Source organism: Parasteatoda tepidariorum, chromosome 9, assembly GCF_982258835.1.
Source record: "Parasteatoda tepidariorum strain Cologne lab strain chromosome 9, Ptep-v5.0, whole genome shotgun sequence".
Classification (NCBI taxonomy): domain Eukaryota; kingdom Metazoa; phylum Arthropoda; class Arachnida; order Araneae; family Theridiidae; genus Parasteatoda; species Parasteatoda tepidariorum.
In genome coordinates, this window is record NC_141763.1 from 36,260,036 (window position 1) to 36,323,733 (window position 63,698).

The 63,698-nt window shown below is 28.4% G+C and overlaps 3 protein-coding genes across 3 annotated transcripts; 1 reads left to right on the forward strand and 2 right to left on the reverse strand.

Annotated features, from left to right (window-relative positions):
• Positions 1-4,058: 4,058 nt before the first annotated feature.
• On the reverse strand, positions 4,059-28,086 carry LOC107442077 (abl interactor 2). The gene is made up of 6 exons (XM_043055649.3): positions 27,849-28,086; positions 24,913-25,236; positions 14,086-14,686; positions 10,674-10,715; positions 6,979-7,104; positions 4,059-4,290 (listed from the first exon to the last, which is right to left on the reverse strand). Exons 2-6 carry the CDS (start codon positions 25,207-25,209, stop codon positions 4,112-4,114), a joined length of 1,245 nt encoding a protein of 414 aa, XP_042911583.1. The 5' UTR covers positions 25,210-25,236; positions 27,849-28,086; the 3' UTR covers positions 4,059-4,111.
• A 10-nt stretch (positions 28,087-28,096) lies between these two features.
• LOC107442075 (B-cell receptor CD22) lies at positions 28,097-40,929 on the forward strand. Its single transcript, XM_087151575.1, has 9 exons — positions 28,097-28,379; positions 28,477-28,581; positions 30,598-30,798; positions 32,283-32,573; positions 33,854-34,138; positions 36,474-36,761; positions 38,149-38,442; positions 39,432-39,548; positions 40,086-40,929. Exons 1-9 carry the CDS (start codon positions 28,328-28,330, stop codon positions 40,154-40,156), a joined length of 1,704 nt encoding a protein of 567 aa, XP_087007701.1. The 5' UTR covers positions 28,097-28,327; the 3' UTR covers positions 40,157-40,929.
• A 4,830-nt stretch (positions 40,930-45,759) lies between these two features.
• mRpS14 (mitochondrial ribosomal protein S14) lies at positions 45,760-50,193 on the reverse strand. Its single transcript, XM_016055542.3, has 3 exons — positions 49,959-50,193; positions 46,169-46,333; positions 45,760-46,028 (listed from the first exon to the last, which is right to left on the reverse strand). Exons 1-3 carry the CDS (start codon positions 50,040-50,042, stop codon positions 45,846-45,848), a joined length of 432 nt encoding a protein of 143 aa, XP_015911028.1. The 5' UTR covers positions 50,043-50,193; the 3' UTR covers positions 45,760-45,845.
• Positions 50,194-63,698: the final 13,505 nt, after the last annotated feature.

Consider the following 63,698-nt stretch of genomic DNA (forward strand, 5'->3'; position numbering starts at 1 on the left):
TTGCGTGATTTTAATTTACAGCAAATTTAATTTACGCACTGAAATGAAAATTATGCTTAACAAATAATGTCTAACTTTGTTTTAGAGCACAGTTTTATGATAAAAAACAAAACAGTTTATAGTTTTAATAATAAGATTCCAATCTTAAAGTCAAGTATATTTATAACAATTGACACTTAAATGCTTGTGTTAATAGAACAGATCTTATGCTTATCAGAAAGTGAAAGTTCCAAAATATATATATATATATACAGTCAATTCGCTATAACTCGAAGTACGATAACTCGAATATTACTATAACTCGATTTTTTTATGAGGTCCCGACCCTTTCATCTTCAATTTCTTGTTAATTATTCTCGATTACTCAAATTTTACTCCCTTTAACTCGATTTTTTTTTGATCTTTTAAAGAAAGAAAAAAACCTAGGAGCTGATATCTTGCCCCTTCCTTTGCAACACACACTATGTCTTTCGCACTCTTCATGGAGAAGCTAAGGCTGTCCCTCTTGAAGTATGTGAACAGTGGTTAAATGAAACGTTACCAAATTTACTTCAAGGATACAGTTAAAATGATGTTTTGAATATTGATGAAATGAGTTTATTTTTTAAATGTCTTCCATATAAGACTATGATGTTTATGAATGAAAACTGCTCGGGGGGTAAAATGAGCAAGGAACGCTTGACTGTCCTAGTTGGAGGAAATGCGTCTGGGACAGAGAAATTGCCCTTACTTGCTATCGGAAAATACCAAAATCCCCGATGTTTCAAGAATGTAAAAACGTATCCTTTGAATTACAAGTCTAACAAAAAGTTTTGGATGACATTAGTTTTATTTGAAGACTATGTAAGTAAATTAGATCGGAAATTCTTCGCAAAAAAAAGAAAAGTGATACTCTTTATGGATAAATGCACAGCACATAGTGATCTTCCTAATTTGAAAGCAGTAAACTTGCAGTTTCTCCCGCCAAACACAACAGCAAAATTGCAGCCAATGGACCAGGGTATCATAAAGTGCTTCAAACAGTCTTATCGTAAATGACTTGTCAGAAAAATTATCTTAAATATTGTAAGCAATTAGAAGATTTGTAATTAATAAGCATTAATTAAATAATCAGACAATATTTTGAAAGTCCAAAACCGAAACTAACGGTAAGTCGAACTTCCGATATGTCGAAGTTTTTCGTCAGTCCTATCAGATTCGAGTTATCGCGAATTCACTGTACTTTTTTTTTGCATAATTATGATTTACAGCATAAATTTTTACACTTTCTGCGTTAATTTAAAATTGTAATTGTAAAACTTTAATTTAAAATAACAAATAATGCATAATTTTATTTTACAGCTCAGTTTTATATCAAAAAACAAAACGTTTTAAAAAGTTTTACATTAATAAATAAATGCAAAATCTATCTGGAAAAGATTAAATCAAGATAAATAAATAAAGAAAACTAACTTTAAATTTGTATGGAACAAACAGCATGGACAAATTTCAAGACATTGTGGGGGCAGGGGGCAATGCATTTAGCAAATAGTATGCATTTCAGATATCTGATGTGGAGATAAAAGCACCTTTCACATGTTCTTTTTTTATTTTTGGGAAAAGACATATATTGTAAAATCGGGAAAGTGGAAAAACATTAAAGGGATAAATCATACGAACTCTATTTTCCAGATTGCACATATCTCATATTTTAATAGTTAAGTGTATGAATCTATAGAAAATAAGTTAGTTTTTTTTGTGTCTATTTTTACATCTTCAAATATTTTCACTTAATATATTTAAAGGGTGATCCTAAAGCCATTAAAATTGCATCTCAGTACATGAAAATTGTTATCATCAAATCAAAACTTTCTATGGCACAACATAAGAGTATTCTTATAATTATTTCTAAAGATAAACTTATAACAATGCAATGAAAATTAGATGGGAGTAAAGCTAAAATAAATAAAGAAGTAATTTTTAAAAATTGGTTTTTAACATCTCACAAAGTTAGCAACTTGTATCATCATTGTGAAAGATTTCAACAAAGTAATAGTAAATTCATAATTAAAGTAGTATTATAAAGTAATTTTCAATAATAATTAGCTGCATTGAAAATGCTTAAAAGCACAACTGCATAATTATAGATCTCATCTGCATCAATTATCACTCAAATCTTCAATTATTAAAAATAGATTTGACACAGTAGGTTAATTAAGATAAATACTATTATTCTTTAGAAAAATTTTCCACAATGAATTTAATGAAAATTTTTGCACATTTGTATAAAGAATTTTATATATATAAATAAAAAGGTACACTTTATCATAAATAAAACTATCAAATGTATAAATAATGTGATTTAAGGGTTTACAGAAAACATATGATGAGGTAAATAAAACTCAAAAAGAAAGTCTTTTACTTAAATATAAATGAGAAGTGAATTAAGAAAAATATTTTTATTTCTTCATAAAATTGTAATCTTGATAGATAAACATCAAATTTACTTTCTTTATTACACTTATATTTAAACAGTCTGAAAATATACCTAAAGTAATAATAAATAAAAATAGCTTAAAATTCAAAGGAAGGAGAAATAATTTTTATTAGCTTAATTTTTAAATGGCAACAAGTTTATGAAAAATTAATAAATTTTTTATTAATAAACTAAAAATTAAATGAATTACATAATTCAAAAAAAAAAACTGTAAATAAAAATTAAAGCTTAAATGAGACTCATACAAGTTGAGTTTTGTGTTTGAATTATATACATGTGTAAGAAATAATTGAAAATAAAAACATTATTTTGATTCATTTCCTTCTAAAAATGTTATGTTTTATAGCTAAGCATAATTTAAGCCCAAATTACTCTCATAATTATCGTTTAGCATTAAGAAAAGTCTGGCAGTTAAGACAAGCAAAAATATAAATTTAATTTGTAACAAATATAAGAGTTTATAAAATAAATATTATTTTGTTAATGAAACTTGAGATGAAAAGTTCAGTAAATCTTAATAATAAAGTTGTATACATAAATATCTTGCACAAAAAAAAGGATAAAAAGGATAAGTATAAATTCGTAGTTCAAAATCTGTGTTGATAAATCTTAATTCAATATTTTCCTCATTTAAACCACTCTTAAAGAAAAAGTAAAAATCAAAACAAAGAAAAATATTTCAAATAAACATAGTTTAGAGTATATATATATATATATATATATATAATATATATATATATATATATATATATATATATATATATATATATATAAACTTTCCTTGTAAATAAAGTTTTGCAAGATCACATTTTTCATATAATTTATATAAATAATGTGATCTCTACATATAATAAAATAATTTAAAATCTATACAAAACATGTAATAAATAAAATTCATAAAAATATAGTCAAGTATTTGAATGAATAATCTATGTTATAAATAAGAATGAGTAGCATTTTGGCAGTATTTTTTTCCTTGCAAATTAAGTGTTTGAAAAATTAAATTTTAACCTAATTATTTCAAACTACTAGCACAAAATATTTTAAAAATATGAAATAAATAGCTCATGACGTTGACCTTTTAAACAAATGAGAAATCTTAACAAATTGCACAATTGAAAAAATTCATAAAAATATAGTCAAGTATTTGAATGAATAATGTATGTTATAAATAAGAATGAGTAGCATTTTGGCAGTATTTTTTTCCTCGCAAATTAAGTGTTTGAAAAATTAATTTTAACCTAATTAATTCAAACTACTAGCACAAAATATTTTAAAAATATGAAATAAATAGCTCATGACGTTGACCTTTTAAACAAATGAGAAAGCTCAACAAATTGCACAATTGAAAAAATTCATAAAAATATAGTCAAGTATTTGAATGAATAATCTATGTTATAAATAAGAATGAGTAGCATTTTGGCAGTATTTCTTTCCTATGGCAGTATTCAAACTACTCGCACAAAATATTTTAAAAATATGAAATAAATAGCTCATGACGTTGACCTTTTAAACAAATGAGAAAGCTCAACAAATTGCACAAATGAAAAATTTAAAAAACACACATTTTTGAATATGTATCTTTCTTTTTATATGAAGAAGAATTTTTCATGCAAACCACATGTTCTCTCCTGTTTATAAACATGGCTCTACATAATTTCCTGGAAAAAGGCCAGTCACTGCACCGCCTGCACTATTCATCATGACTCCTTCATACCAACCATCATCATTTTTCTTAACAACATAAATTATAGAATTCTCTGAGAAGGATAGTTCATCTTCTTTGTCAGCACAATAATCATAAATAGCTACAACTAAAAAGTAGTAAAATAAATTAATAAATAATATTTTTTTAAAATGAAATAGTACTATGGTATTAAAAATATATTCAACATTTTTGTTTTGATTACTATAATTCATAGTAAATAAGGTTTTACTCATACAATTTTAAAAACTAATTATAGTTTTCATTACTTTAATTCACAGTAAATAGGGTTTTAATGATTTTTAACCAAGTTTAAGAGAAAAGATTGAAGGAAAATATTAACATTTAAAAATAGTGAAATTATAAAGTCATTCACTTCACAGTAATTTATGAGTAAATCTATAAAATGTTTTTATCTTAACTAATATAATTAAACTTTAAAACATTAATGCATAGTTAAAAGAATAAGTCAATTATAACTTATGGAAAGATTTATTAATACCAACTGTGTGAAATTTTACTCCGAAATATGTAATACTTTAAGTTTAAGAATGTAATTTTTTAAGGATTTGATAATTTTAAATAGATAAAATTTAATAATGCATACAAATCATGGGGTATAATTACATGAACTTATTATTACTTAAAAAATATTATGTAAAATATAAGATTCTCTAACTGCAAGGTGTTTACAAAAATTGTTTATAATTTGAGATCATAACAATTTAATTTTGGGAAGGGATGTTTTTTAAAAATTACTTGATATGCAATTAGTTTATACAAATACAAATTAGTTTATACAAACTAATTTGCGTTGAGAAGTATGCAACAGCAATGTTTTTTTTTTTTTTTTTATATAATAATAAATTTGATATTTTAAGGCTAATATTGAATTGAATAAATAAATGAAAAATCTTCCTGAAACTAAATCAAACATTTTCAACTTGTATTTATAAAGTACTGAATTGATAATTTTTGTAAAAAGTCTTCTATTTAAGACTATCAGGACAGTTACGTAAATTTACCATGCTGATAAATGTTTTTTATTGTCACAATTAGAAATATATCAAAACTTTGAATAAATACTTTAAAAAATAATCTCAAAGAGATATCAGAATAATTTTTCATAATCAAAAACTTTCAAGTTTGCTAGACGATAAAAAAAAACTAACTAAAACTACTTGACAAGTATTACTTCTGTTCATTGAATAAGTGATAAAATTCAATTTATTAACTACATTTTAATAGATCTTTTCCAATAAAAATATAAATAATACTCTAAAAAGAATTTACATTGCTGCTTCCAACTGCAATCTGTCAATCAACTATGGCAGTTGCTGTGTTGATTTGTAATAAAGATGGGAGAACTTAGACAATACAAGATTTTTCAAAACACAAAGAATGAGCATACAATAAACACACATCAGCATCCTAAGGTACCATGTAATGACCATGACTTCAAAGTTTAAGATTAATTCTTTGATAATAATTTGTTGCAAGGCTGCTGAGTGATGTGCCTCATGCTGCTGTGCCCCAAGTACGCGTTACAATCCTCAGTATGGGCTAGATTGACTCAGATTGACTTAGATTGGGCTAGATTGACTTGTCCCTTAAGTGGGTAAATAAAATGTGTACCAAGTATGCTTACAATGGGGGTTCCATGTTTAACTGACCACCCAACTGGAACATCTGCTCCTGCTTCTTTTATTCTGAGGAGAAAATTTCAAGGTAGACTTGATTCAGCTTTAGATATCTGTAAGAAATGAGTTTCCCGTCCCAAGCAAAGAAGCTATGGAGGTTTTCAATCTCTTTGCATGTGTAAAGTTTGGATAAATAAATAAATATTGCTCAAAAATAAATAGGGCAAAATAAATAGAAGTAGCTGTATCAAACTTATTCTAGTATTTGAAAAGTTTGACAATGAGATACAAACTCACTCATCGCATTGAATGAATTAGCAATACCTTTAAGCGTGGATAATAATTCAGATTTATTATACTTTTTCCTAATATTATTTATACTTCTAACTTCTTATTAATATCAATCAAATTATTTGAGTGGATTTTGAATGTGAATTATATTAGTTCATATTCTTCCTGCTTACACCCATAGTCTCTGTTTATAATCCTATTTATATATCTGTTATATAAGATAACAGAAACATATGTTTAATAATAATATGTTTCTGCTGTTTTATATATATGAAATATGCATGATGTGTACAATAAATAATATACCACAGGCAAACAATTAATATGACTAGTGCACTATAAGATAATTTTAAGTCTCATAAGAGTGCTGCAAATTGGGAAAGTTTGGGAATTGTTATGATATTTATAAATAACTATTAAGAATTTTTTATTTTTTTTATTTTAAATTATCTTGATTATTTCTTTGCGATAGTTTTTGATACATTAATGCTAACAATAATACCAAAAATCATAAATCAGCATGATGAATTTTCAGAACTATAGCGATGTTCCCAAATAAATGGCTTTTTGTGAAAACTATCAATTCAATACTTTAAATAGTAATACATACCAAAAATATTTGTTTTAGTCTCTATAATTTTTTTTATTCATTCAGTGTGACATTAGCCTTGAAATATATGCTGTTAACACACAATACAAATTAATGCATAGATCAAATAATTTTAAATAACTACGCCTCTTTCAAGTTAAATTGTTACTGTATTCATCTCAAATTATAAATGTTTTTTGAGAACCCCTTGTAATTAGAGAATCTTATATTTTCTGTGTTCTGTTGGAATAGCAGTAAAGACAATGATTACAGTTACCTTTTTCCACAAAATTTTTGGGTACCCAATCGGGTTCCATTCTTCTCATAAATGCAGGCGGTGAAGGAGGATTATAACTGTCATGGTAATTGTCATCCTTAGGAGGTGGTGGCAATGGTGGTGAGACTAATGGAAATAAAATAATAATTGTGATAAAATGGTTAAAAAATAAAATTAAAGATATTTTCAAACTTAGTTATGATTATTTATTTAAGAATTAAAAGAACTGTGCATGAAAATGAACTACTCAATATGATATGAATGCTTAATTTTAATTTATGAATGTTCAACAATTTTAAGTTTTAGGGTGCAAAAAATTTTTTAAAAAATCATTTCGCTTCCTCGAAAGTACAATTTTATGTATAATAATTATTTGTAGTGGATGAAGAAAGCCAAAATAGTAACTGACATGATGATTATATTAAGTACAGGTCTCCATAGTTCAATTCCTTTAAAAAAAATATTTTTGTCATATGTAATTCTATCAAATACCAATTACTACAAAACAGTATTCTGAAAATCTTATAAGTCAATAAAAACAAATATGATTAACCTCTTCTTTCTCGCTTCTGTGAAAATGATGGAGTGAAGTTTCACCCTCTATTTCTCGCTCCCGTGATATTTCCGGGTTGGAGTGTTAAGTAGTAACACACCAATAAGAATAAAACTAATTCATTTCTTTAGCCCAGAAAACATTTTATTTCTCATTTTGCACACCAGATGGCAGTACCAGGATATTTTTAAGGTAATTGTAGATATAGTCCATTCCACCTTAAGTTGGCACTGGAGAGAAAGGTAGGTAGACCGGATTACATGGAAACTGGGTTACTCTTTAAGTCAGTACGGGATGAGGTAGCAACAAAGGGAGAGAAAGTGGCCAGTATTGGCGTTTAAGAAAGCAAAACACCGATTTTTTTTTAAAAAACCAAGAATCGTACTAAAATTTTGTACAGAATACGGAAAAGAGCACGATTTTTTAGAGCATTTCTCATAATTATTATTTTAAGATACCAGTTGTAAGCTGATTTCTTAATTAGTACTTAAAAAGCAGATATTCTTATTATGATTTTTTAACTAAACGAAACTAATTTTAAACAGAAAAAAATATATATATTTAAAAATATTCTTTTTTGTTGAAATCTAAGTAAAAAAAAAAAAAGAAATGCATAGATGCGCAAAAATACTTTGTTTTAAATATTTATTTTTATATTCTTATTCTTATTTTTTGTAGATTAATGTACATTAATTTATCCCACATTGGTGATTTGTTGGGGAAGGAAAAGTCAACATAGGCTGGAAATTATCGATCAAGAAAAAGATCATACTTATGTTTTATAATACTTACTGTTTTTTTTCTTATTATAATTTTTTAATTAAGCGAAACTAATTTTAAACAACAAAAAAAAATATATTTAAAAAGATTCTTTTTTGCTGAAATCTAAGTAAAAAAAAACGAAATGCATAGATGCGCATAAATACTTTGTTTTAAATATTTATTTTTATATGCTTATTTTTTGTAGATTAATGTACATTTGATTGTAGACGATTTATCCCTCATTGGTGTTTTGTTGGGGAAGAAAAAGTCAACATAGGCAGGAAATCATTGATCATGAAAAATATCATACCTATGTTTTTCTAATATTTACTGTTCTTTTTTTTTATAAATAAAAAATTTTCAGAAAAGTTTTTTTTTTACTATAAAATTTTTTTTTCTGAAATATTTGCTTCTAAGAGACAAAAGAACTTACCTGAAAAAAATAATTAGTATTATCCATATGGGGGGGGCGTACTGTTTGTTCCCCCCCCCCCATGTTTTCAGCTGCCATATCCCACCCTCTTAGACTCAACATATTTTGTCAGATACTGAAATATGTATCTTAATATTTTCTACATAAGGGAAAGGATTTCTCAGCTTTTGGGGCTTTGTATTCCAAAAATAATTATTAAAATATTGATTGGTTTAAATTAACCTTTCGATGTTTAAAAAAAATTAATGATTCAAATTTTGCGTCTTTTTTGAAATTATTTCAATTCCTATACATTTTATTAGTTTATAAGTAACGGATTAACACTTCTATTATGGAAATTGTATTTCAGATAATATTTAAAAGTCCCTTTAATTGAACAAACTAAAAATCTTAAATTTTTACATTATTTAAGTTCCTATAAAAAGCGAATTGTACTTCAGAACTAAACATGGCGCAAAAGACGAAAAATGTGAATCTTTACAGAGATCGATCAAAGCGAAAACAATTTTTTCTTTTGTCGTAAAAAAATAATAATAAAATCACATGTTGAATTAGCTACAAAGCAAATATGCTCAACTGTCATCAGTTTAATAATATTCACCTGTCTATTGGGGTGTTGTTTTTTTTTTTTTTTTTTTTGCTTTTCATTTATTCTGAGGGGAAAAAACTTTTAATTAAATATTGTACAGATGAGGTTAATATTTAGAAAATTAAATAATCAAATACAAAAAAAAAAAAAAAAAAAAAAAAAACGAAATAAGAACTGCACAAGAGATAGGACACTTAAGCAAAGCCAAGGCGAATGGAAAAGCTGACTGACCAGTGTAGAAACATAGCCAATGAGCCAATTCCTTGTCCTTGAAAACTAATTCAGTACCAAACTAAAACACCTCCTTCTTTGTACATTCGCTTTACTGAGAAGGTATTTATAAGTTAAATACATTTAAACATGAAAAACTTCTAATGAATGTTTCAAGATATACTTTTCTTACTATGCAACATTTATTTATATTTGTACGCGCATTTAAACTGCAATTAATTCCAAAATAGCGAAGAACTACTTTTCAAAGGCGGAGTATTACATTTCCTACCTTTCTCTCCAGTGCCAACTTAAAGTGGAATGGACTATAGTTAGTTTTTTTTTAAACTAGATGCCAGCACTAATCAAATTTTCAGGGATAAAAAAAAAGGCACTTTTATGACTGTTTTCTTGAAAATTAACCGATCATTAAGAGGTTAACCAAAAGTTGATTTTTTTACAAGCAAAATGTGTATTCATATAAAATTGTTTTTTAAATAACTCTATATATCAATCAGTAGGTACATACTAGACTGAGAAGTAAAAGCAGGTGATGGTTAATGCTGACACATCATTCTGTTGATTTTAAAATTGTGGAGCCTTAAACATTGTGACTTTTTTAATTGAGAACTGGCTGTATCAGAAGTGCTTTATTTTATATATATTTATACACAAATCTACCCTTCTCCATATTTATGCTGGAAGTTTACCTTATACCTTATAAGTTTTGTTGGAAGTTGAATTAGAATAAACTTACTAAAAAGTGCTGTTATGTGCCTCCATGTTTATCAGGCAAAAATTAAGATTTAAACAAACATAAATTTTTAAAGAATTTATTGCTTTTATAAACTTCCTTAAACAATATCTTAATAGTCAAGTTTTGAAATTGTCAATATCTAAGGAAACTTTATTTTAAATTTTTTTTATTAACAATACTTTAAAACATTTAATTTAAAAATATTAACTTATCCAGTCAAATGTTTTGTTTGGAAATAAAAAACACTATCTTTTATAATAACATAAAATGAAACAGTTGCTATTGTTTTGTAAATGCTCAGATAAAAAAGTTTTAAGCATATTAAAAACTACTTAAATATTGCAAACTTATTATCAATCTGAGATTTTAATAAATAATAAAAGCAACTTACTATTTCCAGGACGATCACTCCATGCAACATGAATGGGTGGTTCTATAAAAACAATAAAAATATCAATATTTAGTCAGAAAATATACCAGAAAAATAACTATTCAACTAAAATACTCAAATTACAGAATCAAAGACATAAATTAAATAACTGTGGAGCTTAATTAATATTCTTAATAACCAGCACTGCTCTGTTATTCATAAAAAAAGAAGTTTTATGTGGCATAAAAATAAGTTATTATTTATAAAAAAGTAACACAATTTTATCATTAATAAAAATAAAACGTACATGTAAAAAAATTTTTCTCATTAAATTTTCTCTGTTTTTATTCATTTAATATTTCATTTACCAAACGTTTAGTAACATATAAAGTCATAATAATCTTTTTTTCTGAGGAAATATTAAAGGATACATTCAATTTCAACAAAACATTCTATCAGGACAAAATATAATCTCAAAATTAATTTAAAAGCAAGTTACAATTTTTTTAATGCAATTTCTACTATAGGGAGTCAAATAAAATATTGTTAAAAAGAGCACTAAACTATTGGTTTATTAAGCAAGTTTTTATTAGGTGTCGTTGAAAGTTTCATGTGCTAAAAAGACATGTTCAGGACTTATAAATTACTTAGAATCAAAACCCTAATTATTATCCTAAAGTGTCTAATTTAAATTAATTCAGTAAACAAAATAAAGCTTTTATTGGTTAAAAAAAAACTATTTAATTCGTATTATACACATAAAAAGCTTTAAAAAATAGTTCCTTTGTTTAAATTTAAATATTTTTATAAAATTAACTTTTGACTATAAATTAAAATATTAGTTGACCTAATTTAGGATAAGATTTAAATCTGTAAAGTTTAAAAAGTTACATTTAAAAAAAAATTCTAACAAACCTAATAGAAAGCTACATAATTATATGGGGAAACTTTAAACACAATTTAAAAATGCGTGTACATAATTAAAATCAAAATTAACTTTTAAATTGATTTAACTTCGAACTTTTTCTGAGCTAATGAGCATGAACTTTTTTCGATCAAAATCCAATGATCAAGGCTGGACACAACTTCCGTAAATAGCAGAAAATCAAGGTATAATTTATAATTAACCTTGAAACAATTACAAGTATCTCCTAAGGATCTTTTAAGACTGCATCCTATGGCAACTAATTTCACTCTCTTGTATACAACCTTGTCACTGATAAACATCAGCCATTGCTCTCCCTAAGCATATTTAAAACGGCGGCCCGTCTCACCTGCTCTTTGATCCCTATAGATGCGCCCCCTTGCCCTTTTTGTAAAAATAAGCCGTCATCCCTTATAACACTGCCTTTCTTCTGGAAAAAGTGTTTTCTTAACCACCTGTTTTAACGAAAAGTCCACTTCTGATTTATTTAGTTACTGATAATTATTTAATTTCATTCCATCATTTTAGTAAGATTTTTCTTAAGTTGTCCATTAAAATTTTCATGATATTCGGCCCCAGAGATATTCATATTTTTTACTTGGGGGAATATTTTAATGAATTTTTTAGAGATTTTGAATTTTACGATTATTTTTTAAATAATTAAAAATGTTCTAGTTGTTGTCTAGTAGTCTAGTCTAAAAATGTTTAATATTTAAAAATGTACTAGTTGTAGTAGTTTATTTACTTCGCACTAGAGCTGCACAATGAGCTATTGCCGACAGTCTGGGAAACATTCCTGAGGATGATCCGAAGACACGCCATCACAATTTTGATCCTCTGCAGAGGGGTTGGCACCCCTGCTTTGGTAACCCGACGACCTTATTTAAAAATGACTTTTAAATATTTATCTTCTCATAATTTACAGTTTAAAATATAAAAAAAAAAAATTAAAGTTGCTCATCAATTGATCTCTTTTTTAGTTTACTTTTTTTTTTGAAGAAGAAGAAAGTTAATACACAGAGATAGTTTTTTAGCTTGCCTTCAATTATTTTTCAAAAGCTTAAAAGGTTTCTGTTATTTTGATTATGAGTGAGAATTACTGTGTGAAAGATACTTATAAAATATAGAAGAATAATTTAAAAATTGAGGATCAAATTAAGTTACAGTGGAGAACCAATTATCCGGGATGCTCGGGACCATCGCTATCCCGGATGTCTGAATTTCCCGGTTTTCTGGATCGACCAAAAAGTGTTGTTAATCGATGTTTTATCGAACCCGAATTACAAGGAGGAAGTGTAATGCATAAAGTAAGGGAAAAAAGAAAGGTACTCATAACTTTAAAAAGAAGAAAAGAATGGTAGAAAAATAACATTTAAGAATAAAAAAATTTGCAAGTTTAGACAAGAAAAACAAGATTAAAAAATACAAAATTCTTGTATTTATTTTTTAAAAATAATTACAATTCCTAAATTAACTAATATAAACAAAACCATTGGTTAAATAACGCAATATATTTCATACCTAATTATACGGGGGAAACGATAAAATAAAAGGAGAACTTATTAATCTAAATAAAAACACTTGAAAATTATCGAAACGATAGTTAAAAAAGGCATAGCATAAATATTGAAACCCGGAACAAGGCAAGATCAACGGAATTTTAAAATAAATCTAATGATAAAATTTATGAATAAAAAGAATTAATTTATTGAGTGCGAAATTTATCGTGAAAAGAGAAAAAAAATCAAACATAGTGGAATCAGAAAAACAAAGCTGCAATCTGCTTCATAAAATAATCCTATGTTTAAATTAATAAACAATTCTCCTTTTATTTATTTTTTTGTTGTTGATAAAAACACGATATTTAATTACAGCAGATGTGATTCCACGTCAATAAAAACTTGCAAATGATACCGCACTTGAATTTATTCAGAAGAAAAAGATTTTATTTTTATTAATCGATGTCAAATAGATAAATAAATTTTTCTCTTTCATCTTCTGTTCACTGATATGCATGCAATGCATTTTCCCCACCCCCCTCGTAAATTAAACAGAAAACGAAATCAGCATGCCACACCCTTGAGCTTGATTGACGGCCTAAAGGAGAAAATAAAACATTCCTCCCTTCCCTGCCTTCAAGGTCACGGAGTAAATGACGTTTCTCTGGGTAAACGGGGAAAAAAATTCTCCCCTTCCTTACATTTTCCTCTACTCAACTTCAAGGATGAGTTCATTTCCGCTTTTTTTTATAATCGTTCTAGTTTAAAATGGCGGGAAAACCGATCAAAATTTCCCCCGGTTTTCTGGTTTCCCGGTTATCTGGGTACCGGATAATTGGTTCTCTACTGTATTACATAATATTACACATTTTGATAAATTTTAACAATGAGTGTCCTTTCAAAACTCAAAGACCCCTTTCCTGTGTGTAAGCACCCTAGCGTTTTTTATTCCTAGGGAGAACTCTGCTTTAGCAAAAAGATAAATCAAAATTGATTAAGCTAGTTTTACCAGGAAGTCTTTCGGTCATATGTATATCAGATGGAGGTGGAGGAACAGGAGACGCAGGACCATGACTAGATGTCATTGGATGAACCATTCCAACAGGAGGTTGAGAAAGAGCTAGACTTTGGGAAATTTGAGATGATGGAAGAGACATTGGAAGTGTTGAATAGCCACTACCCTTTCTAATTTCTTGGGATCTTAAAACGCCTGCTGGAGCATAGTTACTGGGGACTTGAGGAGGTGCAATTGGAGGATGAGGTGTACGATATTCTTTTGTTGATCGTGACAGAGAAAGGGTTCCACCTCCAGCACGAACTGGTTGCGGAGGAGTAGGAGGCTTTGTAGTTGGAGCAGGTCCAGCACTGGCACCATTCAAAGGATTTTGAATGGGGGCTAAAGTTCTCTTTGATCTAGGTGTATTGCTTGTGGCTTTCACACCATGACCAATATCATCCAAAACTTGGTAATCAATAGGCTTTCTTATGTACTTAACAGGACGTTCTTGATTGGCAGGTGCAAGGATTTTATGGTGTCTTGCGGTATTCTTGTTTGTCGTTAAAACTCCTATTTCTCTTCGAGCAACTTTCTCTTTAAATATATTTACAGTCTGAAAATCAGAAAAAAATAATACTTTGTGTAACTTCTTTTATAAAACAAGTAGTGATTTCAAAAGTAAAAGGTTACAAATCTGGACTTTAGATAACAACAAATGTTACAAATAAAAATAGTATATCACTAAAATACTCAGCTTATAATACTTGAATAAAATATTAGACTGGCAAAAAAGTTCTTTCTGTATTAAAAATGTGCTAAATGATTAGAACATGCAAATTTTATTAAATTAAAAATCTAATTTCTATCTATAAGTGCAAACTGGTTTTTTTAACACATCTAATTTAAGTGCAAAGTCTTGCTTTAAAGAACTCAAAACACAAAAAACTTTGTAGTTTCATCTCTAAAAACTGTCCAATAAATAAACAATATAATTCAAATAGTTCGATAATGTTTTTGGTGGTCAAAAATGCTATTTAACAAAGAGGCTTTTAAATTCAAATTTAGAAGAAAACTCGAAAGAGAGAGAGCTAGAGAGAGGGTATGGGAAAAAAATTTTCATCAATTCTCATTGCTTGATGTATTTAGTCATATATATATGTAACATAAAAAGCTTCAATTAATCTTTTTATGTTAGTTTCTTCGTTATAAAACAACTCCTAATTTATTACTACTTAATTCTTCAAATCGAAGCACTTTATGATACTTTTAAGAAACCACATCCTGTTTCTAAATCTATTTTTAGCCAACTATACATAAATTTAAATAAAGATATTTTTCCTTTTAAGCCTTGTGAGAATCGCGTGATATATTTAATTAACCAATAGTAATTTCTGAGTTTTCCCTCTTTTCCCTAAATAGAGACATTTTAGGATTTTTTGCAAGATTTTCCCTACCAGAAAGACTGTTTGCTGATGGAGTAAACATCACTTCTTCGTTCCCACTCAACTAAGAATGTTCAAATAAAAGTTACTCTGATTTAATTAAAATCCTGTGTCTGTTTTCCTGCTCGGTCCGACTGCATCATTTTACAAGCCGAGCAGGATATTAAGAACTGATGAAACGGGCGCAGGATAATATTAAATGCTTCTTCAAAACATAAAAATAAAAAATTAACTAAAGGAACACACTTCTACTATGATGGAAGATTTGAGCCTTTTAACGAACGGATCGAAGACTTCACAGAGAATGCTTAGCAGTTCATTGCCAATGCTGCGAAATTAATTGGATTTGGATGAACCTTGAAAGCATAGTCTGCAAATTTATCAATTTCGGCGTTAGTCAGTGACTCATCTTAACGAAGAAGATGGTTTATTCCCCTTTTCTACTAACTCTTCTCGTGTTTACTCTTGGAATGGTGCGACTATGGAGAAAACATTAAGAAAGAAAAAAAAAAATGTTTCGTTTACCCTTTTCGAGAATTCCATGCCTCTAAAGACCATCTGTTCCATATTTGTGAGTTCCTGCTTATTTCAAAGTGACAGCGATTCTACATTTCCAGAAGTTCATCTTAATGGCTACGATTCTGTTCGCGTGTGCAGTTTAGTGATAATACAGTGATTCGCGCAGTGATTCCCAGTGTTTAGTGATAATCCTCGATGGAAAATTCTTCAATGGTATTCATATAATGAAAATTTACTTCGATCCGTGCTTTTGCTTTGATAATATAATTTCGAAATATTTTTTGATTATCAAAATATGTGGTGTTTGAACAGCGAAAATAATAATAGATTTTGGTTATATTCGGAAATTTTTTTTTCTCATTCTTGATATTTCATTGTGATGATTATTAATTTTTATGATTATGAATTTTTCATGATTATTAATTTTTATTCATTGTTTTTATTTTGATTGTTTATTTATGCATTTTCAAAAACTTATAATTATTGAAATTTACTTATTCTTCGAGGAATATTATATTATTAAATTGATTTAATATTATTAGCATAAAAATGTTAAAGGATATTTAGTTTCGTTTTGATTATATTATGTGTTGTAATATATGATCAATTGAATATTTTTTTTTTAAAATTTTGCTTTAGTGTTTATCGTAAGGTAACGATAAATAAGCAACTATGAGATTTAATTTACTTCTAAATGCTATATTTAATTGTTAAAATTTATTTTGGTTATTTGAATGCCCTTACGGAGTGGCAAAAATTACAAATTTAAAATGGATGAAAATGCCAAAAGCAATACAGATAATTCTGAAGAAGAATTGAGTGATAATTTACAAAAATTAAGTATGGATCAAAGTGTACAGGATAAACCAGACATACTAGTCTTTGAGCCGGACATTGGTGTTCAATTCACATCCTGGCTCAAACACTTCGAAAAACAAACTCTAGATGCTAAATGTAATGACGAATGGAAAGTTAGAAATTTTCAAAAATTCATTAAAGGTTCAGCTTTAAAATTGTATATTAATAACTGTCTTAATTGTAATTCATATCAAGAAATAGTTGAAATTTTTAGAGAGCATTATTTTTCACCTCCATTTGGCTTTAACGATTTTCAAAATTTAAAATTTTCGGGCCAAGCTAAAGACCTAAATTCATATTTTACCGAAAAAGTAGAGTTGGGTCGAAAAATAAATTTAAGTAATGAACATATAATTGAGGGTCTATCTATTGGTTTGCCCCACCAAATCAGAACACTTTTGGTTTTAAAAGAACCTAAAACCCCAATTGAATGGCTCACTATTGTCTCGAAAATAATTCATGATGTACCTACGGTCTTGCCCCAAACTGAAACTAAAAAATTACCAGAATCTAAATTTAATGGGTATAGACCACAATATCAAGGCTGGGTACCAAGGCGGCCATTCTTTAACAACTCAAGTAATCCAAATTATAATCCTCGACAAAATCAAAATTTCCCCCGGCCTAATCAAAGTTATAACCAACAATCCCAATTTAGACCCAGAATTCTAAATGAAAAGTTTCAAAGAAATAAACAACAAACTAGTCATTTCGCCCAGGCTTCCCAGGAGTTGCCTCCTAAGCCATGTAAATACTGTGATAAGCTCGGTATAACCAATGCTTATCATTGGGGCCAAAATTGTGTAAACAAACCTAATTCTTTTATGACTGAGAATCAAACTCAGCATGAACAAGAAAGTGACCAACCAAAAAATTGACAATTAATTGTATCCGGATACATACAAAATACTTATGACAACTATAAAAGTGACAAATACCCGATTACGACAAATAAAACTATCCTGTTAAATATTGATACAGGTAGTACTTTAAATATCATCCCAACTAAACTTTTTGAAAAACTTAATGTCCTAAAAGAAAGAAAGAACTGTGTTAATGTAAAACAAACAAAAGGTATTTTGCAACTTAACCACACTTGTACTTTAAATTTAAAAATTGGAAATATAGCTAGGTCAGTGGAATTTTATATTTTAAATACTGATCTACCTTATGCCATATTGGGTTTAAAGGAATGTAATGGGTTTAAATTTGTGATAGATTGTGATAAACAAGTTGTCATGCAAAATCAGAGAAAACTGATCACTTTTTCGGATTATAAAAGCAACTTGTCTTTACACATTTCTCCTGAAATCCAGGTTAATGATTGCAACAAAAATACCAATAAAGAAAATAAAGCTAAGAATAAAAATAAGGAAAGTAGAAATAAAAGAAAAAATGTTAAATCAAATAAAAATAAACAAAAGGAAGAATTTGTTATGGAAAATAAGATTTTGGACGTGAAAATAAACAAAAATAAAAATGTAAACAAAGAGAATTCTAAGAAAAATAAAACAAAAAGTAGACTTAAAAATAAAGATTTAAATAGCAAAACTGAAAATAATCTTGAATTTTCAAATGTTCTTGAGACTAAATGTGATAATGGTGCGCAACATTGTCAAAACCATGTTGATGGAATTATGCAAATTCAAGATGATGAAAAAAATTCCCAACTTCAGGAAATTTTAGAAGATTTTTCAGATATTTTTGCTAAAGATAAATATGATGAAGGGACAATAAGAATTGAACCTCAAAGGGTAAGATTAACATCAGACTTACCAGTATCCTTACGAGCATACAAAACTTCCCCAAAACAACAAGAGGAAATAGATAAACAAATTGAAGAATTGTTAAAGCATAATATAATTAAAGAAAGCTCTTCTCCCTATTCTGCTCCAGTAACTCTAGCTTATAAAAAAGATGAAAATAAAAAAAGTAGATTGTGTATAGACTTCAGAAAATTAAATCAAATTACTAAATCGGATGCAGAACCATTACCTCTTATAGAAACTCTTATAGATAAATTAAGGAACAGTGTTTATTTTAGTAGGCTAGATATGGTAAGTGGTTATTGGCAAATTCCAATCAACCCTGAGGACACTGAAAAACTTGCTTTTGTCACCAATAGTGGGTTATACGAATGGTTAAGATTGCCATTTGGGTGGAAGAACGCCCCTAGTATTTTTCAAAGAACAATACGTAGAATACTCACTAAACATAAAGTTTCATTTGCAGCTAATTATTTTGATGATATCATAATTTATTCTAATAATTTTGAAGAACATATAAATCATCTAAAGGAAATTTTTGAAATATGTAGATTTGAAAACTTAAAATTAAAAGCTTCTAAATGTTCTTTTTTGCAAACTAAAATTCAATTTTTAGGGTATGAAATATCTAATGGTGTAGTAACTCCTGATAACAACAACATTGAAGCAATTAAAAACTTGAAACCTCCAACTAATGTTAAATCTCTTCAACGATTTTTAGGTTCAATAAATGTGTATAATAAATTTATAAATAATTATGCTAAAATTAGAGCACCATTAAATAATCTCTTAAAGAAAAATACACCCTGGTGTTGGACTCCCAAATGTCAAGAAGCATTCGAATTTTTAAAAAATGCTTTAGTTTGTAAACCAATTTTGAAAATATTTAACCCTAAGTTACCATGTCATATTTTTGTTGATGCAAGTCAAAGTGGTATTGGAGCAATTTTGAAACAGCCAGATGTTTCAGGTGTCTTACATCCAATAGCATTCCATTCTCGTTCTCTTAGAGACTATGAGAAAAATTATGCAATCACAGAACTGGAATGTCTTGCTATTGTTGATGCATTAAACAAATTTTATCATTATTTATTTGGAAATAAATTTACCATACATACAGATCATGCGGCTTTAGTTTGGTTAAAAAATGTTAAAAATCTGAAAGGTAGATTGTTCCGATGGTCTTTACTATTAAGTATGTATGATTATGATATAAAATACACAAAAGGCACCTTAAACTTTGAAGCTGACATGTTATCTCGAGATATTCCTGACAATATTGAACACAGTAGTGATGTTGATTTAAATAATGTAAGCCATTTTTCACATCTTTTGCAATTAGATGAAATTCGCGAAGCCCAACAAAATGATAATTTAACTGGAAATTTTATTAAAATAGATAATGTTTTGTGTTTACGTAAAAAGGGTTTTACCAAAATTGTTGTTCCATTTTCTTTAAGGCATAAATTACTTGAAATTACTCATAAAAAATTTGGCCATCCCGGAATTCAAAAAACTATTAATTTACTTACTCCTGTTTACTATTGGGAAAATATTACTTTGGACATAACAAATTTTAACAAACATTGTCATACTTGTCAAATTAATAAAAAACCTAGACAGAAAAGATTTGGGTTACTTCAGGAAATGCCCCCAGTTGACAAACCTTTTGAAATAATTGCAATCGATAGTGTAGGTGGTTTTAATTATTACAATTCTACCAAAAAATATTTAACTTTAGTAATTGATCATCACACTCGATATATGTGGTCTTTTGCATCGAAATCAATAACTACGGAAACTTATGTAAATTTTTTGCACCAAATTTTTCAAATTCAAACCCCTAAAAGTATTTTGAGTGATAGAAATGCCGCGTTTACTTCTTCCCACTTTAAAAAATTTCTTAAACATAGCAAAATCAAACAATTGTTAACTACAGCCCATAGACCTGAAACTAATGGAAAAGTTGAACGTTTAGGACAAACCATTGTAACACGTTTAAAATGTAAAATTAATGATTCTTCTAAAAAAATTCCTTGGCCTAAATTATTAAAAGAAGTAACTGAAGAATATAATTTAACTCCTCATTCAGTAACTAAATTCCCACCAGCTTATTTAATGTTTGGCACTCTCCCATTTAATCATCCTTTATCTGAAGAAATTTTTCCACCAATAGAAGAAGCAAGGAAAATTGCAGTTGAAAGAACTAAACAATATCATGAAAAAAATAAAATTTATTATGATGCAAGATTCACTCATATTGAATTTTCCCCAAATGATACTGTAATGTATGAAGATTTTAAATACCCCAATACTAGGAAACTTACCCCAACTTTTTCCGGTCCATATATAATTCTTGAAAAAATTTCTGATGTTAATTATAAAATAAATAAAAAGAATATTCATAATAAAGAAAATACAGAAATAGTTCATATATCAAAATTGCGAAGGTACCACCCACCTGACAAACTGAAATTATGTCACGAATAAAAAACATGTAATTATTTAAATGGAATTGAATATATTTTATATTAAAATTAATGATTCTTCATTGTTGAAATAAAATTAAAAACACCAAATATGACAACATTACACATGGTTCAATGAACATGTGGTCCCCTTTTTTCTGGAAGATCCGACCTTTCAAATTTTCTTCTTCAAGTTCAATGTTTACCCAATCTAAAGGATCTGGGGCGATGGTAGTTTCTCTCTGTGGTGAAAACCAAGAAAATTTAAACTTAAGCATCTATTGAAACTAGGATCTTCCAGCACATCATTGTTGAGACTAGGGACTGTTTTCCTCTTTTTGGGGAATACAGCCCCTAATCCAGCAAAAATTTTCCCCTAACAACACTGAAATCCTAAATTTCAGATTAAAGACCATTGTGTCAAAATTTTTTTATACATTTTATTTTCAAGATGTACAAATCCTGAAGAAAAATTTTTTTTGGAAAAAGTGTCAATTTGTATTTGTATATCTCATATCACTTGTATTTTCATGTTTTTGAATATTTACATTTTAAAGAAAGTTTTTATAAATTTTCTTATAGTGAAAAGTTTATTTTAATTGTGTTAGTATGAGTAATAACTTTATTTACTGTGATTTCAAAAAGGACTGAAAAAACTTAAATCACAAAAAACTATTGAAAATGAAGATCTAACACTTCATTTTGATGGTAGCGCTACATAAATTTTTTTCCCTCGAGACTTTCATGAAATTTTTTTTATATTGTGTACTTATATGTATTTTTTATAATTCGTATTACTTTGAAATCTTGTTAAAAGTGCAATGTGATTTTTTTTTATTTTAGTTGTGTCATCATAGGGAAAGTTTTGCAAAGGGATAATTTTTAAAATTTTTGATAGTAGTTAGAAAATTTTCGGCGAGGGGGGATGTAACATAAAAAGCTTCAATTAATCTTTTTATGTTAGTTTCTTCGTTATAAAACAACTCCTAATTTATTACTACTTAATTCTTCAAATCGAAGCACTTTATGATACTTTTAAGAAACCACATCCTGTTTCTAAATCTATTTTTAGCCAACTATACATAAATTTAAATAAAGATATTTTTCCTTTTAAGCCTTGTGAGAATCGCGTGATATATTTAATTAACCAATAGTAATTTCTGAGTTTTCCCTCTTTTCCCTAAATAGAGACATTTTAGGATTTTTTGCAAGATTTTCCCTACCAGAAAGACTGTTTGCTGATGGAGTAAACATCACTTCTTCGTTCCCACTCAACTAAGAATGTTCAAATAAAAGTTACTCTGATTTAATTAAAATCCTGTGTCTGTTTTCCTGCTCGGTCCGACTGCATCATTTTACATATATATATATGGGTGATTCTTTCTAAACATGACAATTCGGACCAAAAAGTTTCTTCAAATTTAAAGTCTTGAAAATAATAAAAAAATTTTTTTGTATACTTCTTTAGTTACATTTATTAATATCTTACAAGCAGCAGTGTAGTTTATTGACATTTGCTCGAGAAAAAAAATAAAGTAGAAATTCATCAAATCTTGAATGCCAGGAAAATGACATATTAGCTTAGAAGTTTAAAAAACAGTCATTTTAAATTAATAGTAGGTAACTCAACTTAGGCCTTTATGTTAGATGGACCATAAATTGCTTAAATTAATTCTTTTTATCCCCTGTAGGAAGAATCAAAAAAACTTTTGGTGCTGAATAAAATTGTGTATAATAATCAATCATAAGATAAATAACTTTGATTACACTCAAGCATATTGCAATCATACATACACTTGATATTAGGACAATATTTGCTTTCCCTCCTTACAGTATTAGCAGTTAAAAAAAATTCCTGGCAACACTTCAATGTTCTGGTATTCATAAGCCAGGAAAATGACAGCCAAGATAATGACAAATTCGCCATTTTATAGCATATAACTTACTTTAATTTAATATTTTGGCCTAAGACGTTTATATTCTGCAGAAAACAACAGGTTTTTAATGATTTCAAGAAGCCAGGAAAATGACAACACAAAAACCTACTCACCTTGAAAAATTTTTTGAAATAGATTTTGAACCAAAAAATTGGTTCTTAATTCATGCAACAAGACATGTTCATATAGAAGGGCATCTAATCAATCTATTAACATAAAATATTGATTGCTGGCTCTATCTATTTTGGTTATAAACCACTAAATAAAAGTAGCCAGGAAAATGACAGATTTTCTTGGGACAAACAAATTATTGACAGAAAAAATTTTTTTAAACGAAGTTTTAGTAAATAATACCTTCTGCGTATATTCTAGAAATGTTTACACTGGTTGAGATAAAAAAAAAAAAAAAAAAGCAGATATTGAAAAATTTATGGGAAGTTTTGAAGCTAGTTATTATTGGAAACATTATTTGGGACATGTCAGGAAAATGACATTTTGAAGTTCAATTAAATTTTCTAACTATACAAAACAGTCAATGCTAGTGCAAAGTCATTTTAATATGCTAACAACAATGCTATTTATTAATTTTTTTTTTAAAAAAAGTTCTTTTAGTATTATAGTATTATTAGTATTAGACCTTGGAGCAAAGGACAGTGAATTGTCATATTTCGTGAGAATCACTCTTATATATATCTACTACATGCCTATTTATCAAATATGTAATATACATTAAAAGACTAATATAAAACATCTTATTAAACCAAGCAATAATTTTAATGTGCCTTTTTGACTAATTGCTAACTTGTGGAATAATTAATTACAACTTTAATATTAAAATACTATACTTTTGTAAAAGTAATGGCTAATAATTAGATTTAATCTTACTTTATATGTTGACTGCCTCTAAATATAAAATAATTTAATAAAGGTAAATAAATATTTGTCATATTTTCTAATTGCACATATTTGATTAGGGTAGGCAAAATTTATGATTTCTGAGAAAAAAATAGTTTTATATTAAACATTTTATAACTGATATTTTTATATGAAATGTTTTTTTTTAAATTTTTACAAACTAATAGCTGAATAAATAAAATGACGATTATTTTCATTCAAAGTAAACATCCTAAAATTTTAATGACAAGGAGACAATTAATCAGTTAGATATCCAATGAAGAGTAAATTAATTTACATCTGAATACATGAAAGAAAAAAATAATTGTAAGTTTCTCTGGGCAGAAGAAGTCTTTCTTCAATATTGGTAACATTAACTACATAGTTAATGTGTTTTAAAAGCACTTAAATATTCAAATAAACATAAAACTAAATGGGTATAATTGAAATAGTTTATTACTAGCATATTAACAGTTTAATGCTACCTATTATCCAGTTTTAGTCTCTAATTTTACTTATTTATCAGTCTTTTTTGAAATATAATAATTTACCCTTTCATTATTTTTTTTATAGATAAAACCATTATCATGAATTATAGACTAATAAGAATCATACTCTAAATATTTTATAAAAATATTTAATGATTTATTTTTTGAAAAATCAATTAGTTTAAATTAATGATTTTCTTAAAAAAATAACAGTTAAGTTAAATCAATGATTTTTAAAAAAAGAAATCAAGTTATTTAAATTGTGATTCGAATCATGATTTAAATCACGCCAAACCTGCATTTTATTGATTTTAAAACATTTTTTTAATGTATTGCATACTAAAAAAAAAAAATAATAATAATTTAAACATAACATATCAATAACATCACTTACCTTAGAGTTTTTATACGAAACAAGAAAAACATGCCAAAACCAAATTAATAATTGAAAACAAAACAAACCTTACTTGCGTAATATGATTTATTTGTGATTCCATTTCAGCAAGTTGACTAGTTTGAAGATCTAACACATGAAGGATGTTATAGGAGAGAGAATTAATCATATATGCAACACTCGCTAAACTTTGAGTTGTAAAATTCTTCGTTTCATCAAGGGAACTTTTCTTGTTCGGTGATAAGTAGTAGTTAGACTCACAATAAACAGCCACTTTCTCTAGGTTCACATAACTATCTTGTAAACTTTTACGACCTTCAGGAATTTCAGTTTCAAGCAATGAAAGAAGATCAGACATCAAAGAAGACATCGTTGATTATTGATGGGTGGAAGAAGACTGAAAATTTTTAAATAAATCATACTTATCTCACTAGTTATTTGCTATTAATTTTTCAGATTTTATGGTGTGGGGTAAATTTAGAATGAATGGGTCTGTTCCACGACATGGAGCTTTTGGAGCTTGTTCCTAATTTTTCAATGTTAGAAGTTTATTGTTGCTTATCCTCTTAATCTGATATATGTCAGATAAGCTCCAGAAGGTTGCTTATCGCAAGAAAAAAGAGATCTGAGATAAGATCCCCCTTATAAAGTTCAAGGCAAACCAGAATATGTTCTGGCGGAACTGAAAAGTTTATTACCTTAGAGTAGTTAATGGTTGTTAATCGTTTAAATGCTGATTTTTGTTTTGAATCAATTCATATTTTTCATGTGAATCATTATTTTAAGCGTTACTTTCAGAAAATTAAACTACTAATGTTCAATTTCTAAAAGTATAATTTCTATGAATTTTTATTTAAATGTAAAAGGATTAAGAAAATACTGACGGTGCAGTGTTGAAAAATAATTTGTAAACTGAAAAGTTTGTTTTCTAAACATTTAAATTCTACACAAAATTGTTTATTTACAACAAAAGGTGAAGAATAAAAATACCTCCCCTCTTCTCCTCAGATTAAAACCAATCAAAATTTTCTGTTTGTTTTCAAATAGCATCATCAGAACAGTTTTAGCAGACACCAAAAGCTCCATGTCGGGCACTCTGAATACTAAATTTTTAAGTAGAAAAATTGGCTTAAATCTAAAAACAGAAAATTTTCATAAAGGCCACCGCAAAGCTTTGGCGACAACTAGGCAGCAGCATGTGAAAAGCTAAAAAATCTATACAGAAGGAAACAATTTCAAAGAGTTTAATTCTCAGTCACCTTGCAGGCAAGCATTAAATTAAAAAAAAATTAAAGAAAAAAACCATTTGATGCTTTGTCAATTCTAGTTGGCATTAACAGATACAGATATGGAAATTTTTTAGCAAAAATGAGTAAATGATAGAAAAAAGGAATTTAATTCATTTAAAGGACAACTTGTAGTAAAAAAATTCACTTATGTTAAAGGAAATATATTAGAAATAAATAATTTTTTAAAAGTTACATAGAATAAAAATTGTTTTTAAACATTGGACTCATGGCCTTTATTAAACACTTAACAACATTTTAAAATATTAAAAACTGTAAAATTGATTATTTGCCTTTTAGTTAAGTACATAATATCATAACTGTTTCGCTGTTTAAAATTTAAATTTGATCTCTGATAGAACCCGAATTTAGTTGCTTTAAATTCATTTTCCAACTAACCGAAACTCCAATTTTTTTAAAAAAATGCTTATAAAGCAATGACTATACGCAACTTTTAGAATAATTCTGATTTTACGTATAATTTTTGAATAAAGTATTTCTTTTTTTTATTTTTCTCTTCTGTAGTTGCTAGAGCTAATTTTAATCTGGGTTTGCTAAGCACTGCCCTGTTTGATTTTCAGATAAAATTTTTTTTACCTCTTATTACTTTCTGGCACACTCAGTTTCAGTTTGTGATGATGATTAATAACCTTAACAAATTTACTTGTTTGCTGACTAAATTGTTTTTTTTTTTAACGTTAACAGTTTAAAAAATTAGCCAGTGTTAAAAAAAAATTAGGATACATAGTTAAATAAAGAAAAAAAAACTTAATTGTACATGAATTGACAAGTATAGCATGTAACACAATCACTTTAATTTCAAAAGAAATATTAGGTATTATTGAAAATTGTAATCTAGATACAAATATCATTACTTTGCATCAAGGACAAAACATGATAAAAAAAAATCATAATATGAGTAAATGTGTGAGTCTGTCGCCTGTTGGTCTTAAAAAATAAAAGTACTTTTTTCAGGAAACAAATATACTTAATAAAAATCAGACTTGCTAGAGAGGTCCAACTCTAAAGATATAACTAACAGAGACCCTGGACAGTCTTCTATACATTTTTAAAGCTTTTTCGAAGTTCCCTTTGGCTTCTTGGCGAGATGAAATCAATATGAAAATATTCCTTTTGGAATCTCTGCTAGAAAATATTTTATAACCAAGGGGTTCCCTTAAATATTGGGAGTAAAATACTTATAGAAAATTAGAACTTTGTGTACAAGAATTCATAAACTGAAACACAAACAAATTTACCAACTACGTACTTGTCATGTATTTCTAGGATAAAAATATTGTGGACAAGCACAATTTATCCTTTTATTTGTTATAATAAATTTAGAGCTTTAAAATATGGCATTTATTACGTCAATTAAGAAAAAATTCAAAAATTTAACATATTAAAATCTATATCTTGTTATGGCTAATTTTCTATTAAATTAAGTAAATCAGTTTACTAAACAATGGAATCAATAAAAATTGTATATATTTTAGGGAATTTAAAAACAATTCCTTTTTTTAAAGACTTTAGACAGATCCAGTATTTAACGCATATCAAGCGTTAACGTAGGTTTATCCTTATTTATAATATTTAATGTCAAACTAAAAGAAATAATGCACGGTAAAATATCAATTACAAAAGCAGTAAATAAAATTTCAACATAATTTACTTATATATGAGTAAATTAATTAAAAAATAGCTAGAAAGGTAATGTACTTACTGGAATAAACAACTTTTCGTTTTTAAATATTATTAAACTGGCAGATAGAGAGTAAAAAGATAATACTACATATTAACTTATTGATTAAACTTCAAAATAGTTGATTTTCTTAACTTTCTTTAATGAATAAGCTAAAGAAAGCATTAATTTATTTCCCAAACACGAAATGTCACTCTGTCAAATTTGCTTCAATAATAAACAACAACACATCAATGAAGCTGATGTCTTTTTTTATTTTGATACAATTCTCCTAATCAATCTATCAAGAGTTCATTGCGTTCAAACCGATACCACCCACAATTTAATCAGTTTAAAATAAAATTACTGAGTTGTATCGTATATTAAGTACGAAAACTGATAAAACGGAGTCTTTATTTTCTTGTTGGTAAAAAAGATTTCTGCTGATCCCATTATCCTGGCTTGATTCTTCTCCTGTCAGTTCATCCGACATCAATTTTAGTTTTGTTTTTAAATGTGATATGCAAAACATTCTTGCTGTTTTACTTTTGGATTTTATTATCGCAATATTTGGTAAAATTGTGTTCTATTTTATGTAAAATATTATTCTGCTTTATAAATATGTAATATTGGCAAAAAATAATACTCTATAATTTCTTTGTTTTTTCAGGATCACGAGTATTAATAATTGACGAAAGCGGCAAAGCATTAGCAGATACTGTTGGCCCTTTAAATGAAGGTTCCCGATTATCTCTATATTGTGAAACCAATGGAGGTAAGCTACTTTGAAAGGTAGAACAAATTGCTGTATGATATTGATTTCTACCGCAGTATAATACGGATAACAATTTAGAATCCGTGAAGCCACTTTTCATTTCCGTTGTCGCAAAGCAGTTTTATTCTAATAAAGGAAATCTCATACTATCAAATTTCTCTTGAAAATTATTGAATTTGGTTTTGACGATCTAAAAAATACCTTTAAAAATAGTAGGAAATTCCTCTCAAAACATATATGTCCTTAATATAAAATAAACAATTTTCTTATAATTAAACAAAAATTTCAATTTTAAATATTATTTTTCTCCTAAAATTACACATAACAATTGTTCTAAACTATGTGCATTAATTGAAAATGAAATTGTAATTTAAAATGAATATTAACTACTCAAACAACAAAGACAAGGTTTTTTGACAGCACCACTAATTTTTGAAAAAAATATTTTTTAAGATATTTCAGAACTTACTTTATATTATGTACCTAACTGCTGAAAACCAGAATCATATTGAACAAATGACTTTATTTATGTTTGTCCTTAAATCTAATAAAAAACAAACAATTAATCAGTGAGTTAGGTCTTATTACTTATACTCACTTGATGTATTTCCTTCATAAACAGGATGTATTGATTTCAAATTGGCAAGTGTAATATTTTTCATATGTACTAGTATATATTTTTTAAAAATCCAAATATTGAATATAAAAGCTTAAAAAATTAATATTGCAAGTGATAAAAATAACACTTTTTATTTCTTTTCTTTATTACCTACTCATTTTTCAATGTGTATATTGATTGGTTGTTGTTTGAATGAATGAAAAAGATTAAAATTCTAATGATATTTAAGTTGGTAAAATTTAACTAAGTATTTTCTTACTTTTATCCGTTGCAGCAGAAGGTAAAAAGGACTAAAACTGGGCTATATGTTGTGATCTGATATTTTTGTCTGAAAAGAAAAACTGTTACCGGTTAACTTTATTTATGAGGCCATTGTAGTACATAGTACCTGTATGGTGTATAAATACATACAAGAAGTTTTGTTATTTTAATAAAATCATTTAATTCCCATTGCCACCAAGAAGAAATAAATACTGCCTTTTTTCCAGTGATATGTTAGTCTTTCATGTATGCATATCTTTTATCAGGGGTCTGTCCAGACATTTTGTGAAAGGTCTTGTTTTTTAAAATTGTGAAAAAACTACTACTCATAATTTGTGAATACAAAAAAAGTGTTATGTCACATTCTTTTGTGAATTTGTGCAAACAGGGTCCTGTTATTGCAAAAATTTCTGAAAACCTTTTCAAGAAATTTTTAAATTGTAAATAGATACAAGATTCTGCTCAATAATTGCTGCTACTAAGTTAGAGATGCAACATACAAATATTTGGTATTTAGCCTATTCTGCTCAACACAGAATATTCATTTCGGACGAATAATGGATACAAAATCACTCACATTTTTAATAATTTTAAATGACATATTTTAACAACTTAGTTATGTATCACTTTTAATGTGTTACACATTAAGTAAATTTAAACAATTCTTAAATTTATAATATTTTATTTAAGAAATTGCCAGAAATTAATTTTTATTTACATAATATTCTATTAATTAATTTTATGAATAAATACAAATTGATCAATTATTTATTTACAAAAAAAATTGTCATTTAATATCAATAAGAATGTGCACACGATGTTTGTAAAAGTAGAAATATTTTCTTAGAATACTACATTTGGAATTTAAACTTACTGAAACTTGGAAAACTTACCTAGTTCGTTTCGATCCGCCTTTCTCCCCCTCCCCCCAGGGAAGGGTTTATTCGATGTAACAAAACATAAATGAAGATAAACAAATTTGTGAAGTGTCTGATTAAAAGATTAATTATTTTGTGAAGGGTCCGATTTTATGAAAAGATGTTATGTGAAAGGTCCGTTAACGGACCCAAATTTCTTCTAAACAGACCCCTGTTTATGTATATATTGTTTGTATTATATTATGTAATGTTTTCTAGGATATCCATCAGTTCTCACGTGGTGGAAGGATACAAATTTATTGGATGACAGCTTCATTGCAATGCCAAGAGGAGTTGTTCGGAATGAGCTGACATTAGCATATTTGAGCAGAGGAGATCTTATGTCCACATTGACTTGCCAGGCATCGCTACCTAATGCTACTGAACCTGCAGAAAAGTCTGTTAGTTTAGATTTGAATTGTAAGAATATTAATTTTTATTATTTTTTTAAAAGTTTTATAAAGATATATTTTATAATCACACTTGATATGTTTCTTATTTATCTGGGTTTTTTTCTGTGTGTTTTAGAATTTTTTTTTGTTCCTTTTGTAAAACTATTTATTAATGAATTTAGTGTTTTATCATATTCTATTAATGAAAGTGCAAAATTCATTAGCATGTTAATTATTTGCTAATATTTCCAACTTAGACTTCGGTAGTAATTGTTATTGCAAATTGTAATGCAAATTGATTTATTTCCTGTTGCAAAATTCATGGTTTTCAGATCTACAGAGAATCTCTAACAATTAATAAGGCTATAGAGATAAAAACATGGTTTCATTGCTAAAAACCATGATTAGTTAAAAATTAGCTAATTTTATTTCTTCATGTAATATTTCAGCCAAATATTTATTGTACTTGAATATATTTGTAATCACTGTAGATGTAATATGCACTAGTTGTTTGCTGGTTTTTATGAATATGCATGTGTAATACTTCTACTCTTTTTATATTCTATTGTTTGCATACTTCTATTATTATTTTTTTAAAATATTTTACCATTAAACAAGATTAAAAAAATTCATAATCGTATATAAGATGGTACTATATTTTTAAAATGAACAAGTTTTTAAATGATTAATGATATAAAAACATTGAATGGCAATCCAAATCAGAACAACATTCCAAATCAGAGGCCCAATTTCAGACAAATTTTATTTCAATTTTTTCAATGTATAAGTTTTACTTTAAAAAAAACTAAAATTCTCTAATTTACTGTTTTATATGTGAAGCACATAATAATTTTGAAGTAGTTATATATGTAAAGAATTGAATATTTAGAATTTAATTTAATTGATGCCTCTAATCTGATATTAAAATTAAATTAATAAACTTTAAAATGCAGCACTTTTATTTTATCAATTTAATTTTTTAAATTGTTTAGTTATTAACAAAAAAAAAATATTTATGGGATCTAAAGAAAATAACATGCCATGTTAAATACAGAATTAAATAAAATATACTAAGTCTTATAATATTTTATTTTATGCATATAATTAGTTATTTCACAAATATTTTAATTTCTTTTATGATTTTTCCTTTTATAATTTTTCTAAGGTATTAAATAATTATTTTTTAGTATTATTATTTTATTTAAATAATTATTTTTTAAAAGTCAAGTTTCACAAAAGCTGAGAAAAGATAAAATCAAGAAACTGATCCAAGATTTAGGACAATCTGTAAAAAATTAAATATGTAAGATTTGCTTACTCATTATAAATGTCATACATATAATATCATATATATTAATTTATGTAATATAATATCTGTGTATATAATATAATATATAACAGATATTATATTTGTTATATAATATAATATCATACATATTAATCTTGTTTGATTTTGTGCCTAGTGTTTTTATATTCTATACTGGTGTAACTGATGTAAATTTATTTTTATAGTAAAACCACTAGATGTTCATATTACTACATTACAACGTCCATTATCTGCTGGTCGCCACACAATCCTCAAATGCCAGTCCAGAGGTTCAAGACCTCCAGCAGTTATTACTTGGTGGCTTGGTAGTAAGCAATTGCTGAATTTCACAATAGCCGCATATGATTCAACAACAATCAGCAAACTTCTATTTGTGCCTAGATCTGATGATAATGGGCGTGCTTTGTCTTGCCGTGCGAGTAATCCTGTGATGAATGGAAATATACTAGAAGATCATAGAGTTCTTGAAGTGCATTGTAATTGTCTTTATTTATAATTTTATGTTTTTTGTAATTAACTAATACTCAATAATTAATTATTGATACAGTAGAGTTTTAAAAATGAAAAAAGTGTTACCAATTTGTTGTTTTTTATAAGCTGTATAGTTTTCATCACATTAACTTTTCAATATTTTGTATTAAAAAATATCAACTATTTTTTAAGACTTATTCCATATGAAAGTTTTATTGTGAAACATTAAAAAGCTACAAAATATTTTAGTAATTAAACTAATTAGTAATTAACTGAAAATTTAAATTTTCAGTTAGTAGTCAATGGCCAGCTAACTCTAGCAACTTAGTAGCCTTCTTCAAACCAAATTTAGTGACCAAATTTAGCAAATAGATTCTTTTCATTCATTTAATAGCCACTTTTTGCAATTTTTTTTTCTTAGATTAAATTATATTTTTGGAAAAAAATCATATTCTTAATAATCTATACAAAGTTAATTTAACTATAAAAGTAATATAAATATGCAATAAAATTTTGTTAAACATTCTGACTTTAAAGCATTTATAACCTTATTTTTTTCATTACTATGCATATTTTTCAGATAAAATTTTTATTTTATTAAATTTTAATAATTTACAATTATTAAAATTGGGTCCATATTTTTTAATAACCCTGTATTCTCAAGAGCATCTGCAAAAATAATAAATTTTTAAACAATATTGTGTATATGTGTTTTTTAAGATCAAAACTCAAGCTCTCTACTTTAATTTGACTTGTCATAGTTTCACTATAAGCTTTTCATATGTACTATGGTGAAAAGTTGGAAGTAGAATTATGGTTTTTTACTATGACCCAAGAAAACAGCTGATAAAAACAATAAAATTTTTAAAAATTTTACTTAATATTTCTTTCTTTGTAAAGATTTTCTAAAGATTTCAAACTGTTTTAGAGTCATTTTCATTCACAAGCTAATAAAAACTGAATATGCATTTCGTAGTTGATTTAAATAGTTAAAATTATACATATGTGTAGTACTTGCCAAAATTAATTAACAGAAGTCATGATAGTAAAATTGTTGAAAACATAATAGCAGTTATTGAATTTAATGAATCTTTTCAATTTTGTATATCTCAATTACAAAAGTGTACAATATGTTGCTTGAAGCAATTTAAATGTTGAATGTTATAAAAAATTTTCTTCATTACTAAATAAAAATTTATTATTTTTAAAACAAATAATATTGTCTAAGGTAAAATTATAATTCTAGCATCAAAATACATTTCTTCTTCATGATTATCGTTTTTAGATGTTCCCAAACTTTCTGTGACAGTTGGAACTCCTCGATCATACATTCTGGAAGGAGATGCTGTTTATTTTGATTGTAACATAATTGCACATCCGTCTGTAACTGAAGTGGGATGGAGATTTCAAGATGAACCACTTTACACCAATATTAACGCTGGCATTAAAATACAAAATAGATCGTTGCTCTTTCATAATATCAATAGAAAATATTCAGGCAATTTCTCATGCGTAGCTGCTAATTCCGAGGGTGAAGGTGTCAGTGATAGCGTTGCTATTGATGTTCACTGTAAGTTTAATTTGTTATTTTTTTGTAATGAATCCATTATAAAAATGGAAGTGTATCTATAAAACTTATTCAACTATATAACTTTTTACTATTGGTGTTTTAAACTCAATAGTCATTAAAGAAACAAATTGTCAGATTTTTACCTTTTAATAAAAATAAAAAAAGGAAAATACTACAGCAATATCCAGTTTTTAGCTAGAGAGGTGATGTAATGATTAAAACTTCACCTCTGGTGACCAATAACAATTTGATCAGCATTATACTCTAGCCCCCTTTACTTTCAAGCAGGGCTCGGAAAAATTCAGAAATTTAACCCGTCACCGAGGACGGCTTGTCGAACAATGTACCTGTCCTCCTTTGAAACTAACCCTTAGCTTCTAAATAAATAAAAATATAATTTTCTCTTATTTATTACAAACATTTATATAAATTGCACAATGAATTAGTAGTTACTAGGATTACAAATACTAGGATTACATTATACAGTAATAAAAGAAATACTAGGTTACTAATAGAAAAACCTAATATTTGTTTTATGAAATGATTTAAATGACAAAGGTCAAGTTATCTGGAATGTCAATTTATCCAAAGGTACTGCATTTTTTAAATGAATCAAATATGACATTTGCCAGTTCCACAATCAAGCCAATGATTTACAGAGGTTTCTGCAGTGAAATCTGATAGGGGTTTTCCATTTAGATAGATGCTTATTATTGCGTTTAACGCTTCTTGTTTAAGACCAGTATGTAATGTGTTTTTTTTTTTTTTTTTGTAAGTTCATTGCTGAAAACGCCCTTTCAACCGCTGCAGTACTCCCAGACAGAGAAAACATCCTTTCCACCATGCGCAGTATGTGCTAGACTCTTGTAAGATAACAAAAATTTGAAAATGCATCACGAACATTAACGGGAAAATGGCCGTCCGCAAGGACATCGGATTCGAGATATTCATTGTCCGCGGGGTAATTTTTGACCGTCAAGGACTGGTGGCTTTTCGAGCCCTGCTTTCCAGATAAGCTGGTATCTATAGATTTGAAGTTGGGTAAGCTTAAAGCAACTTTCAAGTAAAGAATTTTTCCGTTCGCAATTAACCAATGAAGCATCAGAATTTTGCATTTATATGTATACTTTATAAAGTATCATATGTTTTGTTTAACTTTTGATTATTTACATTATGCATATCTATAGTCATACCTTCTCCTTTTTTAAAAATTAAACTAAATTGTTCTTTTCTACCTAATTTGTTTAATTTATCAAACCACCAAAAACTGTGTTAATTTATGAGAATATTCATACTGATTTAAATTCAGTATTAAAAATTATATATTTGTATCAATAAGCATATTTTTATTTTAGTTATAAAAAAGAGCTAATTTCAAGAGCAATACTAACATCTTGATCAATAATTAACAAAATTAAGATTTATTAAAAAAAAAAATTCTTTATGACTTTTTTCCAATTAATTTTTGTGTAAATAACATTTAGATATCACAGCTTCAAAAGGAACCAAATAAACAATTTATCATTTCTTAGAAGAAAAAAAATCATAATTTTCAATTAAAAAAAAATGGAGAGGTACATTTTGACGTTATATACTCTTAAAACTGTTTCATTAAAAGTATAAATTGAAAATTATTAATATGATTGTGACAAAGCTATTGTTAATGGTAAAGATATGTTCACTTATAGCTTATGCTTATGTGAAATTTAAATGAAGAATTTTTAAAACAGTGTTTATAAAGTGAATAACATCAATTTTTATCCAATTAACTTAAAAATTTAGCAGCGAGTACATGACCAATAGAATTTTTGTTCCACATTAGATATTTTTGTTTAATTCAAATTCTAAGACCGTTATTGTTGGGTGGGCTGCAAATCTTTTTTTTTTAAGGAATTACCTAGGTTATTCCAATTATTAAATTATGGTTAGATGTAATTTCAACTGAATTTATAAAAGTTATCTGTAAAAAATTATTAATAAAAACTGTTTTTATCTGTAGTATTTTGCCACATTAAGTTTTCAAAACTGAAAATTAGATATAGCTGTGAAAAAGGCGAGAAAATTAAAAGCAAAATACAAAAAAAAAAAAAAAAAATTCGGAAAAGGTTTTTTTCCTTTAGTATTTCTAGGTGATCTTTAAAAACCAATGTGTTGCGTAAAAGAACATTATCATAATAGCATATTTGTATTGATTCATGATCATATATATATATATATATATAAATTATGTAATGAAATTGTTACATTTTTCTATGATTTTAGTTAAAATAATTTCATTTTTCTGTTAATGTAAACTTTTTAAAATTTTAATCAGCAAAAAAATACTACATTTCAGATGTTCCTCAATGTGCTTTAAATCAACGAGCTTCTTATGGAGTTGCACTTCGACAATCAGTAGAAATCGAGTGCTTAGTTGATGCCAATCCATCAAGTGTTAAATTTCATTGGTATCTGAATAACACTTTCCGCCAGATACCATTAAAGGGTTTTACAATAAATGGTACATCCAGCACCCTTTCCTATACTATAAAAAGGGAAAGCGATTATGGCCATATTATGTGTGCAGCAGAAAATGAAGTTGGCATGCAAACTGAAGCATGTTGCTTTACTTTGACTCCTGCTTGTAAGTTTAATATCTTCATATCATTTTGAACTGAAAAAATTGTAAGCTGCACCATTAGTTTTTGCAAAAATGATAAGTTAATTCTATAAGTAAGAATATTTTTAAAATAACTAAGATGGAGAAACGTGACATTATAACATTCAATTCAAACAAGATATTCTTTCAAAAAATGCCTAGAATTTGTTATGTACATTATTTTGATGAATCAAGTATCTTTTTGTTTAAAAAAAACAATAATAATGCTTTGTTCACGCCTAGCAATGGAAAAAAAATTTTCTTTTGACTATTTGTTTGAAACAGGGTTTTTTTTTTTAATCCAAAAAAGAAGAGAAAAGAAGCTAATTATTTCTATTAAAATAATTTATTTAGCCATGGTTAAAAGGTGATTTAATATTAAGAAAACAAATAAGATGATATTTTATCTTTTATTCTTTACATTCAATGGTAAAAACTTTTCAATAGAAACAGTTAATACATGATCTTATTGAATTATAGACCAATTACAAAGTTATTGATTTGCTTCTAGTATGAACAGGGAACCAGGGTGCTCTGAAGCTATGTTTTTCCTGGATTTTTGGATTTTCTCATGCTCTAGGACTGTAGCCAATTTATTGTATCTTGCAGACATTCAAGAGGCCTGTCTAAATGTAACAGCATTGCCAGTTAGCTAAGCTGCTGTAGGAAGACTATCCTCAAAATTAATATACATTTATAATGATTTGAGGCCAAATATAAAGGATTTATTAGATTCAATTATTTTCTTAAGAATGAAAAAGTATCTCAACAATGAAATTGTTAATCCTATTTAATGAATGAAATTAAATTTATATTTTCTGTGTGAGCTAATGATTATGCTATATTATTTTTTTAATGTTATACTTTCTAATAAAAATTTTAAATTAAAATCTGAAACTCAAAAGAGAGTATAAATATATAGTAAAATTGACGAACTTAAAATCTGGGAGCGAAGCTGGAGCATTGAAAATTTTTCAGTTCTGAGTTCCTTAGCAAATGAAATATTCACTTTCTTTTATCAATTCAATTTTTTCAAGTTTGTTCTTTTAATTATTTTTATTTTGAGTTTCTTTTTTCAGCCTTATGTCTGATAATGTTATCTGAAAATATATGACTTTTACTTAAATTAAGATAAACAGCGTTTGTTGACTTTGGTTAGTGCAGGTAAAAGTTATTGTCTTTTCAAAATCTGCATAAACCAGAGTAAAAAATGAGATATTTTGTTTCTTCATTAGCCTTATTTTGTATTTAAGTATTGAGTTAGTTGCATGTAGAATTTATATCAATCAAAAAAGGTGTGTGTGTGTGTTTTTTAACGTTTACACAATTTTATTTTGCTTATTAGTTAAACACTATTTTTTTTTACCCTCAGCTGTACCCAATCCTGTGGAAGATTGTATTGTCTCTAATGAAACTCTGAATTCTGCAATTGTTAGTTGTGATCCAGGTTATGATGGGGGTTTACCACAAAAATTCAACCTTGAATTGTACAACTCCCAAGGATTAGTCGCCTCAGACATTGAAAAGACTACTCCTGAATTTGATTTAATTGACCTGCCATCTGGAATGTCATTTATTGCTGTGGTATTTGCTACTAATGAGCTTGGTCGGAGCAATGCTGTAGCGTTAACAGTTGCTACAAAATCTGTAAAGAAAATTGAAAGAGGTGTGTTACTTAATTTTAATTTAGACTTCGAATGTTCTTTTTTTTAAAGTTATTTACTTTATAAAGTTAGTTTAGAAACTAAATTCAAGTGGATGTTCTTTTAAAAAAGTAAAGTTTATTATAATTCTTAGTGACATTCAGCTGATTTCCAAATCTTGCTTAATATTTTTAATTAAAATTAAACTTCAGTTTTCAGGTTTAAAAAAAAAGTCTAAATTTATCTTATATTATTATTTCTTATTGTAGTGCATTGATGTATTTATTATATGGTTCCAGTGCTGGCAACATATAATAAACAGATTGATATTATAAGAATGCAACCAGATGCAAAATTATTCAGACTTAATTACTCAAGAGTGTTCAAACATTTTGTTACAGAAATAAATTATTTTTGTTTTATACTAAATAGCAACAACCTTATTAAAATTAAAAAAATTATAAATAAGATTATTTCGCTGAAATTCAACTTACCCAATTTTATTTGAAAGGAATGTTATATATTGCTTATATGTTTTGAGTACAGAGTTAGCTTCATTCACTGCTAACATTCACAATACCAATGTTATTGTTTAGTTGTAGAAAGTTGATGAAATTACCTGTACAGAGTAATAGTTAGTTTATTTTAAGCATGTTTATAAATAATACAAAGATAATTGATATTTTTTAATCTATAATTAACATAGGTATATTTAAAGTTTCTATGTATTAACCAAAAATACTTATTGTGGTCTTTAATTCACATGGTTCTGATGGCCTATTCACATGGCCTGTCAAATTATCATCAGAACCGCAAAGTTTTTTTCACAATTATTAGGCCACTCAATTAATTTTTAAAATTTTCAATTGGAGTTTAATGAATTATCATTTGGCCTTTTCTCATGTATAAGTTGGCTCAGTATAATTTATCAATTTTAGTTTTTTTCCTCAAATGAATAATAATTATAAATTTTGTCTCATACTGTTCTAATGTTTTAATCTAATTTCAATAGATAAAGTGAAAATGCCTATCAGCCCTGTTTTAGCTGCTCTTATATGTATAATTGGAATTTTGGTGTCAGCTGCAGTGATAATAATTATATGTTCCAGGCACTGGTCTGCGAGATTAGGTATGAAATAATAGTTGTGCCTATATTATTAATTACAATTTTTTATTTCACTTATTATTATAAACCGTATTCTTTAACTCTAATGTGTTTTTTATTCTTCTTTGGAAGTATTTATGTTGTATTTGAATCACAGAAGGCAATTATAAAATAATCTTATTTGGATACTAATTTAAAAAATTTCATTATGAATTCTTTAACTTTGAGGGATTACTCATTTCTTAATACTATTATTACTTACTGACTTTGAAGAAAATCATAAAATATTTAAGCATCTACCTATATTTGCATGTAAAAATATATAATTTAATAAACTTCTTCTTTCAAGACACACTACAGCCTATTACAGACCAAGTAGTCTGCCTGTAACAGGCTGTACTGTCTTGAAAGAAGAAGTTTAATAAATACAATTATATGCAAACAAGATTTATTAAACTAATTAAAATAAACTTGCACAAATATAGATATTTTTAAATCACGTTTAAATCTCCATTGTGAATTTTTTTTTTTTTTTTTTGATTTGCTGTTATACTTTTTCAGGTGAAAATATTCCAGAAATGCCAACTGCATGGGATCCTGGTGAACTAAAGCCAGGGCATCAATACATCTAATTTACATGAACTAAATGTGTTCCAAAAAATATATTCAGTATATATAGTACAAATTCTTTTGTATTATTTGATTATAGTAATGGAAACAAAATTGCATTTAAAACTTTCTCTTTTGTATATACTTTAATGTTATTAGGTGTTATAGTGCCTATTTTTTATAATGACAACGTGATATTTTTACAAGTTTTTTTTTGTGCAATGTCTTGAATGTGTATATCTCACTGTAATTTTAATTATTGTGTAATCTGTGATTAGATATGTAATTTATTATTTTTGCTAGTCATTTTATACATATATTTTTTTTATTGTATGTTGATGTATAATGTTTGGTAAAGTTTTTTTTATTCTTAAATAATTTCTGTACTTAAAAATCCATGAATATTTCATATTGTTTACTATATGATGGCATAAATTATGGTAACTCATTTTCATGCTAAAAATTTATAAAATATTTCATGTGTATGTTTTGCGTCAAAAAATATTTTTAACAAAAATGTCTTAATTAGGAGATTTTAAATTTTTTTTTAAAAAAAAAAGCTTTAATAAATTATTCAGCTAGTGTAGAATTGATAAGTCAAAATATTATTGCTTATCCAATTAATTTAAAATCTCATGCTTATTATAATTATTATTAGCTGATATTATTTATATGTAAATATTTTTAAAAAAATCTACAAAGTTTGATAAAAATTTATATTTTTTATACAATAAAATTTCTAAACTTGTTATAATTGCCATTGTAGTAAAGTAGAATGTATGTAATTCAAAAAAAATATACATAAAAATATACTTCCATAAAAAGTGATAAAGGTAGTTTATTATTTTGTGGTAAATTGGGAATAAAATTTTACTTTTTAAAAAAGCCATTGAAAAAAATTGCAATGTTTTCTTCTTTATATAGGGGTCCCACACTTTAGAAATTACGCAACTGAATATATTTTTATAATTCTATTTTATTTGATTTAGCAGCAGTGACTGAACTATGTATTAAAAATACTGTTTATTATAAAATATCTTGAAATGATACAGGTATGTTGTGTAGAAAGGAAAAAAAGAGAAATCTAAATTTAAAAAATATTATAAATGAGTGAATAATCCTTCTTTTAGCTGTTTAAAAATTTTACTTAAGATTTAATTGGATTCAATTCTTATGAAGGATCAATCTTAAGGTTTTATTCTTTTAAATGTTGTAATTATGTTTAATAATTCTTAATCTGAACTTAATGATTTTAAATGAAGTAACTATTTATTATGCAGTTTAGCATTTTAATAAGTTATAAATTAGTTCATCAGTTTGGAAATGAATATTACATTGTTAATTGATCAAGATTTATTTTGGAACTGCATCTTAATGTAGAAAATAAGTGGAAGGCCATTTAATATATCCTTATAAATTTGGAACTTAAGTAATCATGTTTTTCTTTTTCATAAAACAAAATTTTGAAAATCTAATAAAATGAATGAGATGACTCAGTCACTTTGTGGATGGTCAACACATGAAATTTTTACAACTTTGAAAACGTTAATTAAATCTTATTTTTTAAATTGCGGGAACAAAAAGCTGATGATTAAGTATGATGTAACATTAACCAACTAATATTTTGGGAAAAAGATTTTTATTTGATAACCCAAAAGTTTTGTTTATACAATTTTATAAATTGGGCAAAATTAAAATATACTGAAAAAACTTTTCATTTGGGTAAGACAAATTAGGTTGGTAGAAGAGTGGTATGATTATATATGTAATACTCTTTGAATTCAAGAGAAACAATATAAATTATAGCCTTCTATTTTAAATTATTGTTCGAAACAAAGAGAAATGAGCCCCTTAATCTGCATATATTTTTTTTTATCAAGAATATTAAAATATATACTAAGGAGAGAACACCATTTTCTAGATTTCAGTAAATGGAACTTTTTTTTTTACCAGTATAGTAGATAAATGCATTTCGAAGCTATTAAAACTGCCATCAACTGTACATTATTGTAATATTTTACAATACACATAACAAAGGCAAATTTAGTATACTAAACATGATGTTGATAACAAATTTTAATATTATTTTTCTAATGTCTTACAATACTATTATAATATTATTCTATTTATCTGCCAGGGTATGGGAAACTAAAATCAATTTTTCAAATATTTTTTTTCTATTGTTATTTAATATTATTCGAACATTAATTTTTTTTATTTAAGAACTAATTGGGTCTCTATTTCTATTAAGATGCTTTGAAATAAGTTTCTTAATTTAACTTGCAGGGTTTAAAATAACCTAAAGAATTAATCTCATTTAAAATTAATCTTGTTATGTTTTATGGATTAACTAATAAATCTTGTTTAAGTAAAGTTATAACATATAAAAGGTTTGTGCTTTAAGGCAAGTTAAGTAACATTTTTTTTTTTTGAAGGTAACATCTTTAAATCTCACTGTTCCTTTAGTAAGTACAAAACTACTTCATAAATGTCATATTGTTTCTTAGTAAGTATTTTATAAATTCCTAGGATTTCACATTTTTTATTTTTGTAAAAACAGTCTTTTGAAAATGTGGCTTGTTTTGTCTCCAAATTTCCATGAGTAAGTTAGGTGATGATGCTAAATTTATGTAAATTATAGTTTTATAAATTATGCAGACTTAATAACCTAAATTTAACACTTTTAACTACTAGTTACTTGTGTAGTTTTTTAGTTATATTTATATTTTTTAGGTACTATGCCTAGTCCAGGTTAAATTCTCATTCTGTTAATTTATGTTGAAAATTTGCTATTTATCATCAATGATGAGATTAAATACATCATATTCAGATTTTACAAATTGTTTTTGAAGAACAATTTTTACAATCATGTAATTTTTTGATTACTCATTCTGAAATGTGTTAAATCACTATATTTAAATGCGTTATCTGAAAAAAAAGTGCTAAAAAAAAGTTCTTTGTCAGAAAAATTAATGACATATAAAAAAAATAAAAAGTAATTCAATTTTAAAGATATATTTGGAAAATAAAATATAAGGGAATCCTATATGGTACAATTTGAGATAACAAGCATAAGTCTAAAAATATTAAATTGTAATTGTGATCACGCTTTCTTCAGTAATATTTCCCTACACTGTTTTGTTATAACTTTGTTTTATATTTTATTAAAATTGGGTTCGAAATTTTGAAATTATGAGGAAATTGTCAGACAATTGATAACTATGTCGTTTCTACCAGCTTAATTAGATGTATTTTCTTAAAATATTGTATAAATGTATTTGTTTTATTGTATACTATACATGTAATTGAATGTAACGAACTTAGGAGTTAATGATTAGCAACATTAAAAGTTTGTATTTCCATTGTATTGTTATTTCTGATAATCTAGTATTTTTCCTTTTAATAATAATTGTTTTTTATATAATGGAATGAAATAGTGCTATTTAATGACTAAAACTATTCTATATCACATTGCTAGTTTGGGCAAGATGAAAAATGGTTTAAAAATAAACATTTTAAATTTCAAATAATTCTTTTTTTTTTTTTTTTAATTAAACTTAAATTTCTAACCTTGCAAAAAATATACAAAGGTTAAGAATGTCATGTTTCTTTTACCTTTCTCTATAATGATAACAGCTTTGTTTAATAAATTTTTTCATCTGATAAAAAATACAAGAAAAAATGAGAAAATTTTATTATTTCAACTTATGTTTATGTTAAGAAAAAAAATTAAAAAAAAAAAAACTTAAAGTGAAATAATAAACATGATTTTTCAAATTATTTTTCTTATCAATTTAGGTTATAATATGAAATTTTGTATATATATCCTTGAAACCTTCACACTACAACCACAGATCGACATTTTCTTAAAAGTTTTGATTATTAAATTACTCTAAATTCATTCAGTATCGAGTGTTATACATTAAATACATAGAATCAATGTGTACAAAAGTCACTAGCTACGAGTAGAAATGATTTCAAGCTCACGTCCGGAGATTTGAGCCTGACGAGTTTTAATAAGAGCGCACCCAAACACGAGACACATAGGATTACTTAGAACCCAAGATATAAGTCTGATAATTTCTTCTATCCTTAGTACGATGATGACTAACCTTTGAAAATATACATTAGTGAATGAAAATGACTTAATCATAGAAAAATAATATGCAAAATGCATATGATAATAAAAAAAGGAAACAAATGTTCTACATTTCTGTACGAGCATACTTTTACCGACAAGTACTATGATAAACTTGGAGGCTGTGCCTCATCTTGCTAATGGTCGTCGACCCCCAAAAGGGTGCTCGCTTCACATCATTAATAACAATACACCTGATAGTACTTTTTACTACCAAACTAAATATATCATCCCATTGTGTATACATTAATGAATGAAAATTACTTAATTATAGATTAATAATATGCAAAATGCAGGTGATAATAAAAAGGGAATAAAATGTTCTACGTTTCTGTTTGAACGTACTTTTACAGACAATAACTACGATAAACTTGGAGGCTGAGCCTTATCTCACTAACGCCCAAAGGGTGCTCGCTTCACATCATTAATAACAATACACTGGATAGTACTCTTTACTACCTAACTAAATATAATATCCCACTGTGTCATTTGCCTGCATAACCGCATTTCATTCAAATCCACCAGTCGAAGAACGGTGTCTAACACATGGTATAGTACTGAGAAAAACTCAAAAATGAATAAAATAAATTCTTTATAAAGAAAATTAAAATTTAAAGCTAAAAATCTTACTTTTAATCCTCAGTAAACAATGGCGCTGAACGGAAGTAGCAGACTACTAATTCTTTATATGTTATAATTTAAAATTTTTTTTATAAACTTAATAACTGAACTAAATGTTTGTTTAAAAGCAGTAAAAAAGTTTAACCAAAATTTAATCACGAGTTCCAGTCCACCCGAGCTCAAAAAACTTTTTAATAAACGAACCTGTGTCAGACTAAGTCCATCTCATCTCTAATGCCCAGGATACTGTTGAAAAGATTATTCCATAACTTTAGGTATGTTTAGAACTTGCACTTATCCACAGATTTCAATTAAGACCATGAAAAAATATTAATAAACAAGAATATTTGTCTGAATAAACGAATATTTCTTTATTTTCCAAGAAAGAATCAAATATAGTCGTTACAAAATGATAGAATTCAATTATAAATGCTAGAGAACCAGAAATGAATGTTAGAATGAGTTGAATTTGCAAACATATTTCTGGACACTTTTTTTTAAAGTTTAAACTTTGATTATAATTAAATAAAATTAACTACAATCTGTATAAAACTTTAATTAATTATAATTTTTAATATGATTTTTATGATCTTTAATTAATTATAATTTAAAATAAAATATAAATTTATAATAGCTTTAATTGATTGTTATATGATTGTTGCAAAAATTTTTGGAGCAGGAATTTTAGCATATTTTTAGAATACTATCGAGTTTAAATTCTTTTAATAAAAATAGTTCGTCAAATTTTTTATACTCATAAAAAAATTCCTATATCATAGAAAAATTGCTTTTAACAAAAAGAGTTTAAAATAACCTTAAATATTCTATTAAAAAATAATGTGACAGAAAATTAAGTTCACTCAGCAGTTCAACATAATTTTTTTATTTAAAAAAGAAAAAGGTTACATCAATTTATGAATCAAATGCTAATAGTTTTATCTTGAGTTTACGAGCTACCACATTGCACGTTCTACTCCTGATAATTGGTTATAATCTGCAAGATGACGCCATATAATTCGTGACATTCGAAACTCACGCCATCTACCACGAGCACGTGAGGTAAGAACACAACGAGGATGAAGCTTAGTGAAACAACTGTCAGTTGGCAATGCTTCAATTTCCTTTTGAGCAATTTCCTAAATATATAAAAAGAATTTTAGTTTTCTTTTTAGAATTTCTTTTAAGTATTCATTTTATTTGCTGTACATGAAACAAATTACATGAATATTTTGAGCAGTTAAAGCAGAAATAACAGTTTAAAGTTATTGATACTCACTTTGATTTGGTCAGGTAGGACAGTATTATATCTTATAGAATTTATTTGAAGTCTTAGCTTGGCATATTCTTTAACAACTTTCCTCCGTTTGACATCTCTAAGCATCCTCCAATCCGTGTAATATAATTTTGATCTCTTTGCAACTATTTGAGATGATACTGGTGTCTGTAAAATTAAAGATCAGTAAAATGAAAGAAACTCTACATCTGCAGATTATTGAATTGAGCTGAAGGTTACTTTTGACCTCAAATTTGAAAGAGAATCAAATTTCTATTTCAAATGATTCCATAAAAGTGAAAGTAAAAAATTCTCTTGATATTAAAATAATTAGAATAATAAAAACAAGAATCATCAACATAGGATGTGCAAAACAATGGCTGTGATTGTTTTGTTGAGATCAACAGACATTGTTTTGTTATTAGATCTGAGTTACACTGCAAATCAAAAAAAAAAAATTTTGATGGGAAGAAAATTTTAAATGCAGAAAAAATACTGACAAATGTTAAACTAATGTGCATGCGGTAGTGACTAAGAAAATTTAAAGTAAAAAAAAAGTTTAATGCCTCAAAAAAAAATTTTTTTTTTTAAATAAATAAAAATCTATAATTATTGCTTTTAAATGTCACCTAAATTCTGTTTTTCAATTATGCCTTTCATTCCATAACATTACCGTTTATCTGATTGTTAATTTAATTATATAAAAAGGGCATTAACAGAACCTTCAAACTATAAAAGCTTACTACAGGGCTACTTTAGCCCATTTTTTAATAATTGACTTGGGTTAGAAAAATGATGCGATTTTATTAAATGGATAATGCATTTATTTAAACTTTTAATTTTAATAGCGATTTGAAAATATTGAACCAAGTAGCTCTTGCTTGGGGCAACTTTGACCCAGACAATTTTTCTTTCTGCTTAAATTACATTGGTTTAATGTAATTCCACTTATATAGGGTTCTTATGGGATCGGTATAGAGGGTGGTAAAAACAGCGTTTTTACCTCTAAAAATTGTCAAAGACTTCAAATATATATTATCTTTTAAAAAATTATAGACCTAAATTTTTTTTTTAAATTTAAAATTGCTATGATCAAAATTTCAGATCTTATTTAATGCATATTTTTGCATTAAAAAAAAAGAGCCAAAACAAATAAAGAGAATATATAAGAGCAAGGCTTACACGAGAAGGAATAATTGATATATGAATCATTCATATATTTTCCTTATTTATTTTCTTTTTAAAAGATAAAACTATAGCAAAGCTCACTGTTATTTTAAATTAATTTTATTTCTTAGATTAGAATTGCAATTTTTTAAACTTATAGCTCTGCAGTGCAGTACTTGACAATTCAACCTGCCTCATTCAAGCTTAGGGTTACTTTAATGAAATGATTCTTAAAACAACTTTAATTTTATGATAGTTAAATTTATACAAACTGAACTTTATCAAAAAATGTTTTAGTGAATGTTGCTAAGCCCAACAGCAAAAACCTTTGAAATGAACTGCAATATGACCTAATTGATTTGAAATAAAAACAAACATTAATTTTGAAATGTTGCACTTAGAAGATTAAAAAAAAAAAAGTCACAAATTTTTAATTTCACTTTTAAAACATCACTTTTTGATGTGCTCAGTTTTTACTGATTCTATAGTAAATGTAAGTTTAATGCGCTTTCTTTAAGCCGCTTTTATTGTAAATCTAAATGATTTTTATAAGCAGTTATTTCCGCTCTTCAATGTGATTTTGAAAATCTTGAATTTTTACTACAATATTATTACAACAAAAGAGATTCTGATCGCCCATTGGGATGATGGTTGTTTATGATCGTTCCAACATTTGATTTCTAAGATACTATCAAAATTTGTGATGATCCATAATGGTATAACAATGCATTTCTATGATGGTTTATAATAGTCCTAGTTATTTTTCCTTCGATTTATTGGCGACGAATGCAATTTGTCAAATACCGAATATTCGGCAAAACAATCAGACGAACACCGTATATTCGGGGCCAAATATCACATTTTTTTAGCAGCATAGCAACACTGAAAGCAAAATTTCAATGCTAAGAATATTTTCTGAAAAAAATGTATTTGCAAAACAACGCTAAAAAATAAGGCCTATCAGAAACTCTTTTGAAAACGCTGAGCTATCATAAAAACTAAAGATTATATACAAAAGCGAAACAGAGAAAATAAAACTCGATCCTAATTTTCGAAAGGAAATTTTAAAGCTGAATTCTCAGTTATCTAATTACCAGAAAAAAGAATTAAGTTTAACAAAAATGCTCTTAAAAATTGCTATGTAGGTGATAAAAATGTTCATTAAAAGTTTAAAAAAAAAAAAAAAAAAAAAAAAAAGCTAAATTGAAACAAAAACAAAAATTGTTCTTAATTTTTTAAACAAAAACCTCAATTTCAGTTTTTCACATTGCCGTATTTTAAGAAGAAAAAAATAGCTATAAAATAAAATTTATTAGTAATGTTCATTAAAAAAATGCCTATAAAAAGAAAAGTTAATAAAAAAAAAACGCAAAAAATAAATTTTTCATAGTTCCCAAAACAAAACTTTAACACTGAAAATCACAGTTTTGTTACTAGTTATTTATATTACACTACAAGGAAAAGGTGACAATAAATTTTTAGCATTAGACATTCTGTTAAAATAATGTGTTATAATAAAAACAGCAAAAATTAAAAAATATCCTTCTGAATTCTCAGAACTAAAAGTGTCGAAAAAATGACTATATTGACTTATCTGAGTATATATATATATTTTTTTAATAAAAGCAAAAGTACAAAAACACTTGTTGATTCAGTATAAAGTAATCTAGTTTCAATTCGTCAAATTTAGTTTTTCATTTTCTAGATAAATTTGCAAGTCATTGTGTTATCTTTTGCGCTGTTTAAAATGAAATGTGCTTTTACCAAATGCTTAATTCAAAATAAATAAATGTGCGAAATAACTATTAATATTTTTTTAATTAGATGTTAGTATGCACTTTTAACATTCTTTGGTTAAAACATTTTTTAAATTGAAGAGGATGAGTTACGAGTAACCAGCTGTTGAAGATACTCAACTCCTGATAGATCATAAAACTGCAAAATAGACCGATGTGCTAAACACGATACTTATATATAAAAAGAATGCATTTAAAGGACATATTTCTGTATTCTAAACAAAATTTTAAAAAATTGCTGTACTATGTGAATCAAAATAGTGGCATAAGTGCTGTTGTGGTAAAAATACCTATGTTTATAACCTTTATACAGGTTCCAATATTATTAATATTTTTGAAATCAGTATCGAAAATTCGATAAATGCACAGATTTTCATTAAAACCCGAGATAGAGGGTGCAAAGGCGGGATGAACTGACATAAAATGACCCTTTATAAATTCTGTTTCAAAATTATTGTCATTATATGCTTCAGTTAAAAAAAAAAAACAGTAACATCAAACTCGAATTCGATACTTTTAAATTCTTTTGTTGATTGGCATTTTAAAGTCAAATGTATACTCCATGGGCCTGGATTACTGCCTTTAGATTTTTTAAACCATAGAAAAATTTTTAAAATGAGAAAAGCCATGAATAATATTGCATAATAACCGTGAGAGTCTCATCGCTAAAATTACTATCAATATAATTGTAATGTTAATGGAAAATATATTATATATGTCTAAATTAACATGTAACATCGCAGAGAAATTTAAAAACACTTCACAAAAGTAAATACTACATTTTCTTAAACATTAGATAAATAAACATACATGTTTATAGTAGTACTTACAAGGACACGATCTTTGAGAACTGATCCGGAAACTTTCATCAAAGGATTTATGAAAGTACCCATCAGTTTATTTAAAAATGCCATTTTTATTTTAGTAATTTGATAGTACTAACTATAATTCTCGATTACAACATTACTTTTACTCCATAAATTCTAGACTTTTATTTACTATTAATATTTACGCCAGTGTTTTGTTACATTTGTAGTTATTAAATTTAATTTTAAGAATTTTTTTTTAACTTATAGCTTACTTGGAGCATTTAAATGGTGGTTTAAACATTTCACTGATAGATGGCTCTTCTATTGGGGATCATAGCGCTCGAATGAGAAAAACGGATCCATGTCTCGACCTTCTCCCTTTCTTCTCCACTTATAAATTGTATAGGCATGTAATGCGATATTTTTCCTTCCCTTAATACATTTGCGAATTAAAATTAATTGTCACAAATTGTCAAAATTTCTTAAAACTTTGCAGCACGCTTTCTTTTAGTACAATGTTCAATGTAGTTTGCAGTTCCATATAGTTTCCTAACTTAAAACTTTTTAATCTATTTGAAAATCAAGGAAAAAGCTGACGTACTTCCTTATCCTTTGACTCACCATGCCCTAGTGATGAAAGCATGCGAAGTGTTGCTATTGGTATCAGTGGCGTACGCAGAATTTTTTCAAGGGGAGGGGGGGTTCATAATTTTCAAAAATTACTAAAAGAAATTCGAGTATGTAATAAAGCACTATAATTTCCCTAATTTAGACAGCTAGACAATTTTGACTTTTTATTTAGACAACATTGTTTAGTTAAATTTTGTTTTTATTTTTTAAGTTTAAGAATATAATTTTTTTATAATAAGAGGTAAAATATTTTATTTTTATTAAGAAGTAGGAATAAATCAAGCCAGAAAAAACTACTCATACTGTAACAATAATAATAATCGTATAAATGTGAATATTCCGTAGAAAATCAATGAATTTAACCAAAAAATAACTTACCAACAAATAGGAAATTAAACCAGCATACAAACACGCTAAAAATTTCTTGATTTATACAGTAATATCCAAACGACGGGGATTTTTTGCAAGTTCGTTTATAATGTCTTCTACAGCTGGGGTAAATTTTCTATGAATGCTTAAGAGCGCCAATCCATTCATTCTATTATTTCCAGTTGAGTTGCGTAAATAAGTCTCCAAACGGCGTAAAGTCGAAAAGGATCTTTCGTTTGCACTCGTTGAAACAGGTAGAACGACCAATATTTCTAGGAGTTTGAAAATGTTTGGTGTTACCTTTATTGCACAGTCCAAGAGCATCCGCCGCAGTTTTTGGAACACTATCTCCGTCTTCACTAATCCTTTTTAATCTTTCATACCAGAGTTTTAGTTCAGACTTAAGGCTTTCTTTACAGGTATCCAAATCTTGAGCGTAAAATTCCACTAATGCTTCAAAAGCCTTTATATTTGAAGGTTGGCAAATGAAAGGATCAGCAGGTAGAAGACACTGAAATCCTTTCAAAACATCACGATGCGATACAAATCTTAAGTCTAATTGTGTTATAAAATTTTCTATAAATGGAATAAAAATACTAACTCTCAAATATGTTTCCGGTGTCGATGAGGGAAAATTATCGCGATTTCTCTGTCTTCCCGTTATTCTAGGGATTTGCATGGAAGTGGAAGATCCAATGCTTGTTAGCATAAGAGAAGAAGAGCTGAATATTTCAGAGAATGTTTCAGTGGCATTTTCACGCATTAATTTTAGATCTTTAATGACATCTTCTGCAAGACTCACTCCCTCTATCAAATCTATGCTTGTTTTTTGTAGGTATCTACAGAGATGGATTGTTATGGTGAAAACTTTGTAAATGCACAAAAGAGATATTACGAACTAGCAATTAGATACTGTGCACAGTAAAGAATTAGCCTGGGTAGCTGATTCCTTATCCTTCCATTCTGATATTTTTTGTAGTGTTTCGGCGATAGGCTCGAAAAGTTCCACCACAGCGGTTACTGAGTCGTATCTTTCCATCCAACGGGTTGCACATAGCTGTTTAATTTTCTCCCTCTTAGAGCTGGTTTCCATCTCCTCTATTGCTGAAGATAGGACATACTGTCTTTTTGGCGTATTTAAAATGTCGTATAATGTTTTAATTGTCCCTAAGCAATTTCTAATGCCAGTTATTTCGCATTCATTTTATACAGCCAAATTGAGGCTATGAGCAGAGCAATGTACATAGAGTGCTGATGGGACAATACTTCTTACGTGGGCTTGTACACCATTAATTTTTCCACTCATTGATGCAGCACCATCGTACCCCTGTCCACGTAACTTTTTTATATCAACTTTCATAGACTGTAATTGGTCTAATATTGTTGTTGCTATTGCTTTTCCGGTTAAGTCATGCACCGGAATGAATTGCAAAAACTGTTCGTTGATGTTAAAATTTTCTTTATAGACATATCGAACGCATAACGATAATTGCTCTATACCTGCAATATCAGTTGCTTCATCTGCAAGAATGGAAAAGCAAGTTGCATCATTAATCTTGCTGACTAGTTTTTGCAGGATTAAAATATTGCAAACCTCAATAATTTCATTCTGAAATCGAGGGCTGGTATACTGAGCATTTTTTCTGCTTGACTCTAAAATGTTCTTAAGAGTCGAATCGTTCTTACTCCGGAAACGAAGCAATGCCCGAAAATTTCCGTCGTTCTCTTCACCTGGTTGTTCAGCAATTATTCCCGAATCCTTATGTCCTCTTAGAGCGAGACCTTGATTTCCACAAAATAGGATGGTTTCAATGATTGGAGTAATGTTTTTTCTATTTTCTAATTTTCTTCTGCTTGCTGCACTGTCAACTTGTTCATCCACAGGTTTCATCTTTCCAAATAAAATATCGTTTAATGTCCCAGCAGTTTCGATCGATTTTTTGTGATAAAGACATTTCTCGTGTTCAGAAAATCGCTCTACAGCATTTTTCCTGTTGTCAAATTTTACATTGCACAGTTGGCCTAAAGCTTAAAAGTACACAAAATTTGCAAAAAGCACCACCCTTAACATCTGAATATGCAAGCCATTTCCAGCGATAAAGCCATTTGTACTGAAATTTCAATTTCCTTTTTCAGGAAAAACAAATGCTGGATTGGGTTCCCAAACATTTTTAAGTATATCCAGTTTTTTATCCTCGCATGTATTATCTTCTGAAAAAAGTCCAATGTCATATGGGTGGGAAGTAACACTTTGAGGGCCGCTTTCACATTCATCAGATTCTGTTACGCTAGAAACGTTTTCTTCAACGGAAGTATCACATTTCTGTTCAACAGAAAAACTTACATTGGTACTAGATGCTGTCACCTCACTAATTTCAGGTCGTGATTTTTTCTCAAAGTAATTAAAAATTGTTAAATTCTTGCGTTTTGGCATCCTAAATATCCAAGCACAGCAAAAATATATACATATATATTGGCACAGAAATATCCGCTGAGCTACGATCTCAAAGTTTCGAGCTGTAATGAATAACTTCAACGAGCACAGTGTCTCCAAAACAAAACAGATTTAGAAACAAGCTCCGAAAGACAGACAAGCGGCAGAGATAACTCTTAGCTTGACTAACTAACTCCACTGTACTCCGTTCCCCCTTTTATATAATTTTTTTTACCGCATCTACAAAATTCTTGAATTGTCTCAAAGGCGACAGAACGTCTAGGATTCCAGACCTCGCGAATGCCAGCCAGTCTCGAAAACTATCGCGACTGGCAGGACAGAAAGGAACCAGCGATCGGAGCTCGCCCGTAACAGTATCACGTGAATTTGGTTTCAAAAGTACAACCCTATAATAGTAAATGTTTTTTCAGTATTCTGAGAAATACCGTGAGAAAAAAAGTAGGCATAAGACAAATAAAAATATATAGTCTTAAAAAATAATAGCCAGCATAATTTCTACTGAAATTTTTATTTCTGTCTGTATTATTTTGTAAATTCACTTTGTCTGAGCTCAAGGGGGGGGGGTTAAACCCCTACCCCCCCCCCCCTTGCGTACGCCCCTGATTGGTATAGAGATCACCTAATGGGCTACAGGTGGCGTAAAGCAAAACTCTCTACCAGTGCTATGGCAATGCTTCGCATGATTTCACCGTTAGTGTGTGAATAGTCATAGGAGAAAGAAGTAAGTTAGTTTCTATCTTGATTTTCAAATAGTTGAAGATAGTTAAGTTAGGAAGGAAAGTTAAAAAAGTTAGAATCGTCTTGGAAATGATTAGGAAGATAGTCAAGTTAGGAAAGAAAGTTAGAAAAGAAAGAGTCATGGAAATGTTTTAAAATTATTTTTATAATTAAATACAAGAAATAATTAGAAAAGAGGAAATGTCGTAGTACATTCCCGTACAACAGAGAAGAGGAGGAGAGAGAAAGAGGAAGGGTCAAGATCAGAAATGGCCTATTTCGATTGCTAATGTATGCTTCTTTTGCCATGGAGGGCTCAAATCCTTTTATTTATATATATATTTTATTTTTTAAAACGTAATAAATACAAATTATTGTGTCAACTTATACTCCACACTATATATGAAATTAAGAAATTTAAACTTTTCTTAGTCATAAACTCAATTTGAATCAAATAATCAAATCTATTTAATATCAAAAAAAAAAAAAAAAAAAAAAAAAAAAAGAAAGAAAAAATCAGGAAATACGTTTACCGAAAGAAAGTAGAATTTTTAATTATAATTTTCCTCATAAATACGATTAAACTCTCAAAAGAACTTCGAACTAAATAGATGATTTCTTTTAATGCTTTGGGTAATATTTATATACGTTATATACTTATGTTGGATGCAACAGCATTGCAATACCTGGCGTTTTTAAGCTAAGTATGAAATATGAAAATATATAATTTTACTTAAGCATTGTCATCTGGTTTTGCCCTGTTGGAATAAAAAAAAAGAAAAAAAGAGTCCTAATGTTCTTGTTACTCATTGTTTTTTTACATAGACATGAACTGGCTTCAAAAACTCTTCCGACCAGCTTTAAAGAAGAATTATCAATAGTTATTAAAACTGTGAATTTTGTTAGAAGTAGAGCTCTTAATCATCGTCTTTTTAAAACACTGTGTCAAGAAATGGATGCAGAACATGAGGTACTTCTGTACCACACGGAAGTGCGCTGGCTGTCACAAGGGCAGGTTTTGAAATGAATTTTCATGTTGAAGACAGAGGTATCACTTTTTCTAGAAGAAAAAGATAACCCACTCTTCGAATATTTCAAAAAAAAAAAAATTTACATATAAATTGGCTTACCTGGCAGATATTTTTAACCACATGAACAATATAAGTCTAACAATTCAAGGGCCTGAGATATCATCATTATGGTTGCAAATGATAAATTACAAGCATTCTTATGGAAAATGCCACTTTAGAAATAGAAGTCAAAATGAGATGTATGCAAACTTTAAAATGTTGGACGAAGTGTTTTCTGAAAATGGATGTCGACAAGATAACTAGTTACTGAATAACTTGAAAAATGAAATCTGTGAACACCTGGAAGTACTTCCAAGTTTCATTTAAAAAATATTTCAATTTGGATGAGATAAATATAAAAGATGAGTTGTGGATTCGTAATCCTTTTTTTTGTGTAATATTATCTGTATCGATGATATGAACCTTGTCAAAGATGGACTTATTGATCTTAGAACTAAATTCTGGCTAAAAATGGATTTCGATTCAAAAACACTCGGAGAGTTCAGTTCTTCTGTGAGAGAAGCTTGCCCATTGGTTGTAAAACGAGCTGTGGCAACTATAATTCCGTTTACTGCACTATATCTTCGCGAAGTGGGATTTTCCAGTGACAATAAAAACAAAAAAAAGAAATCGATTGAATGTTGAACAAGATATGAGGGTTGCTTTGTCGAAAACCATGCCTCAATTCAATTTATTAATTAAGGAAAAGCAGCAATAACCTTCACATTAAAAATTTTGTTTCTATTAAAATAATAAAATTAAATGTTTTCTAATAATTGATGATTTTTGCAATTATTTTTTTCACAGGGGGGTGGTTCGTGACTTCTAAAAAATTTTTAAAAGGTGTCCATTATACCAAAAAGGTTAAGACACACTGCTTTAAAGTAAAGATTGCCATTAACGATATACTTATCAACAATTGTAAATATTTGCTTGTTTCTTTACAATGGAGTGATTCTATTCCAGTTTGATGATCTCAACTGTCTTAATATGTTCAAATGTTTTCGGGTTGTTTTGCCACTGCTCTTAAGTATGCCGAAGAAAATATTTTATAAGTTTATTTTTACTTAGTACGACTTCTGCAGAACAATTTATAGCAGGTAATGTTGTCAATAGGTGATAAAATCCCCTTCCTCAAGAAAAGTCCCCCGTAAAACAGGATAATTAATTAAGTAAAGTGAATAAAAATTTTCAAAATCCAGTCTCCCTCTTCATTTTTCTTTTGACTATTAAAATCTTTTACGTCATCAATTTCCAAATCTTTGTAAATTGGTACTGAGGATTTTAATTCTTCTGCCAAAATTGAAGAGTTAACCAGTAATTGTTAAAATTAAGTGTACTACTAAGTATAAAATAAAATATCACACAGCTCAAGAAATACTCGGTTACTATTTAATTAAAAGGACATGAACATATAACAACTGCACACAGCAGAGAGAAGAATGTATAACAGCACTTAGTTGGTTGATGTTGCCAACAAGAGAACCATAAACCTTTAAAACGATTAAGATTACTCTTTTGATTTTATCACAACACTTCCCCTAAATCAAAAAATGAATAAGTTCTCTCCATAAAAAATAAGGAAAAATTAGGTACACAAGTCTAACATTCCTATCAATTTCTTAATATATTCAAATTTAATTTTAGGCAGAGCCTTAGTAAATAAGTCAGCAGCTTGTGAATCACTACTGCAGTGAGAAACACCTAGTTTATTGTTCTCATAAAGTTCTCTTATGAACTTGTATCGCACATCAATATGCTTTGTTCGGTTATGGAGAACATTATTCTTAATTAATTTAATCGCACTTTGGTTATTTACATTAAGTATAGGCATTTCATCAACAGAACACAATTCATTCATCAAATTTGAAATCCACACAGCTTCTTTTCCTGCTTGACTGGCAGCCACAAACTCTGCCTCTGTTGTCGATAAGGCTATACACTTTTGACGTTGGATCTTCCACCCAACAGCACCACCAGCAACAATGAAAACCATTCCTGAAGTAGACTTTCTACTAAGGGGATCACCTGCATAGTCTGAGTCGTTAAAGCACTGGATATTACATTTTAAATCAGCTTTAAACATTATTCCACACTTTGTAGAACCATTAAGGTATTTAAAGGTTCTTTTCACAAAATTCCAGTGTTGTTGTTTTGGTTTTTCCAGTACTTGGGACAGGACACCTACCACATAGGCGATATGAGGTCTTGTGACCATAGCCAAAAACATTAAGCTTCCTATATCTTCACGGTAAGGCACATTATCAGGAAGACATGGTGAATCTTCATTTGTAATGAAGTCTTTTTCTATTGGAACACTAACTGGATTGGATTCTAACATATTAAAGCGATTCAGAATTTTTTTACAATAAGTTTCCTGGTGTATGAAAACGTTACCATCATGAAGATATTCAATTTGCATACCCAAATAATGCGTAGCAGCTTCAGTTACGCAAAATTCTGCTTTAAGTTTGTTAAGAAACTCATTAGCTATCTCTTCTTCTTTGGTGGCTATGATACCATCATCAACATAGACAATTAAAATAAGTGTTTTACTTTCATTATAAAACAAACAAGGATCTGCAGAAGATTGTTGCAAACCACAGCTTTCAGCAAATATTTTGAAACGCTCATTCCAACACCTTGAGGCTTGTTTAAGCCCATAAATACTTTTGAGCAACTTGCAAACTTTATTAGTTCCATCATTAAACCCACCTGGTTGACTCATATAGATCTCTTCTGCTAATTCTCCATAAAGAAATGCAGTCTTTACATCAAATTGTGAAAGTCTCAGTCTCTTACTCGAAGTAACTCCTAAAACTGTTCTTATTGTTTCCCATCGAACAACAGGACTAAACGTTTCTGAAAAATCAACACCATATTTTTGGCTGAATCCTTTAGCTACTAAACGAGCCTTGAAACGTTGTACAGACCCATCTGCATTCATCTTCACTTTAAAAACCCACCTACTACCAATATCTTTTCTTTCATGAGGCAGATCAACAAGTTCCCAAGTCTTGTTCTTCAGAAGCGAATTCATTTCTTCTTCCATGGCACATAGCCATTTTTCAAAATTCTCAGAAGACATGGCTTCTGAGAATTGGCTGCTGAATCCTTTAGCTACTAAACGAGCCTTGAAACGTTGTACAGACCCATCTGCATTCATCTTCACTTTAAAAACCCACCTACTACCAATATCTTTTCTTTCATGAGGCAGATCAACAAGTTCCCAAGTCTTGTTCTTCAGAAGCGAATTCATTTCTTCTTCCATGGCACATAGCCATTTTTCAAAATTCTCAGAAGACATGGCTTCTTTATAAGTTTCTGGCTCAGCTAATTCAGCTAAAAGAACAAAATCTTTTAACTTGGAAGGCTTTTTCAATTTATTTCTATCTCTCAGATAAGTAGAGTCATTGTTTTCATCTGTAATTTCATCAATATTGATTTCAATGTTGCCTTCACTAATGGAGTTATTAACTGTTCCTTCAGCGATGCTTTCATTATCTATAATGTTACTAACTCCTTCAATATTTTCAGGAACAAGATCTTCTCCAAGTTTGCTTACCTCTACAAAATGTTGAATATCCTCAGCAGAAGAATAATTAGTACCCACTGAGACTACCTCTTCATTTCGAAAAATAACATTTCTACTTAGTATAATTTTGTCTTGTTCTTTAATATATATTCTATAACCATCTTTTTCACCACAATAACCAACAAATATACCTTTGAGACTCTTACTATCCCATTTCTTTCTGTTTGGCTTGGGTACGTGAACAAAACATTCTGTGCCGAAAACTTTTAGATGATTGATGCTAGGAACTTTCTTGTCAAACCATAGTTCATAGGGACTTTTCGACTTTCCTGATGAAGATCCAGTCCTATTTAAAACATATACAGCTGTGCTTACAGCCTCAGCCCACAATTTTAAGGGAAGATTCTTTAAGTGTAGCATACTACGCGCACTTTCCACAAGTGTACGATTCTCACGTTCAGCAGCACCATTCTGCTCCGGTGTATAAGGCATAGATATGCGAGAGGCCACTCCTTCACTTTCAAGAATGTTCTTTACTTCAGAATTCTGAAACTCTGTTCCTCCATGACTCAAGAATTCTTGGATTTTATGCCCTGCATTTTTGGCTTCATTCATGAAATTTTGAAAGCTCTTGGTTACTTAATTTTTAGCTTGTAAGAAGTACACTCTGCGATATATTGAAAAGTCATCTTTAAAACACCCAAAATATTTTGCATTACCAAGAAATTTCTCATGCATGGGTTCAACTACATCAGCATGTATCAACTCTCCTGCTTTTGTTGGGCGTTCTCTAGTTCTAAATGGCTTCCTGCATTGTTTTCCAAAGCAACATCCTTCACACAGTTCATTTTTACATGCAACTTTAATATCATGTCTATTAAGAATCTCTTTAACATGCGCTTTATTCTGATGACACAACCTTTCGTGCCACAATTGCAAGTCATTTCTTGTAGCAATGCATACATTTGCAGAGACAGCAGGTGCTCGGACTCTCAGTTTCAAAGCATATAGGCCATTAGCTGTGCAGACGCCCTTTAACCGCACATTTCCATTTCGAGTAAAAACGCATTCAGTTCTTGTTGCTTTAAACTCAAAACCCTTGGCTATAGTTTGTCCAATAGAAAAAAGATTTTTACAAATATCAGGAACATACCACACAGAAGCTAAATGATTTCGTTCCCAATTACCACAGATTTTCATTTCAACATTGATAGTACCTTCACCATAGGCGAATATGGCATCATTGTTTCCAATGTACACTTTTTTTGGTACATCAAACTGTTTAAAGTCCACAAAATAATCTTTATATTTTGTCATATGAGCAGTAGCTCCACTATCTGCCAACCAAACTTCATTGTTTGTGTTACTTTCACCAAAGCACATGAAGGCATCACTATCAACTTTGTTTTTATTTTTATTTTTATTTCTGTAGCAATCTTTTGCAAAATGTCCAACTTTTCTACAAACATAGCATTTTCTTTCAAATTTCTTTACAGATTTCCTTTTTGAAACCACTAAAAGGCTGTCGAAGAACTTGTCTGTTTGGCGGGTAACCTCATCTCTATTAGGCGTAACCTTTCAGTTAGTTTATTGACATTCCGTTCTTCAATGGGAACTGACTCCCAAACACTCTTAAACTCGAAGTATTCCTGAGGAAGTGTTGATAGAATTCTGCTCATTAATAACAGATCAGGCAAAATAGTTTTGGCGACTCGATTTAACTCATCATTAAGCTCTGAAAATTTCTTTGAAGTTTAGCAATGTGAGTTTCAATGTCTTCATCCATATCTTTTTCACATACTGCAAAAAAGCTTTCCATTAACCTATCAAGTCTTTGACCTGAACTCTGTTCATAAACAGATAGCAGTTTCTCCCACGTAGCATTAGAACTGTCACACGTAGAAGTTAATTCTTCATCCATATTACCAACTAAAATTAACTGCGCCAAAGCATCATCTTTGGAAAAACTTCTTACTTGCTTTTCATATGCAGTTTTTTCCTCACTTGTGGCACTTTCACTTAGATTTTCAGTTAATTTCCTACTTCCATTTGTAAAAGGGCCTTCAAATGTATCATCAGTCACTACATAAAACAGAACTTCCTTCAGCTTTACCCTGTCTATAGTCACATTAAGTATGATAATTCCTAGTGACTCCCTTACACCTCCAATACCTCGAATTCGTGTAACTATATTTTTATGAATATTTTTATTAAACGTTTGTGCAAAACTATATTTTAACATAGATATATCAGCAGCGGTATCCATAAGAGCACTTGTATTTACTTCTTCTATGATAATATTCCTCGTTGTACTATTACTGGAACTGGGTAAAAACGAAACTGCATTGACTAATGGGAAAGACGTTCTCTTTGGACATTCCTTTGTACTATGTCCTTCTGTTTTGCAGGCAGTACAAAACTTTGGACGTTTTGGATTTACACAATCACGGGCAAAATGGCCGGTATCATAACAATTGTAGCAAACAGTTTGATTATTAGTTGTACTTCGACTTGGCTCTGTTTGTTCACCTTTGGCGATATTTTCTTCATTCAAAAACTTATTGTTACTATATTTATTATTATACTGAATATGATTCTTAAAAACATCTTTGAGTTCAATAAATTCATCTACCTTTTCAGCTAATGTATAAGGTGAAATTATATGGGTCCACTGATCCAAATAACGCTCTCGTATATCTGGCGGTACTCGAGCTTTCATTCGATCTGTGATGATCAGGTCTTTTAAACTCTCAAAACTACTTATTTTAAGTCCTGCAGTCCACCCATTAAAATACGTTTCAAGCTCGTGGTAATATTCTTTCCATGACTTTCCATCAGTATTCTCATGAGAATAAAAAAGTTGTCTAAATTTTTCAGGACTTAGTCTGTAGCACTTAAGCAAAAGAGATTTAACATAGTCATAATTTTCTGACTGTTCTTCTGGTTCTCTCATTATCATTTGGACAATTTCACTTGGTAACTGGTTAATTAAACATGCCATCCACAATGTACTTGGCATTTGTACTCTTTTCATTACTCTCTCGAAATGTACTAAATAAAGGCTGATATCCTCATTACTCGTAGAAAACTTTCTCAGTTGTGACTGCCAATCAACTTTTGGCGACGATGTTACTACTTCAGTTTTGACGACTGAAGCTTTAGCAGCAATATTTAACTTCTTGAGTTCCAATTCATGTTCCCGATCTGCTTTTTCTTTTTCCAATGCATGTTGGCGATAGGCTTTTTCTTTTTCCAATGCATGTTGGCGGTCGGTTTTTTCTTTCTCTTCTTGAGGAAGGCGCTCGGCGTCTTCAACCAAATTTTCTACCATTCCTCGAACCATTTCTTCATCGTATTTCTCGCTATTCAATATTAACTTTCTCAAGTCAGGGATTTTCAAAGTAATAGACGAAACATCTTCAGATAACTCATTAGCTACGTAACGTAACTGATCTTTTCGAAGTCGCGATAAAAATGCCATTTTAAACTGAAAACTCAAAATTAATTACAGTTGCCTGTTTATCCCACTTCTGATAATGTAAGAAACAACTTTTAAAAGAAAAACAAAACAAACGCAGATCATTTATTGTTTACTTTTATTAAAATTTACGCACACCGTCATTCTAAAAACTCAAAATCTATATCGTACACACGAGCTGCTGTTGCCAAAACATGGAATACTAAATATGAAAATGGAATATAATTAATGTTCACGTTCACAGGCAGGTCCAAGTTAGTTCATGTGGAAGACCTGGATTTTTTGCATGATTTCCAGATTAATGAAATGCCTGATAGGGTTGTGTTGAAGACCCTCGAAAAGTTCGTGATTGAACCGCGTACAGATCAATTGGTAACGCAACATCTACTACCAAGATCAAATGACTACGTAAATCCAACAAAACTGCAAAGAAATGCCCAAGAAAGTATTATCATTGCACAAGAAAAGATGAAAAGGAATTATGACAAACATCGATGTGATGCATTTAAGTATAATATAGGTGACGTTGTGGTCGTAAGACGATTACCTGAACATACTGCCTTATCTAACACTAAAACCCAAGTTAAGTACAGAGGTCCTTTAACAGTCATCAAAATATTACCATCCGACACTTATCAAGTAACTGATTTACGCGCAGTTGGACAAGGAAGAAGGCAACATAATTATACTACTACCGCCCACGCTTCGCAAATGAAACTATTTCATCTGGTCAACGACGAAGATCTGTCTGATGATGGGGACAATATTACTGGAAGTAAGGAAAACTTCATTGTTTGTGAACCCATAAACGACAACAATAACGACAACAATAGTACAAATCAGTGCAACGACGATCCAAATAAAAATTTAAGCCAAGATAACAGTAGACCAAAGAGATGTAAAAGTGTGCCGCTTCACTTGAAGGATTATCGGTTGTTCCGAAGGGACGAGCAGTGCCGTAACTTCACCCCTCAGGGTCCTGGGGCAAAAATTTTTGGCGGAGGCCCTTTCAAAAACTTTCAGTACTCCATCTCTAATCGTCATTTTCGCTATTTATGTATTATGTTAGCGAATATGTTTATGAAAACAAGTTATTTGTTCGCATATAAATTGGATAACAAAACATTGTAAGTTTTCCACATGGCAAAATACAAAATTTCAGCGAAATCGATTAATCCTGAGAAATTAAATTTTAAAAATGTCGTACTTATAAAACTCAATTTCTCAAGAACTAATCAACCAATTTCGCTCAAATTTTGTATTTTCCATGTGGAATTAGATACTTTAAAATGATACAAAAAAAATGCCTTACGATTCAAAAGTTTTCAAACTATTATTGTCCCGTAGTGGACTGATCGTTAAGACTCGGCTCCCAGCAGATCACCGAAGTCAAGCATCACTGGCTGCTGTCAGTGTGCGGGTGTGTGACCACTTGGATCAGTCTGCGTAGGGACCGAGGGTGTGCGGTATTGGTCCTCGTTAAACTGTTCTACCATAAAGTGCTCGA

Coding starts and splice junctions, on each gene's coding strand:
- LOC107442075 (XM_087151575.1), top strand. CDS start 28,328: ATGCAAAACATTCTTGCTGTTTTACTTTTGGATTTTATTATCGCAATA. Junction 28,582..30,597: donor ATATTGTGAAACCAATGGAG/GTAAGCTACTTT, acceptor AATGTTTTCTAG/GATATCCATCAGTTCTCACG. Junction 38,443..39,431: donor TGTAAAGAAAATTGAAAGAG/GTGTGTTACTTA, acceptor TAATTTCAATAG/ATAAAGTGAAAATGCCTATC.
- LOC107442077 (XM_043055649.3), bottom strand. CDS start 25,209: ATGTCTTCTTTGATGTCTGATCTTCTTTCATTGCTTGAAACTGAAATT. Junction 10,716..14,085: donor TATGACCGAAAGACTTCCTG/GTAAAACTAGCT, acceptor TTGTTTTTATAG/AACCACCCATTCATGTTGCA. Junction 7,105..10,673: donor GAGTGATCGTCCTGGAAATA/GTAAGTTGCTTT, acceptor TATTTCCATTAG/TCTCACCACCATTGCCACCA.
- mRpS14 (XM_016055542.3), bottom strand. CDS start 50,042: ATGGCATTTTTAAATAAACTGATGGGTACTTTCATAAATCCTTTGATG. Junction 46,334..49,958: donor TTCTCAAAGATCGTGTCCTT/GTAAGTACTACT, acceptor TTAATTTTACAG/ACACCAGTATCATCTCAAAT. Junction 46,029..46,168: donor TCCTACCTGACCAAATCAAA/GTGAGTATCAAT, acceptor TTATATATTTAG/GAAATTGCTCAAAAGGAAAT.